We start from the raw sequence: 72089 nt of genomic DNA on the forward strand, positions 1-72089 counted from the left end.
GCTATGATGGAAGAAGAAACAGGTGCCATTGTCCCATTGTCCATCTCTACTATGACATCTGGCTTTTGTCAGGTTTTACCTATATGTGACAGAAAAATAGTAATTTTTTTTTTTTTTAAATAAAAACCCAAGAATTAAGAATTCTCAATGCACCATGAGGACAAGGCAAAAGGATGTGTCTTTATACCATTTTCAGAAAGATGAGGGTGCTACTGCCTAAGTGTTCAAGGTTCTTTCACATACTTTGTAAATATTTAGTATACAAAAGTTCAGATCTCATCATTCCCAAACAATCTAAGCACCATAATTGCTCCAACTTTCCCCTTCTTTATTAAAAATACACTCACAAACAACTTATGGAAATCTAATCAGACTTGGGCAAATTCACAAGGCTTCTCAGAGTTAATAACTGAAACCTTCTGGTAGATGTCTTTATTACTCTCAGCATTAGCAAGATTGAATCTCTGTTTAGACCAGTTCTTGGTAAAATTAACAGTTGGAAGCTAAAGCCTTCAACCTTTGATATTTCAACAATATATCACTTTGGCCTTAATCTATAAATAAATCTTAGTTTATCATCTACCAAACTGCCTCAGCAGAAGCAGAGGCCACTATGAGTCACATGCTTGATCTGGTAGAGTGGTATTATACCTCAATGGTAATATTGACTTATAGGGCTAAACAGTGTAGAAGGTAAATATGTTAAAAGAAATCCATTTTTCAAAGCATTTAAATTTCAAAATATCTGTACTTTCAAAGAAGAAAAAGTGAAGTGGGCTAATGGAAAAAATGGGTGAATTTTTATGGTATTTGAAATTTGATTCATACACTCCCTTTAATGCTTGATAGAAAAATCCTATTAATATAGAATAACATAGCTACACTAATAACATTAACCCTTGGTCATTAAATTTTAATTTAAAATGCAGCTGAAGGAAAACTTATTTATTGAGGTCTCATGGGCAGATTCCTGACTCTGAAGATTTTAAATACCTCATCTGAATCTAAGTTTGGACGGAAAAGAATGCTAAGATTAAAGATCCCCTGATCCGGGGATGTTTTAGAGGAACAGCTCCTCAGGGGAGAGCCCGACCATTACTCTGTTTACATAGTTCTTGTCTTCGTCTAACTCAATTCAGTTGTTTTAAAAGAACTTCCCGTTCAGTGTTTCCCCATGTGGGAAGACCAGAGAATGTGAAAGGCCTTTCTAAAAAAAAAAAAAGGGATTATTTTCTCCTGGTTGGTATGAACTGTGGTGTAACCTGAGCTCTTTTTTTTTTTTTTTTTCCCCACGGAAAATAACTTCAAGGCAACAAGATTTCCAGCACAAAATAAGTGAGGGGGGAAAATGCAAGAATGTCAGTGCTCTGTAGAAGGAGAGGGTGAAGGTGCTGAGCAGGTGCGCGTCCTGCAGACACGGAAAACAAAAGGGCAACACGGTGAGGGGTTCCGAAAGCCGGGACGCAAATTAAAGATAAAACAAATCAACCGCAGCAGATAACTCCGAGAGCGATTGGGATGGGCCGGTGCTAAGAGAGTGGCAGCTCCCGCACTCCTCCACGGCCGCTCTCCCGCACCTTCCCCTTTTTACACATTTGGTAAATCCCCTCCCTGGCCACCCCGAGGGGAGCAGGGGGTGCCGAGGGGGACAGCGGGGCACCGAACGGGGAAAGGCGGAGGCTGGAGGGGACGGGCAGGTGAGGAGAGAGGCCGGGGAGCCGGGGGACAGGGCCGGGCTGGGCTGGGCCGGGCTGGGCCGAGCTGGGCCGGGCTGGGTCGGGCTGGGCCGGGCTGGGCTGGGCAGGGTCGGGCTGGGCTGGGCCGGGCTGGGCCGGGCAGGGTCGGGCTGGGCTGGGCCGGGCTGGGCAGGGTCGGGCTGGGCCGAGCTTGGCTGGGCCGGGCCGGGCTGAGCTGGGCCGGGCTGGGCTGGGCCGGGCTGGGCCCGGCTCCGCCCGCTCTCCCAGGCTGCTCCGCGTTGCAGCCGGGGGAGGTGGAGCCGCTTTATCGGCAGCCGAAGTGGAAATTTCCCCGTCAGTTCCCGGCTCCGCCGCGGAGGAAACACTGGTGGGAGCCGCCTGCTCTCGTCTCCCCGTGCCGCGCCGCGTCCTGCCTGCTGTCATGTCCAACTACATCCACGTCCCGCCTGGCTCGCCGGAGGTGCCCAAATTGGACATCACCGTCAGCGAGCGGGAGGGGCTCGGGTATCGCCAGGGCGCCCTGCAGCTCCTGCGCCGGCTGCGCCCGCACTGGAGACCCGAGGAGGTGACGCTGCAGGTACGGCGGGCTCCGCCGGCGCGGGGGATGCGGCAGCCGGGGCGCGGGGAGCGAGGGGAAAAGCGAGGCAAGGAAGGGGGGGAAAAGCAAGGCAAGGAAGGGGGGAGGGCGGGCGGCCATTGTGCGGGGGAGCTGCCGCCTTGTTTCCTCCTCCTCCCTCCCTCCCTCCATCCCCCGCTCTCCGCCGCAGCCCCCTGCGCGGAGCCCCATTTGCCAGGCGGCCCGGCGGCGGGGCGGGGCGGCGTGGCAGCATCCCCGGCTCCCGCCTTCCCTCCTTCCTTCCCGGCGCTCCTCCTCCTCCCCACCGCCTGCTTTCGGCCTCCTCCTCCTCCCGTGCCCTCCCCGCTGGAGCTGGGCTGCTCGCGGTAGCGGCAGGGAGAGCTCTGGAGCCGGGGGCGAGGTGTTCCCGAGGGTCGCCTCTGTCTCTGCTGGGTGGGGAGTGCTGGTGAAGCGGGGGACAGGCCACCGGAGGAGGACACGCTGCTACCGCGGGTCTGGAGCGCTCCCACGGGCGGTGGAGCCCTTGTCGGGTGCTTCCCGTAATAAAAAGACATAATAAATAGGTGTCTGCTATTCGCAGGCGGGCTGGGGGTTAGGCTGGCGGTGTCGGAGCGCCCCAGCCCCGCTCCTGGCAGAAGTACCGCTGCTCTCCGGTGTTCTCTAGGTGAGCAGTCATTCCTACTCATGACGAGTCATCTGCCGGAGGATTGGCTGCTCTCGTGCTTCTAGAATATACTTAACATGGCCCCCTGCACTTAAAAACTCTGCAGCCAACTTGCGTGGCTAAAATAGCGCTCCAGCCTGTGGTTAGCTGAGGATTTTATTAGACGCTCAGCTGCGTTATTCAGCAGTTGTTATTACATGGCGGTGTCTTATTTCAATTAAGTTCCTCTTCAGAGGGCTGCTGAACTAATTGGTATAGGAAAGCCGAGCACATTGAGGTAATGGCACGTAATTTGACTGAAATTTTCTGATGTCTTGAAAGAGAAATGAAACTTGACACGTGCCAGTCCAGTTAACATGAAAATAAAGCTAATGAGCTTTTTCTAAATAATCTGTTTGAGGCAGCGGCCATAAGTTATGCACAGTCCCAACGTCTTGAGGTGCAATGAAAACAGCTTTACAAAATGTAATGCTAAATGAGGCTGTTAAAGTTCATAGAATATCTTGAGTTGGAAGGGATCCATGAGCATAATCCAACTGCCTGCTCCTTGCAGGGTTACATGAAGTTTTAATTTTTTGGTTCTTTGATCAATGCAGTTCTCAGCAGAATATTTTTCTTTCATTCAGGACTGTTGAAAAGTGAAACCAAAACATTGTCCTGTTAAGGAAGGAATACTTTATCCTTTGGGCGAAGTTGCAGTAGATTCAAGAAAAAAAAATACTGCTTCCTTCTGCCACTCACTTCTCCAGAAACACTTAACAGAATAAAAAACACCAGTACCATTGGTGTGGAACAGGGACTCTTGACTGGTCACACAGAAGTGGAGATTACTGTCTGTGGTTAGAAGTTTCTGTCTAAAAATGTCTTGAGTTTAGTTTTAACCAAGTTATTTTAAGAACACAACTTTTCAGCTTGGTATTTTCCTTTTGAAAAGTGGAAGAACATTCTAAAGGCCCTTCAATGGCCTTTTATTTTTAACTCTTTAGCTCGTGTTTAAGCTGCTGTGAGTGTGTAACAAGCAGGAATGCCTGTGCTTTGAAACAGATTCCAGCAGCAGTGATGGCAATACAAACAATTATAGATTGATGTACATGCATCAGATAGAGAAAGGTGTTGAAATGAAAGGTGGCTCTTTTTGTGAGGATGAAGGAGTGAACAGGAGGATGCCTTAGAGTCCTCCTTTAGACCTCCTGTTTAGGAGGGAGATGAGGATGGGACTCCTGTATTGCATGGAAAATATGCCTGACTAATCTGAAACAGCAAAGTGGACAAAGAACAGTGATAGGTTTGATGAGCTACTGCTTCCTCTGGTGAACTCTGCCATTTGCTACCTTTGCTCTTAGTAATTCTTGGGTCAGAACAATTAGTAAGAAGCTGAAGAGTCCAGAGTTTGATTTGAAAAAGTTAATTAACTTCTCTTGTAAAAATTCACTGTTGTGTGTTAATTTGTTTAGTCAGCTGAACAGTTTTGAAACTGTAGTTAGTATATGTTAAAGCTTAATCCTCACTTTCCCTAAGATTTATGAGTACCCAAAATCAGGAATATATTTTAACATTTAATTTTTTTTACACCATAGCATAAAACACAAATGCAGGAGGGAAGATACAAATCATTAAAATCTTCAGTGCTTAAGTTATTCTTTTATTATGTTATTTATCAGAGAGTCTATAACATCAGAAGCATTGCCCATTACTTTTTGAAATGGAAGCAGCTATACTGTAATATGTCTCCTTTATATCAAATTGTATGTGAATTTTGTCCCTACAGGGCAGTACAAATGTTCAAGTTATTCTACATTGCTAGGGAAAAACAGAATTTTTCTGTCTAAATGCTCATCTTCATGTACATAGTGCAGTTGTCAACTGAAAATGTACTAGGAACTGTATAGAACTGGGTGCTTGATTTTCTAACTTCTGAACTTTTGATGTTTGCTTTCTCTGCTTTTTGCAGTAGTCGCTTAACAGCAATGATGGGTAGTTCTGGTTGGAAGGAGTCTCTGGAGGTCTTTCTTCCAAACTTCTTCTGAAAAACTCACTGCTTGCTAAATTGGGAAATTGGCTGTTGTGAACAGGAGAGACAGGTTTTTAAAATTTCATTTAAAAAGTGCTCTTCTAACTCAAAACAGGGCTTCTGAGTTTTGTAAGCAGCCTGAATTTTGACGGTGGGCATTCCAATTCTTACATTCTGCACAGTTATTAATGAAATATAAATATTTAATTGTTTTAACTCTTTACTCTTTTAAGGAGGTTGTATTACCTTTCCTAATGTAAAAATACACTCACAGATTGGATTTTGTTGCCCATCTTATTTTTTCTCTTTTTGTGGATATTCAAGGAAGATCAATGTTTGCTTACAGTATGGGAAAATTAGTTACCACTTCAGCAGTGCTGATTCAGGATTCTTTTATCCCGTGACTGTCTAGCTCTTGTAAGTCTGGTGGCAAAGAAGGATTCAGTAGGATAATACACAATTTCTTCTCTGCAGTGTGATATAGTGCAGGAAAAGCCATTAGTACTTCTTACCATTCAGAAGTGATACTTAATATTGAGAATAAAGACTGCCTGTTTTTATTGGTGAAAAGGCTTAATACTAATAGTGTTAATTTATACCATTGTTTGGGTAGACCAGAATGATATATATGGGAAAAAATTGGCTGAAGAATCACTCAAAGATCTAAAATCATGAAAATGTTTGGCTGGCTAGGAGTGCTCCTGTCCCAGATGAAACCTGGAGAGGTGGAAAGAATGGATTTTACAAAGGGGATTAAATTTTTTGTAAAGACACCCCATAACCCCCCCTGTAAATATTACAAGCAACTATCATCTCCAGATAAGTTGGATTAATTTGCTTTTTTAATTCTCTGAAATAATTTGGCCTTGCTTGTTTTCTGGTACTGTGGTGGTTTTCTGGGATTTTTCCCTAAGATTTACATGTCTTCACACTTATCAACACTTTGCAGGATTTTACTACTGCAACACTTCATAATTTGCAAAGATTTGTTCCTGCAGCTATGGAATGTGAACAGGATGGACTCAGGCATATAAAAAATTGTACTTTCACCAGTGAAATGACCACCTACTTACTTTTATGTTTACCAGATTAGCTTTTGTCCTTGTTTCTTTCATTTTTCATCCCGATTTGCACTCAGTAGCTTTTCTTCAGGCAGTATTTTCTGGCCGCTGCTCTAATTTATTTGCTTGTGTTGATACTGTTATTCTTTTTATAACAAACTTTAATTTGGTTCAGAGTTCTGAACTTGTTGGAATATTTTTTAGTTTATTTGAACAGACTGAGTGTGGGTTTAAAAGCATTGAAATAATTGAAAATGTTAGTTTCTGGGAAACAAAGCAAACTAACTTCTTGTATCTCAGTGCTGTTACATTTTTCAAGTGAGATGTTTATTGCTCAGCTGGGTTTGGCACATCACTCACTTCAGCAGTTGGGAAAGCAGTTGCCACATAAAGAGGAAGGACTGAATCCACAGAGAAGTGCTCCAAATGGAGAAGTGATGAGTGAGGAAAAGAATAAGAAAAGTTAGAATTGCAGCATGGGCTGAATTACTGATGTTCTGTGGAAAAACTGTAATTTGAGGTGTGCCTTGGATGCAATGTCACAGTAAGTGGGAAATGCCAACAGTATTGGATGTCCTTGGAGGCTGGGTTGGTTTCTCCAGTCTTTTTAAGCTTATGATGAAATTTGAAGATCTCAGTCTGCTGTTTCTAGAGGGTTTTGTGGTGTCTGTGTGGGGCAGAAACTGTAGTGGCATTTTATGTGAGTGATATGCCATATGTGCCTGATGTAATTCAGCTGTGCATGATAGAGGTGTGTTTATTCATGACTGGGGTTTTAATTTACAGAGAATCACTATTTGTTTAGGTACAGCTTGACTGAATCCATGTAAAGGCATATAATTTATGCTATAGGCTTGTAACATTGGAAAGGAATAATCCAAGACAGTTCAGTTCCTGTCCCTCTGCCCCTCCCTCCCTGGCCCACAGGCATTTCCTGTCAAAATCTTCCAGGGGGAGGAACAGCAAATTCATTCTTTGATTTAGAATAAAGTTTTATGCTCCTTTCCTATTATTATTATGTCTGTAGCTGTTTTAATCAGTATCACAAAATTTGTAAAGCAAATTAATCACTTTCAAAGTGTTAATTACCTATCTGATGTTGACTCTTTTTCAGGTAGAAGAATATTCTTCAGAAACAAGGTGAAAAATAAGTAACTGATTCTTTTTTCTTTCCCCCTGGCATTAAAAAAAACCCCCAAAACAAAAAATCACTGAAAACCAAACAAAAACCCAACAAAACAAAACCACCAAAAATTTCACATATTGTCACACATTTCAATCAAAACCAGCCCTCAACCCAAAAATGTTCAAAACAAAACCCACACACACCATGAAGCTGAAGTGTTTATGGTTTGGGAGCCCAAAAAAAATCCATGTGAAAGTTATACTAGCTCAATCTATGTTGGAGAAAACATTTCTTTCTCCATGCTGCTGTCATGCAGAGCCTCCCAAGAGCTCAGCAGGAACTGCTAGCTCAGCCTGTGGCCAGACTTAGCAAAGAATAGTGCTGCAAACTTGCTTGCTTCCTGCTTGTCTTGGTGTTTTTAATATCAAATGATCCTGCTCCTGGTCATCTGAGCACCTGAACCATGCAGACAGTGACTTTCACCTGTAAAGAACTGGAGGATATGGCTCCAGAGCCTGGAGACCTTTGAGTGAGGTTTCTTGTGAGCCCTGCTGATCATGTGAGAATTTACCCAAGGCATTTTCCTGTAGTTGTACTTTGTCCTTCTTTTATGAATAGCTACAGAAAGAGAGCTGCAATAGCTACAGAGAGAGAAATAACTAACCTTGTTTCAAGAAATTAAGTTCTTGTTCTGTGCACCTGTGGATATGTCTGTGTAGACTAGACTTTTCCAGAAGAAAAGATCAACTTAGATTTAAAATATGAAGTTGAAGTTTTGTGCACTAAAGAAGCATGTTATTGACGTCTGTTCCTTTCTGGAGACCTTAAAGTCAGTCTGGGTTTAGCAGCAGAATCCGAGGAATTCCTACTTGTTTACACTGCAACGTCACATCACTGTTCTGTTTTTATGGCACTGCTGTTTCCTGCATTCCCTGCCTGTGGATGTAATAACTCAGTCTAGCAGGGAAAAATCAGCCCTTCTGAGTCATAAGTACTTTCTACTTTGCCCCATGACGTTTTTATTTCTGTCTGTTCGTTCGTGTTGCGTGTGACTGCAATTTTGTTCTCATTCTTCTCATTCTTTTGAATTCTTGGAACAGTGGGATGTTTTTCTCTGCTTCATTTCAGGTTATGTTTTGTGCAAGGCCTTCTAAGCTGATTCTTTAAATGCTAGAGTAAAGGCATTCTGAATAAAAGAATGAAGTGACTATTATGTTATTTTACTGTTGGCAGTAAACACTAGGTGTTTTCTTTTGATGGAATATGGAAATTGTCTACTTTGAATAATGTTATTAGAAAAGTAAGTGAACCCTTCTGCCTTTTTAAGAAGCAGGAGCTAAAATGCTCCCGTGTGTAAATAATTATTTGTAGCAGCATGCTACAAATAGATACTAATAAGTAGAGTTCCTAAATTAACAGTTGAGGGAGTCCAATTTCCTTGTTCCAGATTTCTTTTTATTAGTGCTAATGAAACTGGTTTTAAGGGGATATTAGACCTATGACAGAAGGTGTAATGTGCCCAGCAGTTTCTCTTCAACAGCATAACAACTCAAATTCTTACTGTTTCTTTGCATCAGCATTATTAACTTCTATTTTTTTTTTAGTATCACTATTTCTGATGACGTTAGAGCTGTGTCTTTTTCATAGTACATCTTTTTTTCCTTTAAACTACATTTTGGAAGTTTTTATCTAAGTATAGCAGACAAGATGCTTTTTAATTTGAACAGCTCAACATGAATCACTTCTGTGAAGTGCTCTTCATGCTTTTTTAACAAATTAATTCTGGGTTTATGTTAAAAGGTATAAGAATCAGTACTTGTATGTTGATTTTCTGTCTTTAAGTGTTTATGACCTGTTCTGTGACCATACACTTATGACTGGGAAGGCTATGAATGGATACATTTATAGTGTCAGGGTGCAATTTGTGATTTACAAGCATTTTGAAATACATTTAAGTACTGCCTGTTCAAATAAATGGAACACCGTTCAAGCCCAGTATCTATGGAGCTGAGTGGAGGTGTTTTCTTAGTTGCAGTGCTTAACATTGTTACAGTTACTATGAAGACTGTTCAAGATTCTTCATTATTCCTCTTGAGTTATTCGAGTAATAGCTAATAATAAGATGTGCCCATAAATGGTAAAGTCTTAATTTTGAGTCAGTCAAAGGGGCCTTATAAGCAGCTTTATTTGAATTCATGGTTACCCTGTCTAGGTGAAAGTGGTATCATTTGCTATACCTGCTTCAAGGCTGAGTGTTCGTAACTCTTCAAGAAAATAGAATACCTTTGTATCTTCTGCATCTTTCCTCAGGAGCTTGAGCTATTTCTTCTAATTTGTGATGACAACTGAAACTTTCCCACTCCTTTTCTGCATTTGTTGATGAAACTGTTGGCCACATCAAATTAGTTGGAGAAAGCAAGGCATATGAGCTAAAACACATCTACTATAAAAGTCTCGTTTTTTCCTAAGCATGGAGACTTGACCCAACTTTGAGGATTATTTTTTCTTTAGTAATTAAAAAAAAACTTGCTCCTAATACTCAATTTTTCTAAACCCTTGAGATTTGGAAATAATCTGTCACTTGTGTTTGAGTGATATTACTTTTCAAAATAAAGGCTTTATCTTGAAGGGGGAGGGAGAGTAGTAGTCAAACTTTCTGAATTGTGTTTTAATTTACTGGTCTATAAAACAAACAAACAAACAAAACTAAAAAAGCCCTCCCACCCCAAAAAATAAAGAATTATGATGCCTGTAGATATGTTTCCTGTTGTTGGCATGTGTTTTTAGCAAAAACACTTTTTCATTAAATATTATGGCTCAGAATAATGTCTGACACAGAACAGATCACTGCATTTGTCAGTACTTTTGTTCTGGGCTTGACTTAGGGGTTCAGGCAGAAGTCATACCTCAGAGGGTGGATGACTGGACATGAGTAAATAAGGAAATCACACTGTTGCCATTGAACACTTAGTATTCTGATCCTGATAAATAGGTTTCTTTTCTTTTTCAACTGGTTTTCTGACCTCGTTGCTATTAAGAATTAAAAAATGTTTGTTATCCAACTTAAGGCTACTTTTGTCTGCTTGCTTGTTTTACTGTGAGGATGTTTTGTGGGAGGGTTTATTCTTTTTGAATTAAGAATTAATTCTTAATTCTTTTTGAATTAAGAATTAGGGTTTTGAGGGCAAAGAGCGGAAGAAGAGACATGACTGTAAATATGAAAAATACCTCACATTCATATTCAAGTATTTTCTCCGTGATATTCCTCTGTCTTAAAGGTTTCTTCATGCTCAATCTAGTAAACACCTATGTTTTGGGAACTAAAGGATAACTTTGCATTCTCTTCCTACTTTTTGAAGATGTAGAGTTGAGTTGCTTATTGCCTTATTTTTGCTTTTCAGCTGTTCACTGATGGTATCACCAATAAATTAATTGGCTGCTACGTAGGTGAGATAACAGATGATGTTGTTCTAGTTCGGATCTATGGGAACAAGACGGAGCTCCTGGTGGATCGGGATGAGGAGGTGAAGAGTTTCCGTGTGTTGCAGGCCCATGGCTGTGCACCTCAGCTCTACTGTACCTTTAACAATGGCCTGTGCTATGAGTTCATGCAGGGAGAAGCCCTGGATCCAGAGCATGTGTGCAATCCAGATATTTTCAGGTAGTCTTTTAAATATTTCCTTTTAAATCTCATCATTTCATTGTGTGTTTATGAAGCTCTGCCTGGCCTAAAGGGCTTTGAGTTGAAGTTGAGCAGAAAATCTCTATTTCTGTAAGCCTGCACTTAGCTGATGTTCACACTGTCTCAGTTACAGTATTTCAGTGCTGCACAAATGATCCTTCATGCTTCCACAGAAGACTGTGCTCATTAAAAGTCTGTTCATTTCTGTTTATTGTATTTAGCACTTGCACATCACAATTACAGAGGTCATTGAATATGGTGGAGTTGTAGGGGGCTGGACTTGGTTAAAGTACTTCCAACTGTTTCCAAGATACTCCTTTTGTGAATAGATACCATTTCTCCATTGAGATATGATTTTTTAAACTGTTACCAGCACTTTCTGTTCACTTCTGTCTTAAGATTTTAGTTTTTCATGTGTGTGCTGAAATGTATTTGCCTAAAAATAGCAGCTAATTTAAATCAATACTTCAAAAAACAAGCAAGAGTAGACTGCAAATGCAGGTGAAGTTTGTGTGCTGTAACTGAGCTCCAATCCTTCCCCCTTCCCTTCCCACAGCTAATGATCCTATTGAACTTTTGAGTCTTGAAATGTGCTACCCTGTGGCTGTGCTACTCTTGTTTAAACCCTCTTTGAATTCCTGAGCTGTGTTTTTTTTTAATTTTTCAGTTAAATATAACATGAATTTAATTTTATTTTTTTTAGGCTCATTGCTAGACAGCTTGCTAAAATCCATACTATTCATGCACATAATGGATGGATCCCTAAATCTAATTTGTGGCTGAAAATGGGGAAATATTTTTCTCTCATACCCACAGAATTTGCAGATGAGGAAGTAAATAAAAGGTGGGTATTTCATCATGTTCTTTTCCAGACTTCATATTCCTTCTGTTGGAGTTTGTGTTTGTACAATATCATCAGACTTTTGTATGGCTTAGAAAGAAGATTCCAGCTTAAAAATATTCTTCATGTGACTTTGAAATCGTGGATGCCTGTCTTGCTGCATTGTAATTAAAGAATGCTCTAGCAAAGTTGGTTTTCTTTTACAACATCAAATTCTTCAGAAAATGGAGAAAACATGATAACTGAAAATGTAGAGGGAAAAATGGCTATTTAAGTGCATACTGTGACTAGACTAAAAATTAGTGTTAATTTACTCAGTTATAGATACATATAGTACATAATAGTGTTGTGTAATCTTGGAGGAAGTAAAGTGAACAAAAAGTGAATGAAATTCATGCGAAAATTCTTTTAATCTTTGCACCTTTAAAATGTGTGGGAGTGTATTCATGTTATGCTCCTGATTTTTGGACTACTGTTGTGTTTACAGCACAGATAATCTTCAGAAAGTTGTTTTCCCAGGAGGACAGAGAAAAATGTCATAATTTGACTGCTGTTGTGCCTTGGGAAAGGATGCCCTGATTTGGGAGAGGGTCTGTCGAGCTATTTTTAGGAAGAATGTAGAGAAAAATACTTCATTACAAATGCTTGATATGGAACACAGAGTACTAAATGTTAACTCTTTCCTTGTACTTGAAAAGATTCTTAAGTGACATTCCAAGTCCTCAAGTTCTTCAGGAGGAGATGGCCTGGATGAAGGAAAGACTGTCAAATTTAGGATCGCCAGTGGTGCTCTGTCACAATGACCTGTTGTGTAAGAATATTATTTACAACAAGAAAAGAGGTAGGTGTTGAACTAAGCAGTGAGTGGCTTTACCTGTGCTGTAATTGCATGTGCTGCATCAGTGGTGTTGTTGTCCTCACTTGTGGAGGTGAACTCAGTTTGAGCTTTTAAGACCCTTTAAACTTTTAATGGTAGTGATACCTGTGCAAATACTAAGTTGCTTAATTAGCTAATTCTCATCTGAATGCTGCAGTATAGAGGAAGAAAATCAGTGTTCCTTGCTTTTCTTTAATGAACTCATGAATTTGTTAATCCCCAGTTTGCCTGTATGCCTAGGCTTCAAAGTATGTAACTGAATGTTAATTCTATTCTGGTTTATAAAGCTTTTAGGAAGAAAAGAAAATCATGCAAGTGTAGAAAATAACATGTCTTCTGTAATGTTTTGTTCTGGTTTGTAATTGTGGGGAATACCCTTTCATAGTGAAGTATCTTAATGATATTAACTGCTACATTCAGTAGCTCAATTTGTTTTCTGCATGAGCCACACAGACATCTTAAAAGATTTCTTTTGTTAATGCATGCTTTGTTTAAACAGTTGTAGGCAGCACACATCTTGGTAAAAATGAATCAGTTTTTTGTTTCTATTACCATATATTTAACTCGTAGTTTGTGTTATTAAGATCTGGGAAAGATTCCATATGAACCCACAGCTTATTGATTTTAATGGTTCAGGGTTTGGTTACTAAGTGAATCAATCAGGTATTAAAACAAACAAGGCAAACTTTTGACACTAAAATGGCCATTGTGCAGTAAAAATACACAATTTTCCTCCCATTTCAAATACCTGAGCTCAGCTAAGTGTGACTAATCAGATTACAGGGTTTTATTTTGAAATAAGGATGAGTCATTCCTTCTACTGCATATTTTTGTGTTGGTTGAGAAAGATTGTTGGTATGTAAGTTATATGACTTAACTGCTAAAGAAAAAAAAAAATAAAACCAAGCTGGTGCTGGTTCTAATATGAAAATTGGCTGTATGTGCTAACACATTTCTGCATCATATGTGAATTCTGCATCATTTCTGCATCACCATGTGAACTGAGGAAATAAACTCTTTTGGTGATTTGTATGCCAGTTTCCACCTGAGTGATACTACTTCGAAGAGAATTGCTGGTACTTTTAGTTATATATGTGTGTATGTGTATATGCACCCTAACAATGCTGTTAACATAAGTTTTAAATTCTATGAAAACCACCAAGCTTGAGTGGTTTTACTGATTTTCAATGATGGACTGTAGTTCTGCTTAAAAAGAGGCAGGGGAGAAAGCATGAAAGGTGCAGACTAGACTTGTAGTCTTATGCAAGTCTAGACTTGTAGCATTATACACTTGGAGTTGTGATTCTGTAGTACCAAAAATAAATCTCTTTACCATGTGTTTTTATTAGTGCTGAAATTACCTTGAATTTTAGCATTCCAGAGCAGACTCACTGAGGTAAAAGTAATTTTTGTAGTCACTTTCTTCAAAGTAGAACAATGCAACAAAAAGAAAAAAAATCTGAGGAATTCCTTTAAAAGCTTCACTGTTATGGTCAATAGGCTTGAAGCTCCTAATTGAAAAACAAATGCTGCATGCTTTTCTTTTTGTAAACAGAGTGGAGGAAAAAGCAATGCCAGTAGAGCATCACTTGTGAGCAATCCTACAAGTGTGTGAGTGGAGACTGGGTGGGGAGGAGGGAGGTGTGTAAAGTACTTGGGCTTCAAGCAAGCTGTAAACAGCTGGGGGAAACACTTGGAAATATGAAGTAAACATATTATTAAACTTGTGTTTGAGTACTGTACATGTACTGTGTTGTAAAATTTGTGCAATCTGGATACAGCAGAGATAATTTTCATAGTAACCAAACCTCCATGCCATCTGTAGAAGGGATGATTGTCATTTGAAAGCTGTTTTTTATAGCACACTTTTTACAGAGCATAAATAGGAAGCTCAGCTTTAACTGTAAAGAAGCATGTATAACTGGAACTGTGTTTAGCAGGCCAAAAGCTTTTCTTGGTATAAAAAAATAATTTTGTAAGAGTACAAAATATAATATTTTTAAAGATGAGCATCACTAGGAATGGCATCAAATTGTCTGAAGGTATTTAACAGCTTTGGTGAATGCAATACTCTTGACTGAATTCACTCTTCCATCTAGAAAAGCTTCTGTGTATCCAAAAGACATTGGTGGTCCTAAAGTAAAAACAAGAGAGGATTGATTTTCTAGATTAACTACCTTATTTTTTCTTTATTCCTCAGTGAAATTTGTGCAAAACTGGTAGTATTGTCTGGCTTTTCAGAAGCTGGTACAAAGACAACCTAATTTATTTGTTTTAGTGATACTGCATTTATAATTTTGTTTCTGAATGCTTAATTTGCACATGTACTAGTCAGGGGGTATGTGTGGCTGTGTGTTTGAGCTACAGACTCTCAGGATGTATTAGGACTTGTGTCCAATGCATTATGAATAATTATGGCTTGTTCCTGAGCTTTGCCTTAGACTTGTCCTCTGCATTAAATTCACATTAAGTTTTCAGACTTGAAAGAAAAATCACAGTCATGCCACATACTGCTTTTAAGAAAAATCAGTCTCCGGTCCTTATTTATGAGCCTGGAAGAGTGTGTTGAGTGTTAACTTCATTTAATGGAGTTTCACTCATCTGATTTGAATTTGTTCCTGCTGTGGCTGAGAGAACTCTGCCTCTTGCTGTTTTGTTAATGTCCATTCTCAGTCACTCAGGATATGAAAATCTGCAAGTGTTACTTTACATAACTTATAATTATCGCTGTCATCTACCCTTTGAAGGATATAGTTCAGTGCTTCACATTGCTTTTTATTGCAGCTTTGACATCAAGAATACTCAAAATATGCTTGAAGCTTGGTACTGCTTATTTATAAACCTTGTGTTCTGATGCTCCTAAATTTGTTTGGGTTTGTTGGTTTGGTGGGTTTTTGTTTTTTTGTTTTTTTTTTTTAGTGTGACCTGGGAATTTCAAAAAATAGCTGGTATTTTAAGAGTATTCAAATACTTGCTATTCAACATGATCAAGTATCAGAATTTTTTTTCTGCTTCTAAGTGTGCTCTTTTTGCATATATGAAAATCAGTTGGCAGGGAGTTGTGTGTAGGTAGATGGATAGTTTGGTTCTGTTTACTCCCTCTGACTGCTCAGTGTTTTCCATGATCTTTGGTGGGAGTCTGTGGGTGCTCAGTGCTTCTGAAGACTGAGGTATTTTTAAGGCTTGTGGTTTTGATCTAAAAGCCTGTTTTGTTTTGCAGAGCTCTTTTGTGTATTTACAGCTATAAAATTATCCTTTGGGTGGGTGACCTGTTTGTGAATTTTCAAGCATCTTCCTAGCACAGGTCCTTGTCTTTGAAGCTGTTTTCTAAGGGCTCAGTGGCTCACCTGATGAGCAGGATGGGACAGAACTCAGGACACATAATTCAGGTGTGGTAACTACAGCCAAGACTTGGACAGGGGAAGTGTTTTCCCTATTAAACCATTAAAAAGAAAAAGCAGCTAAGTAGAGAGGTGTCTTCACCCTCCTACCTGTCAGAACCCTGAGGAGATCTCACAGATGCTTTGTTGATTACCACTTGATCTATTTCAAAGTGGATTTCTGGGCTATGATACACAATGAATTCCATTATGTATCTTTCTGTGGTTTTTGTGGGATATGTTGCATATTGTCTGTCCTGGGAAATGCCCGGTAAAAAGAAATGTTTCAGCTTGAAATATTCCACACTCTTGACGTGTCTATTCCTGTCAATAGCAGTCGCTTCTCCAGAGAGATGGCAGGGCTTGTTTTTAATTTTTTTTCATTTCAATAAAGCACAAATGCACTTAGACCAGTGTTTCTTGTTGGCCTGCCTGCTCTCAGGGATATTGATGGATTGTACAGTTTGTGGATAGCTTTTAGAAACTTTGAATCAACAGTTACCTGCTAAACCAGTAATGGAAGCCATAGCTTTTAGAAGTGGCTTTCTCATATGAACTGCAGGAAGTCTTAAAAGTAACTTCTAGGACAATGATTATTTAAACAATAACTGCAGACTTCTGCTTTTTCTAAAGCAGGGTAGATGTGTGTATGTGTACATTTAAGTACAGATATCTTGCACATTTTTGAAGCAGAAAACTTCAAAGTTGTTGCTTTCTTTCTGTTCCACAGGAAGAACCGTGCATCTTTATTTTGAGCCTTTGTGCAAAAATTAACTTTATAGGTTGAGTTTCACAGTAGTATGAGTCTGAAATGGATCAGCATAAATGCAAAGCTTTTTTTGCTTTGAACTTTTGTCTTATCAAATGGGAGTTTGCCAAGTTTTCTCCATCTGCTAGCCAAGGGCTGGGTATGTCCTTGTTCCTGCTTTGTGAGGACAACTCCTAGTAACAGCCCCAGCCATATCTTTTTTGTTAGCTTCAATTTTGGCTTGTATGTAATATTCTTTATATCTGGAAGTAAATTTTTTAAATGTTAGCTGCAATTAAAAATTCATGGTGGCACATAGGGATGTTCTAGGTGAAATCTGCACATTAAAAATTTAAAGTATTTATGTACATATTTTACAAGCAGACTTGGTGTGTTTGGATTTTATGTGAGGAAGAAAGAAAAACTTCTCTAAGTACAAGCAATATTACATGTTCTGGGGGGCAGAAGGAGTTCAGGAGGTCAGTTGTTTAGCAGAATGTTGGACAGGACTGGGATTTTAGCTGGCTTGTAACTTTAGAGGTGTCTGTTTTGAAAAGCAGTGCAGGAGAGCCAGGGGGAAGAGCTGGCCTTTGAATCTGCCAGTCACACAGCAGCAGCAGCAGTTCAATTGTGACAATAACATCTTGCCTGCAGCTGCTGTAAGATTTGCTGCTTCAAAGCTCTAGGGAACTTCAATTTTTCCACTGCCAACAGAATTTTCTGGAAGGAGCTTGCCACTTTGCAGGGCTGTTGCTTTTTTGGAAAATTTAACATCATAACCTTGATAAACAAGCCTCTCTTTTGGTGAAAGTAAGGGGAACTCAGATGTGGAGGATTTGTGACTATGTGAATTATATTTGTGTTGTAGAGTTTAACTTCTGTTTTAAGTGCTTAGACAAAGATTTGTCCATCTGGAAAGCATAATTGTGTTAGTAGTTCAAGAATGGCAAAGATGAATTACATAGGAAAGAACAATTCTAAAAAGCTTCTTCTGTTCTAACTTGGTCAGGACATTGGTGAAACTATTTTATTTGAGATGTGCAATATCCCTAAATCTTAAGGAGGCAGTGCAGTAGGCACTTAAAATCCTTAGTCTAGGAAATACATACATAATGTACTTAATTTTAATATTGTTCTTGATTTTCCTTTTAGCTTAGGGTTTTGAGTCAAGTTAAAAGATTTTTCTCATTATAATAGAATGAATGTTTTTTGTTTATTAAATAATGCAGATAGTAATAAAAAAAAGGAAGAGTGTAGGATATAAACAATCCCTGGATGTGTTTAAAAAAGGACTGAATGTGGCACTTGGTGCCATGGAGGAGCTGAGGTGTTAGGGCATGGGTTGGTCTCAATCTTGGAGGTCTCTTCCAACCCAATCATTCTGTGAGGGAGAAGGGTGCAATGGTGAAAACCATATGTTAACCCATTGCTTCATTTTCTGACTTTTTAGTAATTTTGCTGGTTTCCCTTAAAATACAAGAGCTTTGATTTTACCTAATCCATCTAGTTTGCATTTTGACTCTTTTATATGCTGTAGACATTCTTGAGCAGCTTCAATGCATTTTCCCCAGCTTCACTGCAGGTAAATGTAATTTGGAAACATTTTGGGCTGTGTTTTGCTGCTTTATCAGCCCTTGTTGACACAATGCTACGTAGTTTGATAGCTTTGTGGGCATTATGATTGTCTGATGGTTTCTTGAGAGTAGTTGAATCCAGCTTAAAAAAGCAACAATTAAGAATAATCTTACTTTGTAAGATACTTACAGGAAGTATCAGCATGTTGCAATGTGTTTGTCCACTGTGGCTGCACATTTGTGTGAGAATAAACAGGACTGTTAGTTTTTAAATCAGGGAGAAATTGATCTGCTATTTCTACATAAAGTTTAAATCAAGACTATGCTACTGTACTTCTCATTTTGAGAGTAAGGGAGGCCCTCATGTGGTAGAAATTAAAATTGATATTCTCCTACTCAGACTTGAAGCAGAGAGAATTGGAAGCTCTAAGAGATTTCCTGAATTAATATTTACCGTTAAATATCACGTGTCCTAGAAGTCACAGCCTTCCCCTGAAATGTCTGAGTGCACACAGCTGTGTACAAGGTGGGTTTGTGGTTTGTTTTCCCCAGAAATCTTCAAAGGACACCCAAGTATTAGGGCTGTGACTTGATTTGATCTGGACTCTAATGTTGCTGCTGTTGTCTCACACAGGTGATGTGCAGTTCATAGACTATGAGTACTCTGGGTACAACTACCTGGCTTATGACATTGGAAATCACTTCAATGAATTTGCAGGTAAGATTTGGGTTTCTGAGGTAAAAGTTGTCTGGTTTTACTAGAAACTCCAACAAACTCATTCTTGTGCATTCTCTTTTTTTGTTTGTATATCTAGTTACATACTTACAGCTGTCAGCTCATGGTACCAGAATGTGTTGATATTTTACAGGCCAGTTATGCCCTTCCTTTGCAGGTCTTCTAACCCAGAAATGGAAGCATCATGTCCTAAGTTCTGATCGAATTAGACAAGTTCAGAACACACAGCTTTCACCCTGTCCTTCTGCAGAGACAGCCCACTGTAGTGAAATATTATGGGTATCACACCAGAGGTGTTTGTAGTGACAGTATTCTGCGTGATTCCACAGTGCCAAATGGCAGGATATTGTGGTTTTTGGTGGTTTTGAATGTGTGCATGAAGTACTTGGCCTGTCCTGAAATGAGAAGTAAAGGCCAAGACTACGTCATAGGACAAATGTGGGATTTTAGGTATGAGGTGTTTTTAGAATAATTTATTAACTAGTTTCAAATTTTTTACAGCAAAGGCCCATTCCACTTACTCCATAAGGGAGAAACGACCTCAAGTGTATGCTGTAATATTTTAGAGCATGGGCCAGCAGGGAAAACCTACATAATGATTAGAGCAGATGGAAAGCACACTGTGGTGAAATGAAGAGCCTTAATCTACCAGTTGCTTCACAAACAATGTTAGGTTTAGATAACTTAAAAAAAAAAAAAAAAATCAGAGTGTGTATTTGGTAATTTGAGTTCTATGGTTGGTAATTTAAACATTTGGAAAGCAAGCTAAATTATTTTACAAAATTGTATTTGAAGGCTTGATTTTTCATCTTATACTTCTGAAATCTACATCAGTAAGAGGAATACATGCAGAAATACATTTTTTCACTTATGAAGAACAGTTGTGCTTCACTTTTATTCTCTGTCTATCCAGTAAAAATGAGAATTATTTTTTAAATCTAAATTTATGTGGATCTAGCACACAAACACATTTAGGTGCTGGGAGATTGCAATGTTCATAAGATAAGAATCAATGAGAATTCCCAAATTCACTGGGAGTGATAATGGAAGTGAACTGTGATCTGGGTTTGGGGATCCTAGCAGACTCCCTATAGCCTGTGACTAAGCACCTCCAATATAGGAAGAAAAATAGGATAAAAATGGGTTATGGGCTCCTAATTCTGCCAATGCCCTATGCAGGAGAGAGGCAGACTCATCATAAGTTTTTCTTCAAAAAACTTAGTGATAACTGGATATACATCTGGATTTGGTTTGGGATATTGTGGCATACAAGGCTTGATCTATTTGTGATGTTTTTTGTTTCATAAAGCAAATACTTTTTTTTAAAGCTTTTTCTCAAAGCCCAAGGTGTTGAATCCCAACAGGCAGGTTGTATCTGGCTGAAAACATAAATTTGTAATGTGTAACACACTGATTTGCATGTGGGAAATTCTTGGCAACATGTAATTTATAAGGTCAGGTCAAAGTAAAAATGTAGTTATTTGTCCACATCAATCTGTGTGTTGGGTTGGGAAGGGGTACAGTATTGGACTACTAATGGTAGTACTAAAGGGTTTCTAATGGTCTTTTTATGCAATATAAGGTTCTAACAGTATTCTTTTCTTTTTCCTAGGAGTAAATGAGGTAGACTACAGCCTTTATCCCAACAGAAAATTACAGGAGCAATGGCTGAGGTCTTACCTTGAGGCCTACAAAGAATATAAAGGATTTGGCACAGAAGTCAGTGAAAAAGAAGTTGAAGTTCTGTATGTCCAAGTCAATCAGTTTGCACTGGTAAGTAACAAACACTCGATTAAAATATTTTAAATGATGCAGAGAAACCTGATACCCTTTGAGCAAATGTAGTTGCTATTTTCTTGAATTTGAGTGCTGTGGCATGTAAAGAAAACTTCCATAAGAAATAAAATTTGGATGTTCCATGGAAACTTGCTTCCCTGTTGCATATTAAATATTGCCTGTAGAATATTCCTAGTGAAGGAGGCACTGCACATTCAGAAAACAAGGAGATGAGCTTTGAGTGAGGATTTCTGTTGGCTGTTTATTGGTCTGGCAAGTTTAATTTGGCCACAGCCTATGGTGGGTCTTAGCTGAACTTTTGCTTGTAATGGTAAGAAGACAGAAGAACAAGATAATGCTTCATGAAGACTTATAAACTTTAAAAGCCTTTTTAAAAATAAGACTATAGCATTTTGTTAAACTAGAATATTTTGATTTTATTTATTTTTTTTCTACAGCAGATAAGTAGGTCACTCTAGAGTCTCTTTCTGATCTTGTTTTGCTCTGATAATGTGACAGGAAATGTTACAGCTCAAGTGCTGCTTGTATTTTCTTTCTTCTGAAGAATAACATTCCCAGCTATTTGTAGGAGGTATAAGGTAGCCACTTTGGCCTTTTTAGTCCTCTTTCCTACTAATTCAAGCACGCCTCTGTTACTGTAATACCCTCAGTTTTCTGACAAAAGCTACTATTTGCAGTGAGGAAGTATAGTTAACAGGAAGATGATTATTAAACAAGCTTTAAAAACAACGGCCTGTGTGCTGCTATGCTTTTAAAATTTATAACCTGGGTGTCCAGAAATGTCTTCCACAAAGACAATGTCAAGCTAATGTCCATTACATGTTCAATTTGAAATGTATTAACAGTCCTATCATTAATATAATTCATACTTTCAATCTGAAAGTGAACAGAGGCCTCCAGACTACTTCTCTGTATTCCTAATGGAAATAAGTCTGGAACAGATGAGAAATTTGTGTAAGTGCTGATGAATTAGAGGTTTTCCTAAAGCATTACATATCTCTTTGTCCAACTCAGAAGTGAAAGTGAGTGTAATTATAGAGGTCTAAGGGTGAAACCAAAAATTCAGAAGGAATTTCCTGTTTGCACTTGAGTTCAATATAATGGAGTAATGCAAATTTAGCAGCAGCAGAGGTGGTAGTTACGTCTCTGTGCATTTTTTTAGAATGGTGTACATAGTCATACAACAATCTACTTAATAGGTGACAAAGTTTATAAATGCAATATTGTTTCTCTTGAAAATGACAGATGGGGAGTTAGACTCCAATGGATTTTTTCATCTGCTTGTAATTTATTCTATAATACTGCTTATAAATCTCTTTGCTAAGAGAGATCAAGTAAGTACAAGAAGATTGGGTTTTGGGTGTTCTCTTATAGCTAAGTTTTGTGTCTGTGAGAATAGGTTTATATGTTAAGTTTAAGATTAATTTTTTGCTGCTGATTTTTTTTCTTTCAGGCTTCACACTTCTTTTGGGGATTGTGGGCTTTAATTCAAGCCAAATATTCCACCATTGATTTTGATTTTCTAGGGTAAGTCTGCTTGCTGTGTACAATCATGGAGTACTAGAGGGTGGAAAGGGGTTTGTGGGGCCATTTCGTCCAACAGCCCAGCTATCAGAAACCGAGATCTGAGCAACACACCTGACCTCTGTGATCATACAATAAAACTCTACATTTTTAAGGAAAAACAAGGCAGTAAAAGCTGTCTGTGTTTTTGTTGCTGAAAGTTCTCTAAATTATGTGTCCCTGGGTTAAAATGCATGGTTTACAAGGCAAAGAACATAATGGTTTTGGGTATTAAGTGTTTCTTGCTGGGGTGACAAAGCTGTAAAAGCCAAGGTGAGGTGTGCTGTCAGATGCAAGACCTGTGTTTCCAACAGTAAGAATCAAAGATATAGTACAAAAGAGCTGGATTACTTATTGCATGGAGTATTGATCCTGGAAGTCGCTATTCTTGTTTTAAAGAATCTTTGTACCACCAATGAATGTTAAGTTCTGTTTTGGGTATATACCTGTGCCTTTGGCCTTTTTAAAATGGTCTTTCATGGCAACAAGAAGAGGAATTAATTTTTCCACTGGAGAAAATTGAGTAAGGCGATAAAATTCATCATTTTACCTGGCAAAAGGTCCCAGTTCAGAATTTTTTGCACTGACTAATCCAGTTTACTGAGCTTGATAATGTCATTTTTGTGAATAAGAGCGATGTGGATTCCTAAACATCTCAGGCTGCAGTCCCTGGCAGTCACCGCAAGATGGAGTGAAAACACCAGAGATAAACCCCAAAAACTCCTCGGCTTTGGCACATGTCTTTTTATTATCAAAATCAAATTTCTGTGGCACTGTAGTTCATAAAGAACAACTAAACACTAAACCACTGCCTTTGATAATCCTGGAGCAGCATCTCTTTTGCAGACTGGGATTGGGGGATGGTGGAGAAGAAATACTGTAATATCATTGCCCTGTTCTTAATTTCTTCCTTTGGCAGCTGCTAAGAGTCAATTTTGGGAACAGGGTGCTGGGGTCAGTGGAATTTTGACTAGTCCTACTTTAGCTGTTGTCATGTGAAGAGTTAGCTGTTCCTAACCTGGAATGTCTCTATCCCTTTGACCAGGTATGCAATTGTTCGGTTTAACCAGTATTTCAAAATGAAACTGGAGGTCATGTCGTTAACTCTTCCTGAGTAATGAAGAGGAGGACTCTTACCAAGTGGATAGACAACCCCTGAATCTTTTCTGAGAACAGATACTGGAAAAAAGCTAAACATTTGTTGAAGTGCTGTAATGCTCACTTGGTGGTTCTTGCTTTATAAATAATGCCTCTAGACAGTCCTTCAATGTTAAATTTATTATGAAGAACATACGTACTGCTGTTGATATAAAACAGATTAGAAACTTGCTAAATCTATAAAAAGTTGTAGAAATGGCAATTTAATCCTTCTTTGTAATTTAACATATGTTGTATGTGAATTATTTATTATACGTTTAACATGATTCTGTTGCTGCTTTCATCAGTTTTTGTTAAAGTTGGGTGCAGACAGTGAAGTTGTTCCAAAGGATTCATTTAACAACTTATTTTATTGAAGTTGCTTAGCTTATGCTAAAGAAGACATGTCAGAGAATTCTTCTTTTAGAGGCCTACGAGCAAAAGGAGTGACAATAGACTTGTGAGATCTCTAGAGTGATATAGCTAGGGAGAAGGGTTAGGATGATCTTTATTTCCGCCCCTCCCTTTTTTTTTTTAAAGGTAGCTTTCCATATGGTGGTACTTTTCTTTTGCACAAGAATCAAGCATCTTGTTGAAATTATAAATAACATTTTGGTGGTTTTTTTTTTTTTTTTTTTTTTGCTTATTGAGCTGTAGAAATGTTCAAGCTCTGTGACCACAAGATTCTCTGAGGATATTGTACCAATCACTGGTGTTAGATGGACAACCTGCCATCTTTAACTTCCATTGGAAAGCTGCTTGTTTATTAAGTGCACTCTTAAAATCAAAAGACCACTATTACAAACCTCTCTTCCTTTTTGAAACTTGATTCTAGATTTGAACACTATTTTGGTGTCTGTATCTGTTGTGCTCCAATGGCAGAATGGAGTGTTGGACTGGAGATAGGAGAGCAGAGATCCTGTTGCACTGGGGAGCAAGACACAGGTTTACAGTTCCTGTATGGATGACAACTTTCTGCTTTGTCATCTTCTAACTTGGACTCTCAAGTCTTAAATGCCTGCTCCTGTAGTTGTGCAGATTCTGGTATGTCTGGTGGTCCTTTTTTTTTTTTTTTTTCTGTCAGCAATTTGCTTTCCAAAGCCTCCAGTTTGAAGGACAGTAAGGAAAAGTGTATGACTTGAGCAATGAGGCTTTGATCATCACACACACTTTATTTCTTAAGGGTATTATACCAAGAATGGTCTGGATTACAAAATATTAACTGAAAAGAAAATGTTTACCTAATGGAACAATTCATAAGTTTGTGTGGAAAAGAGGCTTTAACTCTGAAAGGGAGGGTGGGATTGGGGGACAGGAGGTGGGAAGGAACCCATAGCAGAAAACTCAAGCCCAGCAATTGCAGTTTGGGGCTAGGCAGGCATGGACTCAACTCTCATGATACTCTGAAAAACTTTGCACTTTGGTCACATAAGTGCCCACATGTACAAAGTCTGTGCATGTGCATGAACACATGCAAACACAAACTTAGGTGGGGAGTCTGTTGTACAGACTCCAGCAAAGATATTTATTCAAAATTGCTTTATGGCACATGGCAGTGTGGGTATGTGTGTATAGTACATATACACGTACATACATTTGTGCTTTTCAAAAGCTTGGAGTGATTCAGGACAAAGAAAATTCATGTGAATGAAAAATCTTCACCAATAAAGACCATTTCCAATGGTATTCTGTTGTTTTACAAAAGCACAGTTTAGGGTTTGTTTTTCCTCTTGTTTATATTAATCTTTGAATGTTTCCATTTTTTTTTATTCAGTCAAAACCTTAAAAATCTTTATACAAATGGGAGAACTGGGAATTTTTTTCTAACTTGAAATGAGGTAACCATTTTCATTATCTGGAGGCTACAATACTGGACAAGCTCTCTTTGATTGGAAACAAATAGGTAAAATAGACATTTATAATTTACTTTGTAGCAGTTATCAAGGATGTTGCTAGAGCTCATGAAGGCACTGAAGACCTTAATTTTCTGTACTTTCTCCCTATGGACTTTATTGACATTTGATGAATGCTGTCTTGTATTTCCTTTAAGTTCAGCAAGATGTCCTTGGAACTAAGATTGCTAAAGGTTTTTGAACTCTGTTACTATTTTCTTCCAAGCAGTGGCTTTATTTCTGATAGTGTTGCTTTGTATTTATGAAATATTTTGAAAGAAGGCTGTGAAGTTCATTTGGTCTTGGGAAATCCAACACTTGACAGATCCTAAGTTTCCCAATGGCTGGCAAAACACATTCCCCTTTCAGGTACCAGTACTACTTAGGTTTGGAGTTACTGTAATTTTTGTCAGTAGTATTTTTGTTTGTATAGCTCAAGTAGCAATAACTGCAGGAATGGAAGTTTGCTTCCGCAGAACCAAAGTTTTTCCTGAGTGCAGCTCAATCTCATCCTTGTGGAGTGAATCCTGTAAAAGCACTTTGAAGCAGGTAGCAAATAGTCCAAGCTTTTCCTGAGCCACTTTGAAGGAGCACAAGGACTGTCACAGGTTACAGTGCTTGACTTTGCAGTACTGGTCAAGGCTTTAAGTTTGCACCTTGGAATTCACTTCAGACACTTCAACACTGCTCTGCATCAGCTTTCTCTCAGGAGAAGGGCAGGTTAAATCCATTTGTGATCAGCTCTGAGGAAATACTGTAAAACATCTCCCAAAATGAAATGCCAGTTACCTTGAGCCTTGTTCCACATCTGTTTGAGCCAGTAGCACTCGGATATCCTCGTTTCCTGAGGAATATCTACAGATGCATTAAGTTGGAAGTAGTAATTTGCATTGCAGATGATAAGGTAGCTTGAAACTGTGAATACAGGACATTCTGAATGTAAGTTAGGTACTAGAGAACATGTACTTGTTTCACTTAATTTATCTCGGTCTCTGTAATAGCAACATGAAGATAATTGAAGTAGGACAAAAAAAAATGACTGGGCTCTAGAAACATCCTGTAGTAGTTTTGACTGTGACTTGCCAAGAAGATACTCTGTTGCCTTTGTTAAGTTAAGGGCATGAATGCCAAAATTAATAATTCTTGCTGTAGTTAAAGCTATATTGTAAATATAAAGAGGATTATTAATCTGGGCTTTCTTGCAGAAATAGCATCAAGTCAATAGACTGTAGTGGCCTGGTTGCTTTTGTAAAGCAGAATAGTGTGATTTTTTTTCCTTCTCATTTCTGCAGTCAGATCTGGCTAATCCAGGCCTAATTTCTTAGGTCATCCGAGCACTAAAGATTTTTGAATGGTCACTAGTCTCCTTTCACATAATTTTAAATGCCTTCATTGACGTTTGCTGATTTACTTTTTAAAAGGACATATAAAATTTGCATTAAGCAGGTCTGACTGTACATGTATATAAAACAGTGTAAATAACCATTTGTAAATTAATGTGAATTGTACTCTATCCTGCGTTTATGTGTATTGCATTGTATTCTCTCCTATTTTGTAGAAATCTTGATGTAAAGAAGAAATCTAACTCTGTGTGCGGACTTCTGTTATATTGATTAATAACATAATACTTTCATGTTAAGATATCTGTTTATAGCCTTGGACACCCAGTGTCTTTTTTCCCCATTAGCTTTTTTTGAAACCTTGCTCTTGGGAATGATTCTGGGAATAAAGAGATTTATACAGTACTTACATTAGGAGAAAATCTGTTCTAATAATAGAGCAAACCATGTGTCAGAGGTATATGCAGTTACCAGTGGGATAGGGAAAGGAAACCTGTTAAAACTTTATTTAAACTTCCAAAAATTTCCTATACATTCTTGAATGCTGTTGACCTCTAAACTAAGGGTGTTGGGTTGAAGCACTCCTGAAGTTGTGTTCCCATAGGGGCACTGATTGAGGTAGCTGTGATAGGAGTCCCTCAAATGTTTTTGGTGGATATAGCCTTCTAATAGGATTAGTTGCTAACTTTTAAGTGCTTATATTGAGTGCCCAAATCACTCATACAGTTCTGTCAATTAATTTACTTCAGCATTAGAACTATTGGTACTCAGAGTATTTAAAACTTATAGTGGACATATTTTCCCTGTGTGTGATTCCCTCCCCCTCCTCCTTGTGCCCACAGCCATACTTCTTTTAGTGTAAACACGAATCTAAAATCTTCCTTTCCATACTTGGCTTATCACTATTTCCTTCTGGACTAAAATTACGTTCTGCTTTGTCAGTACATGACTTCTCAACAGATTATTTTTTGTGTAAAAAGTCCCTTTCTGAAGAGGCTTTTAACCTTGCAGACACAGATGTAATGAAGGTTATTTTTTTCCCTGGCTGTATTTCATCACTGTTGCCTTTCATTGTCTGTCATGAACTCCATTGTGTCTTTCAAGCTGTTAGTTTATTCTTCTCACTGGTGTGTTTAATACCTTGGCTGGAAAATTCTGGTTTGCAAATCTTGTTCTCCATCTCACAAATTGATCTTGATGCAGTTTGTACAACCTCTCAGCCTTACCTGTGGTGACACTTGAGGTTACAAAGGTCCTGGGAAGTGAGTTTATCCAAGAAGTACTAGTCAAGAGGAGGGATGGGCTTGGTAAATGTAAGTAAAAGGAAATCACTCACTTGGAAGCTCAAATTTTTGTTATAGCAAGGTGTTGAATATGCTTGTTTACTTTCATGGTTTAAGGACAAAAGCAAATTATAAAGGGTAAAGTTTGTTTCAGAATGAAGTTCAGATTTTTTTAAAGCCTTTGGTAGGTAACAGAAGCTTACAAATACTCTTTTGTTACTCATACCAAAAGAAATCTTAAAACTGGGTAACTTTTTGATTAAATAAAACATTGGTCTAAACCGCAGTGACTCTATAATCTCTCGGTTGGGGCAGTCCTTGTAGTTAGCTGAGCAGGTTGACCACGTTTCATGTGCCTGTTTTAGGTGGTTCTGTGTTCCTTGTTTTCATGTTTTTTGTTATTTGTTCTGTTCTAAGGTAGCTAAACTGCTGCACTTGGCAACTCTCTGCTGTCATCTTCCACACCAAGCAGGTTGTACTCATAGTAGCAGAGCAGAAAGCATTTTTTCAGACCCTAAGGGAAATGCAAGGCCGATATGGAGCAGTCTTGCTGACAATTTTCCCTTCCTCTTTATGACTGAGAGTGGCAAACTGATTGTTTTCAATAGCTGTGAAAGACAGGAAAGACCTTTGAGCTGGTGCAAGGTGGATGTTTTGTTAGCCAAACACAGGATCTTTAGGAAAGGGGCTCTCAACAGTGAGATATCACACCTTCCCAGATGGAATGTGTTGGATTAAACCAGACTTTGTGGCTTAGAGACCTTCAGTGGGAAGGAAAATGTGTAAAAGGTTTGCACAGGCTGGCAGTAAGGAGGTGTTCCATCCAAGTGAAGTGCTGAGACACTGGAAAAGTTTGATTATTTTTTTTTTTTTAATTTTTTCTGTTAAAGTTGGTTTGACCTGTAGAGATTGTGTAATTAGGAAACCAGTTGACCTGCAGAGAGAGGGAAGAGACTGTTCAAAAAATCATTTATTAAAAAGGAAGCACCTTTGTAGCTGTTTAGTTTGCAATACATTGTGTTTTGGGTCTTTCTGTGTATTTAGTAGTGTGGATGGTGCCCTGGTCCGAATTCTTTCATATAGGGTTTTATTACTATTGGGAAATGTCAGAAAACTGCTGGCCAGGCTTCACCAGATGACTAAATTTTTGGTTCAGTGTTTCATACTGTTTCTGCAGCCTTCTAAAGTTGTCAAGCTGTTATCACAGTTTCCCTGTGGTGTAGAATTTAGTTCATGGACTTCCCAAATATCTTTGATTTGATGTATATAGAGAGAGGACACAGAGGGAAACTTCATGGAAACAAAAGGGAAAGGAAAATAAGTTACTTGAAGTCTAGCAAGCAGACTTTGACACTAAATGCTGAAATAATTTCAGGTCCTGCACCGGCCTATTCTTGTGGCATTGCAACAAAAATGTGTTTTTCCTCTATTAAGTGGATTTGGGTTTTTTTCCCATGTAGACACCTGTGCAAAATGTGAGATGAAGGAGACCTTGGAAGAGAAACATGAAAAATATCATATAAAACAGATAAAATATAGCATGATCTGGAGAAGAAGTATATGTTTCTAAATTTTTGGTAGTAGTAATTCTTAAGTGTTACCAGAAAATAAGTGTCCAGTCTTCAGTGTGTGAAAGTTATTTTTTTTGTATCAAGTTTCCATTTGCCATTTTGTATCACAGTGTGGTAGTTAATGCTGCTGTTTCGTACTCAAGTGCTTTGAATAGTCTCAGAGTGGAGAATGTATCCAATCTTTCTAAGGTGTGACTTCAAGTTTTGGTTCTAAGCCTCTTCACTAAAACCTTTTGAACACTTGCAGACACAGGACCACAGCGTGTTAGGAATATATTCCATTTTGTGTCATTTTCTTTGTTACTGCGGATTTTTTCAGTGTTTTTTCAAACACAAGTCCACCTGTGAGTAAACTAAGCTCAATTTATAAGAGAGCCTTTGTCATCTTCTAGCACCATCATTCCCCAAAAGCGTCCCTATGCCTCTTGTATGTTGTGGTATTTAGGTGCATCATTTATTCATTGGAGTGAATTGTATTTCTTTTGAGCTAAATGTGATTGAAACTATTCTAAGGCCTTCTACCACTGATTAAATGAAGTAATGTACCTTTCAAAGAGATTTATATTATGTAAATAATTTCAAACTGCAACAATAAAGTTGGTTTCTAATGGCACTGTTAGTATATACTGTGATGATTTTGCTTTCCCCAGGTTTGAAAACTCATGATACAGAATAGTCAAGAGCTCCTCAAAGGTTTTGGCTTATGTCCCAATGCTTACCTCTCTATGGGATTGACAATGCAGCAAAAAATAAATATTTTCAGCCAGAATTTGGCTTGCACAGAGTTAACTGTTAACAGTTTTGCATATTAGATAGGCTTGGTCATTATCTGCTGAAATTTAATGTAGGAGACAGGAATTAGATGGAACATGGAGATAGTACTTGCCTGAGAGGCCAAAGGTGATGTCTACGTGAAACTATTTTCTGGCTGACCAGGTATTCTGCCAATTGGGTCAATTTAAAGGACACAGACACCAGTGGAAAGAATGGTCTTATTTTATTACAAATTTTAAGGCAGCACAAAAGTAAAATGGTACATCCAATAAATCTACACACTTGGCTTTAGCAACAAGGCAAAGTAGGAGAGGAAAAGCACCTAAGCATTACTATACAAGAGAAAGGATAGTGACTGAGGAGGATGCATCAGCAATTGCCTGAATACGTCACCATCATCCAGAGTCCGCAGTCACTGGGGAGCCCCGTTCCACAGTGAGCACTTGGAGAACACTTCCCAGCAATTGGGAAAATCCTGCACAGTGCTTCCATCCACAGGTGAGGTCTCCAAATTCACCCCAAAAGTGGGTCCAGCTTTTATAGGCCCAAATGAGCAAGTCAAAGTGGCTTGATCATATTTTTAGCACAGAAACTCCCAGATCTGATGGCACACTTCCCGACCAGCCAGGACCAGGGTTTGGCCAGAACCCATGCCTTGGCTGGGAGGGTTTCCTGTAAAATATCCTACAAATAGGCCTATTCATGCCTGGTGAGAAAGTTTTTTAAAATGATACATGACTTGCAGATAATTACGCAAGGTTATACAGAGCTAGCATAAGCGTCTTTGTGATCTATTTTTAGCTGAATAATACTGGTAGTGTTAGTCACACACTGCCCAGGATTCATCTTGTAAATCAAGTCTGGCTAAGGCCTGCTGCTCAGGCCTCAGCACATCCCCAGGGCAAGTTAGAAGCATGGCTTTTACTTTTCATCCTCCTTTTCTGTGGATACCTTCATTTTCCCTGTGCTCTGGGAAATAAAGCAGGATGACAGACTCCAGCACCGACCCGCAGGTGGCAATGGAGCTGCAGGCAGTGTCTCATTGTTGGAGAAGCTTTTTCCAGACAGCTCTTTTCTGTAGTGCAGCATGTCATACATTGAGTTAAACAGGAAAAAGGGTATTCTTTTATCTCTCAATGAGTTGCAGCCAAGATCTGTAATTGCCTTGCTCTTAATGTTGCATAACTGTTAGCAAGACTCAAGCCAAGCATTAATGAATTTCCTCAGAACTTCATTTTTTAATGAGCATCATTAATCATTAGTCATGCATGCTACAACCTACACTTTTCTAAAGTGGGGCTTTGCCAGTCCTGTTACACTATAAAAACAGCAGCATGTCCTCCCCAGATTTTATCAGTGAAGTAACAAGAAAAGACTGTGGAGAGAGTGAGACACAAAAAAATAATAATTATTTGACCTTTTAAATACTTAAGATACTCTGTGAAAGTTGGGCTGAAGCTTCAGCTTGTGAGCAGCTGCTGCTCCACTTTTCTCTGGGCTGTGGTGACAATGTGAGAACTCTGAAGTTGCTCTAAGCCCCAGTGGCTCTGCACGTGGATTAATTGGGCTCCCTTGTTTTGTTACAAAATTCAGTGAATCTTTGAAAGTAAAACTTGAAAATAAGTTTGGAAAAATGATGTCTAGAGGTCTACTGGCTGGTCTTTACTCTTTTGGATTGTGCAACAGGTTGTATTGAAAAGCTGCAGAAGAAGCAGTGGGTTCCTGGCAGACTTGTCCAGATTCAGCAATTCCAGTAACAAGCAAGGGGCAGTGTTTTGTCTGCACCAAACTGTCTTGCAGCTCCTTCATGCTTCTTCTGCATAAAACAGAGCTAACTGAATTCACCCACCTCTGCAAGTTAAGCTGTCATGAAGGTGCCAGACTTGTAGAGCTATAGAGAAACAAAAGCTTTTTCTTGGTGTGTCCTACAGACACACAATGATTCCCTACTCCTGCCACTCAGCCAGCCACAGGACAAGAGCAAATGGCCTCAGGCTGCACCAGGACAGATTCAGGCTGGAAATCCAGAGGAAATTCTTCACCAAAAGGGCTGCCAAGGGAAGTGGTGGAGTCATCATCCATGGAAGTGCTCAAGAAATGACTCAACGTGGCACGGTTTAGTTGAGAAGGTGATGCTCAGTGGAAAGCTGGTCCATGATCTTGGAGGTCTTTTCCCACCTTAATTGTTATGTGATTCTACATCTGACCCAAAAGGTGCAGCCTCCCACTGCAGCTGCTGACTAGAAGCAAGATTTCAGAAACAGATTAAGCCAAAGAAAACTAATGGAATTTTGTCTAATAATTCTGCACAAGGAAAAACTCTTTTTTGTATATTATGCACTATACCAAGAAAATGTTTTACTCTGATCTTGACCTATGTGAATACTAATGTTTATGGGTAAAACAGAGGAGTTGTCACAGGTTGGAAAAGACTTCCAAGGTCACTGAGTTCAAACTTTGACCAAACACCACCTTGTCAACTAAACTAGAGCACTGGGTGCCAAATAATTTCTTAATGTATCACAGATAATAACAATAATAATAATAATAATAAGGAAGGATTTTCATGTATTGAAATATGGGATCTTCATTTGCAGGGATCAGAAAGAAGAATGTGCTTCCCTGATGGGAATAGGAGCTGGTACAGTGGAGGAGAAGGACAAGGAAAGAATTATGGGACAGGTAATGGAAAAAAGGAATTAATGAAAAGGTGCACTGATATGGAAGGCAGTTGAGGGTTTAAAAACACAGACATGAAATAAAAGGAAGCACCCAAGATGGGGGGGAGGAGATACTGAATAGAGTGGCAAGATTAAGGCAAGAGGTTTGCTGCAAATAATCAATTTATCTTCCAGAAAAACATGGGAGATACAATTCAGTACAACAACTATAACACAAAAAATAAATACAATGTAAACCTATCTATAAATATAGGCTGAAAATACCAAAAGATGATAAAAAATTTTCTACCACTATGTTATTTGACTTAGTTGTTGACAATCTTCTAGTGAAAATACCAGTCCTAACCCCTAGCAATGGGGAAAGAAGACACACGGATCTCCTTGTTTCTTCCAAAGAAGATCGTTTATTGTAGCAAACCAAACCCTTTTATGTTTGAAACAAAATTTTATCCCACTGTCACATTGTTCTGCAAAGAAACATGTGGCATACAATAAATTAATTTCTTCAAATAATTCAATATTTTTTCTAAATATATAATATTCTAGTCATGGAAGACAGATAAAATCTCTGACTTGCACTTCCTAACTGTTGGCTGTATTTTGTTTAAAATAGAGCTGTAGAAGGACAAGCACCACCTATGTTACAAATGAACTTACATGTTTCTTACTTTGTGTGTAATTACACACACACAGGTAGAGACAAAGTCTTCTGCCCAAGGATCTTACAATGGATATAAAGGTAGAAGAAGATCAGATTCCCATTTTACATGTAGAGAAGAACGCAATAGAAATATAAATTGCAAACCTAGTTCCGCATAATTAGTTTTGTAGCATGAGCAGGAATTAAACACTGATATTATATTGATCAAGCTTTTAATTTCTTTCCTGATGAAATGGTGCTTGCTGAGAGCAAAATGTTTCTACAGAAATGTTCTTCTTGCTGAAAATCTCCTGAGGTTTTGGGCAATGGAGGAGGCACCAGGGAAGCTTTGAATTGGGAAGGAAAGCGGGTATCCCTCTTGCATCTGTGTGTCCCCCTGCCACCAGGTCAGAGATTCCACAGCAGCTCTCTTTTTCTATTCCTAGAACAAAGGTTAAAAGCTCAGCCTCATTAGATTTAGGACCAAAGTTTTGAATTAGAAACAGTTTTGTGAAACCACGACCAGGACAGTGTTTTTAATTCAAACATCCACTTTCAACAACTGTTGACAGTGTTGATAATAAATTCCTGATTTTTGGCATAATTTGATTCAGTTGAAGAATCTTGGCTATCTTCAGATTACTCACAATGTGCAAATAATTGATGTGTAGACTCCCATAGATGATAAATATAATGGATATTTAAAAAACACTTATTCAGTTATTTTCTGTAATTCAGGTTAGATAGTTTTCTCCCTTCTTCTCCTGGGCTGAACCAAAATAACTTGTGCCTTCAGTAAAGTTTTGATTTAAAGACATCCTGAAATTATAAGCTCACCCTGTTGATAATTACCATGTTTTGTGGTCGGTCAGACTCATCAGTAAAAGAAGCTGCTTCATTTTTCCTCTGAACTTGTCTGCTTTGAACTCTTTTTTCAAACTCTGTCCTTAAAAAAAACAAACCAGTAACTTTTTATCATCATAACAAAGGGCACTAACTTGACTTGTCCTTTCCTCAGTGTATTTTTCCACTTTCACAGTTTTTGTTGTTGGTATCAGAGCAGGACACCACATTCCTCCATTGGTCTCCTTTCAGTACCTTGCTTGTTTCTCCCCTGCTTTCATTTACTGCTCAGTTATTTTCCCATTAAAACCCCCTGCACCTATCCTGACAAGGGATTTTGTGGGGTCAATGTCTGGATTTTCCTGACTTGAAACAGCTGTTCTTCGAGTCACAGATCTCCCAAAGTGATCTCCACCACACTGTGATGGCCCTGGTCACTCTGCTAAACTCCTTAGTGTCCAGAAAATTTTCAGAAATGTTTTTATATTTATTTCAGGATCACAGATCAGAATATTAAATATCACTGTCCCATGAACTAATCCCTGGGTCATGCACCAAGACTTAAATCTGTTACTGTTTTGGTTTTCTCAACAAAAAATTATTTTCTTTAGCAAGTGTTTGGTTTGTTTTTTTCTTTAAAAAGAAAAATTTTATTTCCAAAGTACAGTTAAACTTTAAAACTCTTTAATAATAGCCACTAAGTATCCAGCCTGATGAAATACTTGGCTAAAAAATTGCACATGCTATTTCAGCTTCAGTGCTTCAGCTTGTACATATCCAAACCTTTATGGTCTGAAATATTGGACAAAATAATATTTCAGAAAAAAAATTGATTGCCTACCCTGTTAACATTTTTCATTAAAAGTAACAAACTTTTACCTCAGCTATGAAACTGCTCTCCCATGTAGCAGTAACATTATACCCAAAAATATACTTTCTTTATTGTATCATGGTGATGTTACTGGCGGTGACTAATCTCTCTAGAACTCAAAGTCCTCTCCCCATCTGCAAAGCTGAGATGTCACCTCTTAAGGATAAATAATCTTAACCCAATCTGCTTTTGAAATACAAAACCTTACAGTGTTCCTAAAATTTTTGCAGGCTTAGATACTTAGCTCTACTATTTTAATTCATTAAGTGAGTCCTTAATTAAATTAACAACCCCCCCTTTCCTAATCAGTAGATTGTCTGTCTCTTATTCTGAGTCATATTCCAAATGACAAAAAATTATTACGTTTTCTTTCATTAACACTGCAGAGCAACAGTAGCAATGACTGACCGAGATGCTCTTTTGCTTCAGGAAGGGAGTTTTACTAAACTTTATTTATATCCCCCAAATAAATGTATGCAAATTCAATAAATCACATTTTTAATGGAGAACCTAGCTTTTTCTTGAAGGATCTTTAATACCAGTGGTACAATAAGGAAGATGCTTTGCTTATGGCACTCAGTCAGTAAAGAACACTGATAGAACAGGAAAAGTAACTAGATTTTGATTCAGGTGCACACAGATTTTGACACAGGGGCCTGAATTTTTGTGTTTAAGATAACATATTCAGTGCTGGTAGCAGAATACACGAGCTTAGTGACAAGCTGTGCAGTTTATAAATGTACAGTACCATTTTTCTGGCTTCTCTACCTAAAGAGGACACAAGCTCTGCTTTTCAAACTACATTTTACCGAAGTTGAAAAAAAGATGTCTCACAAGATTTCCTGCTTACTTTGTGTCCTGGAGCAATACCTAACAAATTTAAAGAAAGCAAAGAGTGAAAGAGAATTAGGAAAACATTCAACCTAAACAAAACAAGCCAGTCACGTAACAAGAGATACTGAAGAAATAGAAGAGAAGTGCAAGTAGGAAGACCACATCAACACCAGGAAGCATTAAACATATGAACATCTTTTATGAATATGAGCATATGAACATCAGCTTGTGCTTTATCCTCACTGTAACATGGCCAGGTATATGTAATTTTCTTCTTTTATTCAGGAGAAGTTTATCAGGAGAATGCTGTTCTACAGCAAGGCTTTTACAACACCACTCTATTCATTACTACATCAGAGAAGACCCAACAGGCAACCTGTGGACACCACAGTTATCTATCAGTTGTATTTTTAGAAACAGTGCTCCTGCTGCCTTTAAGCCTGTTGAATCTGTCCAAGAAGAACAAAAATTGTGTGAAGCAGTAATAGAGAATTAATTCTAAATAGAAAGTCTGCCAGGTGCTCCCTAAGGTCTTTGGGCAGTATAAGAGCAGAACTGATATTTTCAGATGGACACAGAAGAGAGGGGTTACAACTCACAGAATCACATAATAACATAATGGTTTGGCTTGGAAATGGCCTTTAAGGTCCTCTCATTCCACCCCCCTGTCATGGGCAGGGACACCTTCCATTAGTCCAGGTTACTCAGAGCCTGGTCCAGCCTGTCCTTGAACACTTTCAGGGATGAGGCACCCACAACTTCTCTGGGTAAACTCTTTCAGTACCTCCTTACACTCTGAGTAAAGAATTTCTTCCTAATATCTAACCTAAATCTCTCCTCTTTTTGTTTAAAACTATTCCCCATGTCCTATCACTACCTGCCTGTGTGAAGAGTTGCTCAGAGGACATTTTCAGCTCAATCCCTCTGAAATGTTGGTTACACCTGTATGTAAGAGCCTGCAATTTTGAAATGTGATGGAGAGCAGGGTGAGCACAGCAGTTTGTATCAGACAGGCTGCACTTGCATACCCTGGGTCCTGTGCACAAGAACAGGGGATTTTCATCTTGGGTGCACTGTATCTTATCAGTAAATGGATTTCACACCCTTCAATGGGAAGACTGATTGCATCTGCCTGAGGTAGTTGAAAATCTGGTTTCATCTATAGCTTCCTTGTTTCATGTCTCTAAGTTTCTCAAACTTTCACCATTTGGACTGGAATTTTCCATGCCAGCTTTGTGTCCAAAGGTGATTATATAAAGATCATTATGATCAAAGAAAAGAGGAGGGTTTTATTTTTCCTTGTTTGTTTTTGAGAAAGACTAGATTACTTCTACTTTTTTTCATGGATAGCTCTGCTCTCTGGAAAAGAACACTGCATTTTGCCTCCTCTCCATGCAGACTTCTCTGGATTTAGCTTATTCACAGTTGCTCACTGCTAAAGCTTGTTCAATGAGATGATGAGTTCAGTGTGCTCTAGGAGAAAATAGGACTAAAGCCTGAGGCAGACTGGCTGCCACCCCCAACCGTCTGCAAGATTTGGACAGGAATCTTCCTTTCTACTTAATTTAGGATGTGACCCTGATCAAGCTTTTCAAAGGAATATTTTATTCCACTCTATAATATAATCTATAGAATGCATATAATCTTCCTCATGGAGTAGAAGAATCTTTGTATATCTGAGACACAAAAGGCACAGGGCATACCCTCCATACAGGGGGAGAGTAGTTGAAGACAGGAGACAGGAATTTTTCCCAGCAGATCCTGCAGGGTACAGACAGCCACACAGCTGGGTCTCAGGACACTCCAGTGCCAGCAGGCTGGGCAGCTAATTTGGGAACACTGGGATAGCATTAGTGTGTCAGAGCAGACAACATTTTCTGCTTCCTATGAAAATTAAAAAAGGAGTGCAGGGAGGGATGTAATGTGTCATAAAGCTTTCCCCTCCCTGTTACTCAGGGATCTTCTGAGCTGGAGACTTGTGGCTTTGTGTTCCACAGCCCACGATAGATTTTCCTCCATGAATTTGTCAAATTACATTTTCAACCATACTATACTTTTGGCTTCCAGAATTATCTGTATTTGAGCTTAATTATGTGCTACATGGAAAAGTTTGTTCCAGTCCTGTTGCAAGATAATTCATGTCCTTAGGTCTTAGATACTGAGATGGAACCAGAAATCTTCCCCTTGTGCACTTTGCTGCAGCCACCAGCACACGGATGATCAAGTTCCCTGTTCTCCAGGCTGGAGAGTCCCAGGCTGCCCACCCAGATGTTGCTATGAACTGTGATACAGCTGTTTTATTATTTCAATATATGCTGTAACACGGCTGGGGGGTCGGTGGAATGCAGAGACCCTGCACCTCTCCCAAGCTGCCATTGTGATTTTAGCTCTAGCCTTTAACAAGGCTGTTTGGGTGAAAATCAGCTCTTTGGAGCAATGCAGGAGAAAGAGGGATGGAGCTTTATATCTGATCTCCTGGAGGCTTTTAATCCATCTCTTTGTCCAAGAAATCTACGAGTGAATGCCAAGGGGCTTACAGAGAAGCTGACTTTCCATGCCCTGTAGGTCAGGGCGGTTCCAAGGAGATAACCAATGAAAAACATAAAATTAACATGAAACAGGAAACCTGCTGGGGACAGGTGGCTCCTAAAAGCTCTCTTTGGGTGTACCATGGGCTGCTTCACTGTCCCCCACAATGCTGCATCATTTTTGAGGGTAACAACAGGGCCAAGTAGATACAAGCACAGTGATTCTCCTTTCTGTTCTGCCTTTCCTTCCCCCATGGCTCTCTGTGCCTAATTTGTCTTTTCAGCCTTCCTGAAGCATGGGCTCAATGTTCCAATGGCACTGTGCACAGTGACACTGAACCCTTTCCTGAATGATAACTAGTGATTCCATGCCCCAGTGCAGTTCTTTGCTTTTCTTGGTGTTCATGTACTTTTCCTGGCTACCTCATCACCTCCTCACCCAATAACTTTCTCCCACAGATGGACCTTTGGATTTCCAAGATGCTGCCTATGCCAAATAGTTGCTCTGCTGGCTTGTGTCACAGTCCCAGTGTGGAAGCTGCACTGGAGATGTTTGGGAGCTCGACTTGGCTGCTGCTGCCCTATGAGAGGTTTCTGCTCTGTTTTCACTCTCAATTTTGAAATGTGTCTCAAATATTTCATAAAGCCCCTCAGTGCCAAATGAGTTCTTCCTGGTGCTGCCTCCCTCCCAGCTCTCCTCCTGCTCTGCTGAGAAGACTTTCACAGCTTTGTGTATTGTCCCCTTTGAAAAGCATGGCTGTTTATTTTGTATGTGGTTATGCTGGAGCTGTTTCCTTTTCAAAGGCACAAATCAGCAAGCTGACTTACATTACTTGATTGGCTGGTTAAGCTTAGCCAAGATTCAAAACTCAGTCTTGAACAGAACTAAATGTGACATTTTCTTTTCCAGCTGCTTTTCTGAGTTTAAAATGCCATCCACTTGTGAAAGAGAGTCCCAAAATAGAGCTGTTTATCTAACCCTGGACAAGACACTTAACCAACACAGGAAAAAAATGCATTATTTATAAAATTCCCCTTTCCATCCCTCAGGGTACACAGGGTGTGTGCCCTCAGGGCTGCTCGGGCAAGAGGAAGCAAAAGTCCTTGTGCCATGTGTGAAATACTGTCCGAACTCTCAATTTCTGTTAGTCTGCCCAAACGAAAAAAAATCACTGGCACTGTAAATTCACAGTAGCATGTAAATTCACAGTAGCATGTACTGCTGTTATCTTAGCTCATGGCACAATGGCTCAAAGGAAGGCACTGGGGAACTGCTGGGGCAGGATTCACTGGTGAAAATGTCTCTTCCAGGATGTTTGTTACTACTGCCATCACATCTCACTGGGAATACAGATAGGACAATGTCTATTTCATGCTGTGGTCTCCTTTCAAAACAAACAAAAAAACAGTGCCCATAGAGTTGGTTTTTTTTTTTTTGATCAACAAAAAAGTTAGACATGAGGGTATTTTTTCTGAAGGAACAGTGTAAAAGTTACTGAGCATCTTAGCTTTTTAGCCCATGTGCAAAACCATACTCCCTGAAAAAAAATAATTGGTAACAATTAATTTACTGCAGCTGGCAATGCCAAAAATCCTACTCTATGTATTAAGTTTATGGTGTGCCACTTCTATTGCTGGTTTCCCACATTCCAAAACAATGTAAGAATCTGTCTTCAAGTTAAGCACAAGAATGGTATGAGGTTGCCATGACTAGGAGTGATTGCTAAACAGATCTCCTTATTATATATAATTACCTCACTGTCTAAGCAAGCAGCCACGCAGAGAAGCTGAATTTTTGTTATATTTAATTCAAATCTGACAGTATTATAAACCTTCAGAGCACTGCAACAAAAGGACCTGGTATTCATAAAGTAATTTGTTGCTAATTTTGTCCAGTACCTTAAAAGGTTGCTGGAACTAGGGGACCACAAAAGAATATACTGCTCTAAGCTGGGATTTTTATCACTTTCTAAATGACACAGTGAATGTAAGGGAAAAGCTGTGTGATAGTGGCTGAATGGGTATTGATGGTTGCTGTAGCGCCAAATGATGCATTGGTACCAATATAGAGCCAAAGAACAAATCATCAGTGACTTTTTCAATTTTACTCTTTCAGGGTGAAAAACTCACATCATGACTTGCAAAACCTGAATTAGCTGAAGGAAACCTGCAGCAGACAAACCCAGTTTTGTGCCCACGTTCTCTCACCCATCGCTGCAGCAGCACAATAAGCAGGGGGCTCTAAAAAAGCACAAGAACAATTTTGTTCGGATCCTTGCTGATCTTTTTACAGACCTGACAAGCTCTGAAGCATGGCTGGAAAACTGCTGGAGGGAGCAAAAAAAAACCAAAACCCAACCAAAAACCCAACCCCCCTCTACCCCCCAAAAGCCTACATGGGAAGAGGTGCTGTTCCTTTTGTATATCCAACCCACTTTTGTACACCCATCTTTGCTGCCTATATTAAAAAGCTGGTCTTCCTCATCTCTGCATGGGCACAAGCTCTTCCAGCTGCTTAAGCAGGTGGGAAAAAGAGATCCCTGGGATCTCTGCTGTCCAAACCAGGCTGAGTGCAATGGACAATGAGTATTACACAAAGTATCTGATGCTTTGGCTGGTAGTAGGGAAGAGAACTGGGAGCCTCTCCATTTCAGGTTAATACACTTTGGCTCTGAGAAACATGACTGATTTTTTTAATTTTCCCCGTGGTTTCGGCACCCACAGACACCTAACATGACAACCAGTTTTTACCAGTTTTAACCAGTTTTTACCGGTGCATGCACCTGTGTTTGTGGGACAGATTCCCAGGATGGCCAAGCTCAGCTCTGTGATACATCAGGTCAGAAAGTGCAGAGAGTAGGTGGATCTAGATTTCTCTTTAAGCAGAGAGGGTACAGGGACTTGTAAACAAGATCAGCTGGGGTGGTGGACTAGACTGAGGAGCAGTCTGGAAATTCCTGACCCCCTACGCCCCTTGGCGAGCAGCACTGAGCTCAATTCCTGCTACAACAGCAGCAGTTGTGCTCCAAAAATATGGAAAGTGTAGATGAGCTCATGATGGGATGTGGACTCCACCCTCCTCTCTCCATGGTGGGTGACAGCTGCCATGTGCATGACTGCAGGTCCCCTGCCTCCTGACATGAGCTGAACACCAGCACTGACCTCATGGGCTTATTAATTCTTCTTACTTCATTTGCGGTTTTTCACTTTAGCTTTTCATTTAGCCATCCAAGGTTTTAATTCTCTCAGTATTTCTTAAGTTACCCTTGGGTCTTATTATCAGAAAAAAAAAGGAGAGCTAAGAATAATTTTGCTTATGCTGCTAGGGTAAAGATCAGTCTTCGGCAGCAAAGATGTTTGTAGTTCTACTAATAAAAATTTACTTAAAAACAAAAAAAGAAGCAACCAGTCAGGTCTCATATAAAATGCGAGTTCATTCTCAACATCCTCTGTCTATCCAGGTTTGTTTCCTGGCAGACCTTTGAGGGAAAATCACACCTCACTGTGACAATATTTAGTTGGCATATAGGGAAGAGAAGAGCCAAAATATATCCAACAGTCCCTGTATACTAGACTGTTTCTCAGGGAAAGAAGATGCCCAGAGTGATGCATCTGAAGGAGTCTAAGCAAAAACACTGATGCAATGCCTGCACTGAGGAAGCAGCAGGCTGGGAGATGGAAATGATTGTGCTCAAGCAGCAGTAGAGCTGCTGCCCATGCTTTGTGCAATAGGATCTTTTGGAGAACACTGGAATACATCCAGCAGGAATGCATGGAAATAATGTAGAGATAGGGAAACAGCTTTGTGGCACAGCTGTGACCAGGGAAAGGGAATTCAGAAATTGCTTTCTTCTGTGGGGTCACCTGTTTTAATTTGAGCCACTTAACCAAGGTTCTCAAAATAGGAATTGAGAGGATGTGTCAATAAAAGTGAATGAGCACCTACAGCTTGGGCAGGTTGATAAAAATTCATGAATAAATCACTAGAGTTCCTTCAGTAGCATGTAGCAGTTTCATGAAATTGTGAAGAGACATGCTTCACCTTTAGGGGCTACACAGTTAATTGATAACCCAGGAACACACTGCATTAAGAAAGAAATACTTAGCCTTGTGAGGTCAGCACAGGTCAGAGCACAGGATCTAAAGCCTGTCCTTTCACACCTCTCCCTGGGTTGTGAGGAAATTAAAGCATCTGCACCTCAAATCCTGTCTTTGGTTTTGGGTCCCTCACTGCAAGGAAGACACTGAAGTGTGGGAGCGTGTCCAGAGAAGGGCAACAGAGCTGGGGACAGATCTGGAGCACAGGTTTTATGAGGAGAATTTGAGGTAGCTGGGGGTTCTTACTCTGGAGAAAAGGAGCCTCAGAGGGGGCCCTTATGGCTCTCTACAACTCCTTGAAAGGAGGCTATAAAAAGAAGGGGGGAGCAGAGGGGGAAGGTGGGAAATCAGTCTCTTCTGCCAGGTAAAAAGCGATAGGATGATAGGTAATGGCCTTTTTTTTTGTATTGCCACATTTATAGTGACTTGTCCTGTGGTAAGGGAGGAAACCTGCTTGTGGTGCCAGGGAACAGGCCAGGTCTCCTGTGCCACTCCTCTTCCTCCTTCTGTCCCATTGCTTGGTCCTGAGGCTCCTCTGCTCTCCTGCTGTGCTTCTCACAAACAGCAAATACATCCCATGAGTTACTGCAGGGTGAGGCTCCCTTTCTCACCCAGCCTCAATTATGCCTTAAATTAAAATTCTTAGCTGAAAATTTGGACCTGATGTTTAGCTGAAATAAATCCTGCTTACAATTGAGTCTTTTTTCTGCTGGTAAGAGGTAAAAAAGGAAACTGCTATGTGTTAACTCCGTTATAACACGTTGTATCTTTACATCATTCAGATGTCACTTTCTCAACCTCCTTCCCAGAGTGAAATGATGTGGTCATGACAGGAACTGCTGGGATGGTGGGACATGGGGCTGTTCTGGGGCTTGCTACTTGTGCAAAAGGATCACAGTCAGACACAGTGCAGTAAATTAACTGATATTTTGCATTTACTTCTTACAGCTTTCTTTCTCTTAACTTATAATGGATTCATTCTGTAAAAGTAAAGCTGTATAGTTGTGTATGAAAAGGTGCTCTGATGAAATGAGTGTTGCCTAATGGAATCAATACAAAAATATCTAATACTGATTTTCCAGCTACTATGACAGAAAACTGTGGAAGGAGGAGGGATCCTCTTGCAGATGGGAAACCCTATGACTCCCTCAGTTATCCCCCACTTAAAAGCTATCAATTTAGACCTGTCCTGTGTACTGCCCCGTGAATTGAACAAGCCTTTTCAGTCTTTAATTAAGGGTGACAAACTCTTTGAACATCACAGCATTCATCTGTTCATGTGTGGAAAGCCTGGTATAACAAAAGAATTTAATCAAACTACAAGCCTAATGAAGACTGCATTGCCTGAACTAAATGATGTTATTGCTGCTGCAGCTCATAGTTTTACATTTAAAAAAGCGGGTCAGAGTGTTCATTCATCTTGATTAGCAATGCCAACCTAATTACTTCTGGAGGAAACAGTAATTAGCTGGAGTCTCACCTCATTAATCATGACATTCTTCTAGCAGACTATTTTTATCTCATAAATGGCTTGGATTGGAACAAGGTGTATATTTGAATTCTAGTTAATTGTACACAGCTTGCTGCATAACATTTCACATTTTTATCATTTAACTGCTTCCTTCCTGTAAACCTCTAAGCTATTTTTGTAGGTTGCTCTTGTTAAATAAGAGATGAATGGCCCACATAAGATAAGTCAGCTTTAATTATGGATGGAAGGAGATGAAGGTGTGTTCCAGCAGCAGGGAAATGGAGTCCCTGCTTGCACAGGAGAATAAAGGGATCTTTTCTCAAGCAGAAATCAGGACACAACTTCTATTGCACTGACACTTAAGAGAAGTCTGGGCCAAGATTTTCAATGGGGAAAAATGATTAAATACATCCTCATTATTAAAGCCAAGTTCCTGGGGATGCTTCCATGTAGGCACCTGAGTTGCCAGTCGCTTCTGACAGCATTGCAGTATTGATTATTACATGGTTTAAAAATGTGTGTTGTTAGAAACTTGGTTTTGCATTTATTAAAACTGATGAAGAAGCAAATACTTTTTATTATTATTTTTTTTTGTGTGTGTAGGGGCGGTGGTTTTTTGAAAAGTTGCTTTAAACAACTTCTTAATTTTACAAATCATAATTATTTTCCGGAACTTTAAGAACAAGGAAAGAGAGAGAGTATGGGAACCAAAGTTCCAGATTCAGTTCACTAATAAAACTATTAGAGCCTAATTTTCTAGGGAGGATGATTATGGGTGCATTAGTCTGGGAACATCAGATTTTTAGAGGTAGTAAAATAAATGGATCTTTGTATATATGCTTATAAAAATATATCAAATACGTCCCTATTACTGGACTACTGTGAAGGAAGTTCTCCTGCATGAGGCCATGTTTTATACATATTTTTTTTAAGGTTGAAATGTAGGGTGTTTTTTCCTTACCTAAAATCTATCTTTTTAAACCAGCAGTATGCTAACCTGAAGCAAGAGAGAAGATTCACAAAGAAACATAGGAAAAAGAAAAGTTATTCTTTCATTTTTAACTAACAAATATTGTCAAGATTATACTTGGAATTAGTTGTATGCAATGTTTTACATTTCCAAAGCACACAAATGTTAGCATCAGCTTTTATTCGGTTTTAGCAAGTAGAGAAATAAGCTGTATTCTCTAATAAAAATAAGAAGTTGGTCTATGAGTAGCTTTCCTCTTCCATAATCTGGTAAATTAACATTACTATAAATGGAAACTAGTAGCTATTTCTGAGTGCTTCCTGCAGTAATATTTAGTTGTAACTGCCCCACAGATTAAGCTGTAACCCAGCAGCAATTGGGGCACTTCTGGAACTTGCAAATAAGACAACAAGTATTCTTGTCAGTTTTTGAAAAATTATGAAATTATTCTCATTTTAATAATTAAAGAAAGTACTCTGCATTTTTATGCAATTGTGTTTTTAAAAAGTTTTCTTGAAGTTCTCTTTCCTCTCTTTCAATTACAAAAAGAAAATGGAAAACACATGAAGAGAAAATCAAGTGTCTCTAAAACTGAACAAACACCTCTCCCTCCATCTCTTGACCTTGAAAAAGACATTTTTTCGCAGGAAAGAATTTGATGCAAGAGGCAATTTTCATTCCAAAAATATGTCAAAAAGAGTCCACACAGTGATAAAGCAAAAAGTTTCTTAACTTCTCTGGCAGAAACAGCCCTGCTTTTTTTGTAGATGGGAAGTAGCTGCAGAAAAAGGGCATATTTGACTCATGCATATGCTACATGTAAGTGACTTTTTGATATTCAAGTGATTAATTTAAAAGTCTTTTTCAATAACTGGTATTGTTTCTAATCGTTAACTTTATTATTAGGATCCAATATGTTTAAGGCAGATACCTTTGATCATAGGTCCCATTACAGTGTTATGCTAGAGGCAGTGCTTGTCAAATGTTAGAAATGTAGGAGTTTTCATAATGAGTATGTACTTATAAATTAATAAAACTTTAATAAATATTTAATGAAAATTGTAGGGTTGTTTGCCTGCAAATTACTTGTGTAGATATCATTGATGTCTCATAATTTCAGTCATAGATCACTTCTAGAGGATTCCTCAAATCTAGAGAAAATTACTTTCCCACTTCCAATAGGCTAAAAGAAGCTCCTACTAAGCTTTTGATATTTAAGTAGTACTTCTGACATCTCAAATGAACTTATAAAAAATTAATTAAGCCACTCCTGCATTTCTGATAGAGGCTGGCATTACCTGACCAGTTTTGAGGAGGAACTGAAAGCTAATTTAGTTAAGAACAACTCTCTCAAAAAAAGGATTTGAATGTTGTGTAGGGCTCAGAATAACCAGCCTTGTCTCTTGCTACCAGTCAAAATGTCAGTATACCTTATACTTGAGCTCTGTGACTTTGTGAGCCATGTGCAGAGCCAAGAGCAGAAGACAAAAGTTGTTATTTTTGTTGTTTTTCCAGCCATGAGATACAGACTCAAACTTTACTCTTGTCCTCTCTGCAGCAGAAATTTAATCAAAGACCCTTTAGTCAAAGGGCTGATGTAATATCCAATTGGAACACTATTTCTTATCCTGAAATCCACAATAAAGGGAACTGAGCCTCTCTTGTACCATTTCAGTGGTGAATTCTGTAGAGAAGTGGGGAGCGATGGCCACCCCAGCCCTTGGGTCTCGGGTGGTCTGTGGCTCAGGGAAAATGCCCTTTTCTTGTCTGAAACATGCAAAGTTGCATTTCTGTGCATTTGTGGGGACTGTGGGAAGGGGCCAAACAGCCACTGGAGGAGTGGGATAGACCAGGATGCTTCTCTGGTGGATTTGACACCTCCTGTTTTCCCCCGCCTGCTGCTGCAGAATTGTAAGAAGTCCTTGAGCAGGTCTCCAAATTCTGTCATTTTGTAATTCCATAATTGTAATCCATGTCCAGATTCTCTTCTGCGAGGCCTGCCCTACAAAACACTCCCACCATCCCAGTAACATTCCAGTCACAGGATTCAAGTGCTGCTTTTGGGTATGTTGTAGCAGATATTATAAACTTTGTGTATATCCCATCCTGTTACTGCATTTAAAACATGTGATCCTGGTCTCAGGTATTGCCAGGGTTGCATCCTGTGTTTGCCTTGAAAGGCTTTTAAGAATGTCCAGGGAAAAAGTTTTAAACACTAAAATTCAATTACAAACTCCATAAAATTATCCAAAATTGCTACTGCTTGGTAACCAACAGACAAAAAATAAACACATAATTTCTGGGCATTGAGAAAGACAGAATGAGCCTGCACTTTTAAATATGAGTATGGGACTTGGGTGGCATAACTTCTATCACTGTCTATACCTTTTGATGGCTCTATCCTCCAGATAATCCTGAAATTGATTACATTGCCACTGAAATATTCCTGCAAGTCTTTACTCTCACCCATTGCCACAGCTAAACAGAAAGCCAACAGAAAATAGAGCAAGATTTTGAGCAATTATATATATATGTATACTTCAATAACTATAATTATTTTGGTTTTTCTAGTAGCATAAGGTGGATACAAATGGTGCTGTGGGCAACTGGTTTGTGGGGAAAAATAAAAGAATAAACCACAATGGAGAGGCATGGTGACCATGCATTACAAACATGGGTGTCCTCCAGGGATAACCATGCAATGACATGAAGATTATCAGACTTTCAGTATTGGAAAAGACAAGTTACATGTTATTTCTCCTTGCTGAAGACTATCTCATGTCTCCTAATCTTATATTAGTTTGAAGTTATCTAACACACATCACCAAATACATGTAGTAAAACAGATATTTAAAAGTTTCTAACATATTTAAAAGTAAAATCTAAGACACAACCTTATAACTGAAGGATTAAATCATGCCCTAGCCAGTAAAAATAGATTAAAAGCATGGGAAACTATTTTAAGCCCAGTGTTGGCTGTACTAGACAATTTTAGTTAGTTCTGTGTCTCAGTCTTCTCAGGGATTAGGATAGTCCAGAAGGCTGCAGTCAGTATGCCAAAAAAAGGTTTTGGCAGGGGGAATAAAATATTAAAAAAACTATAGGAAGCCAATGTTTATAAATAAAATGGGACAGTAAACCTGTACCTGAAATCTAGAAGAGTGATAAAGATAAGCCTTGGAAACTGGTCACTGATGAAAAAATGGAAGAGACTGTCACTGACAGCATCCAGTCCTGTTGTATGAGGTGGAAATTCTGCACTTTCATCTTTTGGCCAGAATTTTTTCATATGGAATGGGCCTCCAGCTGGCACAGGCTGTTGCAGTTCCATAGTTTTCCATGTAATTATAACGTGGTTTTAACAATGTAGAATGGACTCAGTTTGAGGCTTTGCACCTTGTGCAGTCCTTCATATCAATATGAGGAAGCTGCATCATTCAAACTTTACAAAGGACAAAGAAAAAAATTTAATCTCCTTGTTACTCTAATCCCCTTTATTGGCCAGTGAAAAAAAACTACCAGGCTAAGCTTCAAATATGTATTACTCTTATTTTTCCTTTTTAATTTTGCTTAATTGCTTACGTATGAGATTAAAATCTCCTAATTTGTGAAGAATTTTCAGGTGATCTCCAATCAAACCAAACTGTTGTTTTAACAGCCTCGTCTGTGAGAAGACCCTCACAGTGTACACATTGAGGAAACAGCTGTGGTCTCATTACCATGCTCTTTACCCCATCCCAGAGAAGAGATGCAGATGTGTCTGAAGAGCTGTAAGGGGAGAAAAACTCGTGGATACTGAGTTTAGATTTATCCTGATGAGACGACAGCCAGGAGTGACTGAATTTTAATGTAATGGCTTCCAGAATATTTAGCAGCTTGAAGAGAGAAATTCTCCAATTCAGATTTGTGAAGTCCCAAAGTACTATTACCATCCCCTTCTGGTGGTGCACCACTGTTCTGAGGACTGATGGATATTTTTTCATATTGGATAGAATATGTGGAAGGCATGTTGTTATACCACAAACTGTCAGGGAAATTCCTGGTGACTTCTCTTTCTAATAATATGTCTTGGCTCAGGCCTTTTCTCTGTGGAGTCATTAATATTTTCAGTTTTTTCAGGAAATGCAAAGAGGTAGGGCTTCTGCTGCTCTTGTTCTGTCTCATATGCAAAACTGTCCAGCAAAAATGGTCTTGTTCTGACCTAGGAGCGCCTCAGAGCTTCTGCCATACATTTGAATTTTGTCTTGACTTGGTTATTCTGTTCATTTGTAGACAATGTACTGTAATTATTATTTGCCCCAGGGATTTGTTTGTACTGAGTCACTGAAGTTGAATGGCCCTTCCTTAAGTGTATTTTCTTTGCAGACATAATTTGCTCACTTAAATTATCAGTGTGTTTACGCTACTTATGTTTGATCTTGATTATAAAAATGCCCATTGTGGCCTTGAGTTGTAGATAATGCCTGGCATCAGTTAATCACCTTAAGAAGTTAAATTACTCAAAATGAACACCTTTTTCCTGGGGTTTAGCATGCTAAAGGATGTGGAAAAGTTGGGCAGTCTCAAGCTGTTTGTTTTAGCTGTTGCCAATCTGGTTGATGTTGTCTGTGTGCCCATGTTCGCATCATTAAAAGTGATGATGTCCCACTTGGTGAAGAGCAAGTGGGACCGAAGATCTGAAGGAAAATATACTAAATATACTTTAATCAAGACATTGGGCAGCCCTAAAGGGCCTTGTTCAAACAGTTTTGCAGATTTTGGTGTGACACTTTGGGTTCATGTGCAGCAGCTTTGCTTTTTCTGCTGCAGGGAGGCCAGGGTGCACAGGGCCATGTGGTCCTGCCCTCTCCCCCCGCTGCCCCCGAGGCTCATGAGAGCTTAAAACACTGAAAAAAAACCCTTTTTCTTCTGGCTGAGTTAGTTTTGTGTCTGATTAGTGGTTCACGCTCCTTGAAGGGGTCAGACAGCCTACTGAGGAGGGATGGACAATATCTGGGAGTGGGTGAGAGAGGCCAATGACACTTTTGAGTGGAACCTTCTCCTCCAGCCTTGGCAGCAATGTGAGCTCCCAGATGAGATTGATGTAACTTCATGCCAGGCCAGCGTCTGCTCACCTGCTCAAGGCTGGTGCTGCTTTGCTGCTTCAGATTCTGGCACTGCTGAAATATGTTCAGGGAAAGGAGGGTCAGGCTCAGAACATTGAAGTCCAGCACGAGAGTTTAAATTAATCTGAGACAATTCTACTGAGTTCCAGAAACAAATGTGAACCTGTCTCTTCTGTGCAGTGATGCTGCCTCTTGGCAGGACTGGTGCAGCAGGAAACAAGGGGAGTAAAAATGAGGATGAGTCTTGGCATGTAGGTATTTGTGCATCCTGGTACACATCTGACATTACAAAATGTTTGTGTGCAATCACACACGATTTTGAAGTTTCTATATGAGTTTGGATAGCTTTCAATAATCTTATTTTATTCCAGTTTAAAACCTAGCTTAATTAAAATGTTCAGAGTATTCCCACAACGAGTATTGTTTCTAAACTGTGTGTCTTTCAAATTCCCAGTATAAACAATCCTGTAAATAGGTATTTAAAGCCATCTGCTTCTTGGTAGCCTAGTTACCTTTGCAGCATCATTTACATTTTTCTCCCCTTTAACTCAGGGAATTAAATTGCCAGAAATTCTTACTTTAGTGGATAAAATACTACAAAATAATGCTTATGGCACACAATTTTTCAAGAAAAGACATATTCTATTGAATTTGTCTTCCAAATAAACTGTTCTTCACAGCCACAGAAAATTGTGCTGTCAGATCATGGACATACCCATAAATTGTAATCCAGCAGAAGAGACTTAAAATTATGTGGTTACTGTCTGTGATCTTGTATTCCTTCTTTTTCTATGAAAATGGTAATTTTTATGAAGTCATCTGATGTCTATGAACCTATTTTGAACTAAAGATCTGGCTCTTGTTTTAGGCCGGTTTCACAGAAGAGTAAACTGAAAGTCAGATTTTAGAATAATTCTTGGGAATGAATAAAAACAGAGTTCTGCCTTGTGGTCACCTCTGTTTTTGTGAGAGAAAAAGATCCTCTCTTGTAGCAGTCTCACTGATAATGTTATGACTGTGGAGTGAAGATCTAAATGCACTCAGGCAGCTGCAAAGGCCTGGATTGATGTGCTCAAGGTACTTGCTGGGACTCACAACTTCTGATAGAGCTGCAAATTATTTTTTCCCAGTAGCAGAGGAAGAAAAAATATCTTCTGAGTCTTTTCCAAGTTATTCCAAGCTCTTGGGAACTTCTGCACATTATTTCTGTGAGAGGAGAAACACTTCACTTCTACTTTCTCTCTCTTAAAAATAGCAAGTTCACTGCTGATTACTCACACTTGTAAATTCTGAATTGACATTGTAAAATCTGGGGCGAAATATTGCAATATTCCACCTGACTGGTATGTTTTAAAAGTAGAATCTGCTTAAAAGGGAGTAGAAGGCCTTCTGCCATCCCAAATCACAAATGCAAAAACCTGCTATATAGTTCTCATTGCATTAGTGGCACTTTCTGAAAGGACCTTTCACAGCTTTCAAGCACAAAGTAAAGGTATTTGAGCTCTTTAGCCCCTTAAATTCTTTAGGGCATCAAAGCAAGCAACACTGTTGCAAAACTTCCTATTAAAAGGATTATCTCTGGACGTGGGAAAGGAAAAACCAAACCTAAAAACCCACAACAAAGTAGCCAGGTTCTGTCTGTGACCTTGGGTTTTCTTTAAAACTCCAGCTGAAGTTTGGTGGTGAAGCGAGCTGATTGTGCACAGATATAGCAAATAACTTCCTGCCACTTTGAGTTTATTCAGTAACTACCTAAGACACATAAAATAGTGTGCAAACGCCTTTAGGAAAAGAACTTAGTACTGCTGGTTATAGTTATTTTCTGAGGATGGTGACATGACCAGGCAGGCTAGATATGTACAATCTTAGTCCCAAGTTATTAAAACATCCTCTTAAAAGAACAGAAATTGGAAAAGTAAGCCTAATTATGGGATTGCTTATTTAATATAAATAACCTTTTAGTGAGTTTATATAGTTGCATCACTGGGAGTTGAGACACATGTAGAATATTATTGCATAACTGAAGCAGCATTGTAAAATAGTAACCTACATTTGTCTTTTTTGGTTATAACCAATTGAAGTTTGAATTATATTTTGTTTGCCCTGCAGGTAATACAGAAGTGGATTTTGGATTTGCATTTTAAGAGCTTGTTCATAATTTCTGAGTCTGGTGGTGTTTCTGTTCCACATACACTTTTCTGTAAGCACATTTTGTCTTGTAGGTACATGGCACTCGGTTCAAAGAAAACCGATTTCAGTTCTAGTGGTTGTGGTTTAGCTTAGAAATAGGTGCAAAGGGAAAAGCCCACCAAGCTGAAAAAATGAAAATGCTTTTGACCTTGAACCAAAACAGAGGGAGTGACTTGCAGAGGGTGGAGAGTCTCCCAGTAGAACGGGCACATTCTGCTTTTTGCATGTGATGGAAGTGCTGGTGGGTGGAGGGAGAGGAAAACAGGGCCATGGGCCATAGCAGAGCTGGCACTGAGGAGGAGCCTCCTCTCTGAAGGAATGCTGCTATGGACCATTAGCAGTCATTGAAGTACAGGCAGAGGAAAATAATCCCTTTTTTTTCTCCCTCTGCAATTTTTGGATCCATATCCTAGAAATAAAATCTGCATTAGGAGGTAAAATTTCTTCTTACTGTCAGTACAGGAGAATTATTTGCACTGAGGGAGTCAAGAGTCCTCTCCCAACGAATGCCACTCCTTCCTTCCAGTATCTGAGGAGGGACAGCAAGGAAGCCAGAGAGGGATCCTTCATCAGAAACTGTAGTCACAGGACAAGGAGTCATGGCTTCAAACTGAAAAAGGAAAAATTTAGGTTAGATATGCAATTCTTTACTGTAAGAATGGTGAGGCACTGGCACAGGGTGCCCATAGAAGCTGTGGATGCCCCATCCCTGGAAGTGCTCAAGGCCAGGCTGGATGGGGCTCTCAGCAGCCTGGCACAGTGGAAGGTGTCCCTGGCCATGGCAGGGGGTTGGAACTGGATGATCTTTAAGTCTTCCAACCCAAGCCATTCTGAGATTCTATGATTTTTGCCAAAGAAGATGGAATTCTAGGAAAGAGCAGGTAGCTTCAGCAGAGGACAGATGATGGATGTGTATTCCAGGAAATACAGTTCCTGATGAATAGGGAGTGTCCTGGTTTAGGGTAAATTTGGGAGAAAACCTTTGAATGGGGTCTCTCCAGAAGGCAAATTCAAGTGGCCACTCCCCCAACTGGTTCAGGAAAAGATTCCTTGGAGAAAAGTGGAAAAAAATGTTTATTTAACAAGCAAAATATCTACAAGCATAAAATTTTAATAATATCAAACAATAAAACCTCTGGCTGTTTGAAGAGATGGCAAATCCAGAAAAGTCCTTTCCATGGGTGGAGCTCAGCTCGCTCAGTCTCTTATCAGTCCCTCCAGCACTGGAAAGTGCCCAGGTCCAGGTCCTGGTGGGCCACAGGTGTGAGCTCCTGGGGTTTGGATGGGTTTTCAGTCCAGAGCTGGTTTGAACAGATCCAGGAAAAAACCAAACTTCTCTGGGAACTTCTCTGCCTCAGCTAGCTAAAAACCAGCTAAAAGCAAAGGAGAGCTCTGTCCCTCTGTCTGTCCGTGCTGCAGACAGCACAGTCCAGGAGCAGGATGGGGACAGGGAGGGCTCTTTCTGAACACAAACTGTGATTTCTTCTTCCCCCTCTTTGCTCTCAGAGCCAGTCTTACAGGTGCAGAACTTAATATGTAACATAAACAGAACAGACAACTGGGGATACAAGCATCATAAAGTCACCCCAGGACAGAGATTCATGAAATTCATGTGCATTCATACATACATTTTTGTATAAATTAAAATGTATATGTTTTAATTTTTGTCAGGGCTGGTAGCAACTTCTTGTTATATTTCAAGCTGAGATACCACTGGAAATGCAACCAGGGGTTTGGTTGCCTTGGGGATATTGGGAGAAGTGATGCTGTTTTGGTTTTTGCCTTTTTATCTTTAATATGTTCTCTGTATTCTTCACACATTTATTTGTAGCTCTGTAGCCTATTGAATTAGTGGCTGATTTTCCCAGTAATTTTCCATGCCCTTTCCCTAAGCAGAAAGATAAAACAAATTCTAGAACTCCAAGCCCTGGGATACAAGGCCCCTATGATATCATTGTTCTTCCTGGCTACCGAGGTTGAGAACAACTCTTCAAATATCTCATTCTCATGGACAAAATACAACTAATACCAAAGGGGAGATTCCAGAGAAGGGGCTTGATGTGGGGGGGAATTCCATCACCACTTGTCCTCCTAATTAGTGCTTTTCCATCTATTATACAAATTTGCTAAGCATATAAAAACTGTATTCACCCCACATGGCTGAGCTTCTGTTGACATCTTTCTACCAATGCCCCTGAAAGCGTTCAATAAAGGTCCACTTTTATATTACTTCCCATACTAAAATTATTTTGAATTTTGTTTCTAGGCTGGAAAAGGCAACAGAAGAAATTAGTTATTAAAACACCATGAAGATGAAAGTTCCTTTATAAATCCTATCTCTGTTTCCTCCCCAAGAACATTGCTGAGATGGCTATTCAGGCCTTCAACTGCTATAAATTAACACAGATAAATGTTTCCCAGAGAAAGTACTTTTAATTTGCATCTGCAGAAGATCTGGCTTCCTTTATTCAATGATGCTACAAATTTCCTTTGTAGGTAAGAGAAAGACAGACTTTTTCCAACGGTTCATATTCAACATAATTTTCCACCAAGGAGACGGTAACAGTTTGCCAGAGTTGTCACATGCCTTGATGTCTTTGAATTTCTTCCTTGGAAGCTGCTGAAATCCTTCATGCAACTGCTCCACTTGGGCATAATCCAGGAAGAGCTTTCTCCAGCTGCTTTGGTTTATTATGTATTGGCTCCCAGAATCTGAGATCACAAGTGGAGCAAAAAGGCTAAATGTGGATTGACACAGAACAGCCAGCTCTCTGTGAACCTGTGCTCTGGGAAGCCCCTCTGCCCTGTTCTCAGTGCTAATGTTCCTCTGAGTTACTCCCAAGACCCCTGGGATTTGGGCTATTGATGATAACATGCTGCATCTATGGGACAAAGGAAAAGCAAGCAGTAAAAAAACCCCTTATTTTCTTCTATATTTGTTGTATGAGGAGAGAAGCCCATTCCACATATCCTCCCTCACAAGCTAGAAATGAAGTGCTAAAGCTAAAATCTTGGCACTTAGAAAAACAGGAAGGAGAGAGGCTGAGGTCCAACACAGTGAGATATAAATCTTTGATGCTACAAGACTACCCTTGCTATTGCTTTTGGTTGTGTTTGTATGCTCTGAATATTTTTCTCTTGTGCAAATTCAGGACATTCAAGCTTATCAATGTGTTCTTATGGGAGATAAGCTTCTTCCTTCAATTTGGTAAGAAAAACAGTGTCTTATTCCTCAGGCAGAACTGTCAGGTAGAAAAATATGATTGAGATAAATGAGGTTTATGTAGGTTAGAGTGGGCTCTCTGTTGCTGTAGCTGTGGTAGGGTGGAAAAATATCTCCAGCACCCTAGTGGCAAAGTAGCAGGTGTTTGCTGCCAGCTACAGCATTTTCCATCCTTCATGCTTCAGGTATTGCCATTCAGGTCTGTCTCAGTTTTGCAGCTGGATATTGAGGTTAGTCTGGATATTCTTCCTCCCTTTCCTCTCTGTCCTTCTCCCTTCCCCTTTTTCGCAGTGCTGTGCAATAAACTGGGTAAAAAACTCATAGTTGTGAGGATGGCATTTGTTCTTCATTGCATCAGAAACCCAAGTGTGAGGTAGTACAGAGAAATGGAAAGGCTCAGGGTGGGATGGCAATGTTTACAGAAGGCAAACACCAGGACAGGCTCCACAGGCTCATGTGTTGAGGCTTGCAGAGCAGCAGCCACACCACATCTGTCTGCAGTCCCACAGGCTGGGCAGGGGAAGAGCTGGGAACAAATCCTAAAGACCTGCAGAGGTGGAGCAGGATGGAGATGCCAGCTGCTTTCAGCTCCAGGATGCTACAGAAAGGCACAAGCCCTGGTAACAATTTGTTGCCCACCAAAGAAGAAACCTGAAGGCATGAGGAGGTCTTGGTGTCCCTTGTCTTCCCTGGTGTCACGATGGAATGGAGTTAAAATCTGGACACAAGCACTACCTGGCCCAGTGGCTGGATAGACTCCTTGTTACTACCCACACTGGTGTTTCTGTGTGTGAGAAATTGAAAACGGTTTTATTTCAGTTTTTATAATAATAATAATAATAAAATCTGTCCATTCTGTGTTCTGATGCAGTCTTGCAGCAGCATTTTGTCCAAGATGTGGACATTCAGGGATGGAAGATGTCATGATAACAGGGTTCCAGTATTCCAGGCTAGTCCAGATAAGTATTTAGGCATTCCTTTTGCAGAAATGAATAATCCCTATTAATTAAGAGGATTCTTAAGTGCTTTCTTGAAATGTATTACAGGATCAAATATACTTTCTTCCCAGAGCTCAGGGTTTTTTTTTTTTTCGTTTTATTCTATCATTCATGATTTAAGAACAGTGCTTGAAAAACAGATGCTGTGAAGACTTAAAGATCTCTATAATTCACATGTTCTAAACTCAGCAGTCCTAGGATACTTATGTTCTTTTAAAAAGCAGGGGAAGGAAGGGACATGCAGAATCTTTAAGCTGCTATTTAAAAAAAAAGACTTAAAAGGAAGAGGGAAAGTTTTATCCTTTCATTGCTGAAGCAAAGTATGCCAGAGTTGTGCAGATAATCAAGCATCTTCTCCACACTTTAAGAGTGCAGAATGTCATTTGCCTCCTTCAGTTACATCTAAACACTTTATAACTTGAAAAGCTATAGTTATATTTTTAGGTACATCTCAGGAAAGCTTAAGAGAGCTAACCTTAGTTAGTGTATACACATTTTATGTGAGCTGTTGTGCTCTTTATTTATAATAAAATGTTTTTTTTCTGATGATATGCAGGAATATTTTCTATGGAATCTCTCTTTGGCTTAGTCTGACTTTCTCACTATTGCAGTTTTACTGCAAGGAAAAGCCCAGATAGACATTCCATGATTATCACGTGTCCTGGTTTCCTGCATGTCACCTGCAGCAGTTTGGGAAGGACAGGGGAGTTCTGGCTCAGAAAAAGGGTGTGATTGGAGAAGGAAGAGAGTGGTTGGGTGATTATGACCAGGTAAAAACAGTAGGGTTGAACAAGTATTTTTTTTTTAATCTTCCTAAAACAGAGAGCTGCAAAATGTACTATAATCCTAATCTTGACTGGTGAAGTCAATGGGAATTTTGCCTTTTTTTAGGACTAGTTTTTTCTCCTTTCTGTGTGCTTGTCAGACAATATTTTTTTGCTATCAGAGTATTTTCTTATGTATCAGGAATATAACCACAGTTCAGTCTGAATATATAGCTCATACAATGCTAAACACTTTGTTTTTTCAATTTGTAGTCATTAAAGTCTAAATATTGGAAATTTGAACTTCTTTGCTGAAGGTATTCTTCCTCATTTATTATACCTTGGATGAGCTGCATTTTTCTCTGCTTTACTGTTGTGACCAAGAGCAGCAGTGGATATTTGAACATAACAGGAGAAAAGCACCAAAGTAATTTACCAGTTAAGGCATCTCCTACTTACCCCGTGAACTTGTCCCAGGTCAGGCATCCAGGGGCAGTGAAAAAATACATATTTTTGTGCCTGAAACTGTTCCATCACTTTGGATTTTGGTATTTGCATAATAGTTATTTAAATAAAAGATTTTACCTTTTGGTAAAATGTCACCGTGAATTTATGATTCTAATTTGCAGAATCAATATTTCTTTTTTGTTCGTGACTGAAGCAGTTCAGCTCCTCTTGTCACAGTTATTTTTTCTGTTTACAGGGTTGAATTCTTGTCTTGTAACTAATATTTCCCAAGCCCATATGGTAATAAATATGTGCTAGCTCTTCCTTTTTTCCCGATTTTGCTTTACAAGATAAGGCCATCCCTGTCTTCTTTTTACAAACTATGCACAAAGCACACTCTGTGCTCAAATGTGATTATTTAAAAAAAAAATAAATTATGAAAAACAACACAATATATAGAGGACAAACACAGGTTCTGAACATGTGAATTAGTGTCTTTTTCCCCATTTTCTTGCTGATGGACTATTGCATCTTAGACAGTTTTAGGGTTTTTATCATGACTTCACTATAGGTAAAAGGCTTTAGACTTATGAGCTGCTCAGAGTCCAATGAGTACTGATTTACTTACTTATTTATACAAATATTTCAGTGTGTGGAGTCAGCATGCACCACTCACAAAGTTTTACCTTCTTATGTACTTTCCTTAAATTTAAAACCAATGCATATTATTACAGAACTTCATTGTTAGAGGATGAAAACATTTTCTTTCTGTGCCACTTTAAATAATTTTAAACCTAGATTATTTGAATTTGAGACCTGTTTTTTTATTTACTCAGCACTTATTTACATAATCAGTACTTAGACATTTTCCTGTACAGTTAAGCCCAGCCCATTGGGTGGTTAATTTTAGCTGCTAGTGTTTTTTCCTACTCACCTTTTATTTTGCGTGCTGCACCTTCAGACTTCAACTAAAGGATTCCAATACAACACAAAAAAGCCATTTTTTAAGACAGGATAGCTAATATTTCTCTGCACAGAGAGTCTTGGGAGCAGGCATTTTGGACCTATTTTTCTGTATTTTCAAAAGACTGAGGATGCATCTCAGAACACTTCTGTGTCAGTTGTGCAAAGAGGACTCTAAATCACAGGGCAAAAAATCTGTCTGGATCCCTCTGATTGGCATTTTCTAGCTTTATTTGCTGAAGTTGGTCCATTTTTGCTTTCACATCAAGCTCTGCTTTTCCTCCACATTTTTGGCAGAACAGCTCTAAGATAGTTTTAAGGCTGTTGTGAACTAAGTGAGGCTGTTGTTTCCAGCGAGGTATTTGCGGTATTCCCTTGTCATTGTGCTTACTGACAGGATGGTTTTGGGGCTATAATTTCCCTTTATTCTTAGTGTGACTGGTTGCCAGAAAATGAGCACCATATGCTGTATTTAGTTTAATAAAGTTTTTGGTGCGTTATCTATGTCATTATTCCTTCTGTAACATGTTTGTAATGTAAAATTAGGAAGTTGGGAGAACTGAAGAGTCCGTAAAGATGGCAGAGCTGCTGCTCAGAAACAATGAGCAAAGAAAGCCCCATGGGGGAGGCTTGCAAGCCCTAGCTTTTTGCCATTTCAGCTTTCTTCAGGTGACAATAGAGGACAAATCTTTGCATTCTGACTACTTGGAGACCCAGGGAAAAATATCCATTATCAAGGGATAGAACTAGAGTAGATTAAAAAAATTATTTTACCTGAAGCTAGGCGTAGTCAGTAGTGAGCTTTTTTTTCTTGGCCTGACTCTAAAGATAGATATAGATATGTCCAGACATAACATTTGCTTGTCTTATAGGTAAAACTCCCTTGTTTCATGTTTGTCTTAATAATGGATAATGTTCAGCTCTCTGGCTTGCACAAACGTTATGCAAAACATTTCCTGTTTTCTAACTAGCTCTAGTTCTGAGCTTGGAGAAAGCTTTTGGCACTCCTCATCAGAGGAATTCAAACAGCTTCCCAGCATGCTTTTATGACCTGCTTAATACACAGGGACTTGGAAGCAAAAGTGGATGTAAACCAGGTTTTAGGGAACAGGCTTTACATATTTTTTTTTTTTTCTGCTTAGCTTGCCTGAATTTCAACAATTGATTTACTTTCCAGAGTTTGTCACCACCTAAGTCTTGCATTAGCTACTGTTGGTGGTAGCAATCTTTCAATTTATTTTCAAGCAGTTCTTTTCAGATATCTTAAGTCTGCTTTCAGAAAATTAGAGACATCCGCTTACAAGACTTTTTAAAAATAAGGCACTAAGGGAATTGTAGCTTTGCAATGTGTATGTATGTGATATCTCATAAGCTCTTTAGTTTGTTCTCTATCACAATAAAGCTATTTTTGGGATATAGTAAGTCTGGTCCTGCTTGAACAAGAAGTACAGAAAATCTGAATCTCATAAGGAACCAAGATTTGCAGTATTTCTGTTCATTTTTTGAAGAGAGCAGATGTTGGGAACATATTTTATTAAGCTTTTAGATGCATATTTAGAAATGAAGAAACCTTCACACTTGGTCCTGTGCAGCAGTCCATTCATCACTGGATAGTACCTTGTCAGGGCAGGAATTTAGGAATTTCAGTGGAATTTGCAGAAACTCCCAAAGAGACAATTGCTGGACCATCCTGCCCATTACAGACTACAATTCTTCTTGCTTGCTTGTGGGTGATGATGCAGAAACCACAAGATTTGCTTGCTCATTCTGGTTTTCACATCTGTGTCTCTGGAACACTCATGGCAATGCACTCTGCAGAATAACAAGGTATTTTCTTTTTCTTGTTTTTTCAAAAACTGGTGTGCTTGTCATGTCTGGGTGCTTTGTCACACCAACCCAAGCATGTGGTCCACCCCATGTAAGACTTGTTGATGTGATTCACTGAGATGTCAGCTGTGGTGAGCCAGAGATGAATTGTGAGCCTGCACACATCATTCACAAGGCCAGAGAAAATAAGCTATTAAAAACATTCTAGGATAAGTGTGACTCCCAGGCTGAAATTAGGATTTGGAAACAGCCAGATCATTCTAGGCTGAAAATGAAGACAAAGGTAGCATGAGCTACAGCAATGAATACAAAACAGGTTCTGCAGCTGTGATCCAGCTGATCACAAGTTATTCCCTTTGCACTGTTTCCTAAATTTACAACACAGCTGACCTATCAAGCCCAAGTGACCAGTTAGAAGTGATGCACGGATCCTGAAAGTGGTTTAAAAGAAGAGAAGCCTCCAGAGTATTGTGATGGGCCAGAAGAGATGAGTGTGTGGAGGTGGACAGAGCAAGGCTGACCCTGAAGGTGCTGTTGCAGTGTTGTCTCTTCCAGCTCCCTCCTGTCTCATCAATTCTGCCACTGCAGAGGCCCTGGTCTTGATTTGCATATCAGTCATAGGTGATAAACAGCTCAAAAGGGGCCTGGCATATTCCACTTTACCTTCATTGCTGCTGAATTTGGCCCCTTGAATCTGTTGAAGAGCTTTGATTTGTAGGGATGACAAGTCATCACTTCTTTCCTCCAGCAGTGATGGTTCCCTGCATGGCACATGCTGTGTGACAGAGCTCTGTGCCTTGTGGTGGCTAAAACAGGGACGTGTAGGGAATGTCTTTAGCCACATCTGCTAAATCAATTGCTAAAATAGGATGTGACAGCCCTTGTCAGAGTTTTTGTTTTGTGCACACTGAAGACACAGTGTTGTGGCCTCTTTGTGGCAGGTTGCCATTGTTCTTTGATCCCTTTTTAATCTATATTTTCCTTGTTTATGATTTTAGTTGCATATTATTAGGGCTGGGACTCTCATAAAACGGAGAGCACCCATATCAGGCTGTACTTTCACTCAGAAAACCCAGCAAAGGCAGGCAGATGTCACAAGCTCTCTGAACCAAATGATCCCCCCTCAACCCTGCCAGACGAGTGGCAGAGGCTGTCACAGACATCCAGGGAGTGACCTGGTGACGGGCACCAGGCTCAATACAGATTTTACATGTTGGTGCTTAAGTGACAAACATGACGAATTATGAAGAATCAATGAGGTCAGCAGGGAGAGCAAAAGTTCTTTTCTCTGCTATGGGCTAAAGTTTTGAGCCAATTGCAAAAATAATTCAGGAAAATGTTGCAAAGAGGGATTGTCATTATTAGGAACAGCTTTCTGCACTCTGCGAGCAGCTGTAAACAAATCTTGGAAGTTACAGCAGACAGATGATCTCTGAGACCAATATAAGCATGAGTGATGTACTAGAAATTTTAATGCATGTCAGAAATTATAATCCATACCTTTGCCAGATAAGGAATCTCTGGGACCTCTGTGACTGTTTTTTGAATACTGTATGAGAAAAATCATAAATACAGAGCATGGAGTTTTCCTTTCTTGCCCTTTGGACCTGAAACATTGGTATTTGTAGTGGATTTAGGCCCTTCCTGTTGTAAAAATCTTGTAGTGGAGTGGGAGGGGGGATTGTTTTTATTCTTTCTTCCAGTAGCCCCCCCTATTCCCTCCCAAAAAGCTTTGTACTGTTGAATGCTAAAAGACCTGGAGTTTTCAACGAACATCCCTGTGTAAGATCTGTGATAAAATTGCAGGAACAGGCAATATTTCAAAGTTCTCTAAGATTTAAATATTAAAAGCTCTTATCTTGTGTAGATTCCTGCTAAGAATACTGGGACATGCCTCTGTACTGGAATATGTATTATGTTTTAATCTTTGATGGTGTATTTTTGGTTATTAAAATGCTGGTAATTTTAGAGGTCATTGTAAGTCTGCTGTAAAAATGTTGTGCTGGAATTTAAATGTAAATGTGGGGATTGGCAGTCAAGTGACTGATTTCAGACCCTGTGGAAACCCCACTCTTTTTACTTTTTATTTTTCATACAACTCCCTATATAGGGGTAAGATTTACTTAATTTCAGCATTCTAACATCCAGTTGAAGGAGTCATCTGGATTCTCTCTGTAGTTAATGGAAAGAGATAAGCGCCTCCACACAGTGCCTTATCTCAGAAAGGTGAGATAAATCTGCTTTTAGAGATCTTTATCCATTCCTATTGACAACAGAGGGATGCTGGAGAGGTGGTTCAGACTAGATGCTTATCTTTAGGTGGCTGAAGTTAGGTAGGATGTTTGCTCCTTACCCTAGGTGGTTTTGAATCAGACTTCTAGTTATGGACTGATAACAAGGGAAGAAGTTCCTCTAACACAATACCTGCTGATGCCAGTGAATCTTCAGGTGTTTGTAAAAGTGGGCTGGAAGGTTAAGAACAGCAGCTCACAGGAGGAATGGGAAGATGTTCCCATGACTGTGGCACTGGTTGATGAAAATGTCTGTTCTGTTCCACCATGCAATTCCAGGCTGACCTGGGGCTCATCTCCCTCATCAAATGACATATCATTGTCTGGCAATCAAAATTTTACCTCTCTGGAAGGCGTTTTTGAGGAGTTAAGACTAAGTAGTTAAATACCCACTAAACTGGGAACAGCACAAATAACTGGAGAGGCAGAAGTAGGAGTAGTGTGAGTGGGCAGGAGCTGCCTGTCACCCAGACTTTCCAATGCTTTTAATTACAGGGATCACATAGGAATGAGAACCTCCCCAACCCATTTATAGCACACCCCTCTGGCAGCTAGAGGTTGCTTCCAGGAAAAAGAAGGAAAGAAAACTTTGAAGAGACTCGTGATGAGAGGCAGCTGCTGTTGACAGCAGGTTGTAAGTGGCACTTTGCATCAGGTCTGCCTGGGCACCTGGGCACATCCACTCCTTCCTCTCACTCCTCTGCTACACCTGCCAGAGACAACCCTGAGTTAGTCTGGGGATTGCTGCACAAACCATTCTTTTTCTCAGTGGAGAATTTCTTTTCTTCTTAAGAATTTCTTCTTAATAATATAGTAAGATCAGAATACATAGGAAAATAAATCTGTGGGTATTTAAAGAGTATTTCTCTATATGCATCTGTTACCATTCACTCTTATGGCTGGGAAGTTATCATCTCTATATCCCACAACATTATACAGTGGAAAGAACACTTATACACATTATCTTTTCATGTATTGTTTTTATCCTCTAAACCAATGAAGCTCCTAGAAACAGATACAGTTTCTTTAAAACTTCCATAGATCATTCTGTAGTCACAGGAAATAGTGAGAAAAATAATTGAAAAACAGGAGTTTATAAAAGACTGCTCCTTCGTTTTTATTAATGTGAAAGCAAGAGTGACTGCCTTGCAGAATACGGAAACAACAGAGATCTTCCATCCTGCAGTATCCAATAATGGTTTTTTACTCCTCTGTAGGTAATTTTAGTGGATCCTGAAAGGAGAAATTTAAGAGGTGTGTTTTTTGTGGAGGCATCTAAAAAGGTAAAAGAATATTTTAAAATGGAAGAGTTTAGCAAGACTAGATCTCAGACCTTTAAAGCATGAATTTCCCAAACCAATATAACATGAAAGCCCATCTTTACACTAAATAAATGCCAATTACAAAGATACCAAAAGCATGCGTTAGAAAATTAGTAAGTTTGTTAGTAACTGTTACAGTAGACCAATAAATATCTAACATGACCAGCAAAAGGAGTATTTAAAAATATCTTCTTCTCTTCTAAATTTCAAGATTACATTAGTAATAGCATACTTGCCAAGATCATTTATTTTTTTTGTTATTAAAAATATTATTGATGTTGATATCTAGACAATATGATACATTCCTTTACACACTTTCTGTGCTATGAGGAGATAACACAATATTTCTAGGAAAGCTGAAGCCAGTAGCAATGGGTAAAAATACCACAAGATGTCACTGCTAACCTGGCAAAACGGCTGCTGCTGCCAAGCTGCTAGACAACATGCTATTAATTTATAATAAAAGGTATCTGACAGCTTTATTCTGATGAATTATGGGAATCCAAAGCACAATTCCAAGTCTTTGGTTTATAAATTGTCATTGATTTTAATGTTCTTTGTAAAGTTGTGGCACGCAACAAATTTTCCTGCCAAAAGCTGTTAAATAAATAGTCATCCTTTGCTCCGAATAGTACATTGAACTTGTTAGAGTGATGAGCAGAATGAATTGATGGTTGTCCATAAACCATTTATGACAGAACACACAGCAGCAATTCAAACAATTATTGAATGCATTTATTAGAGTTGTTGTTTTTTTTTAAATACTCCACAGAACAGAGAGGAGCGGGCACAGGTAATACAGGAACAATTTGACACTTTGCCTGATGCTTCCTCTTGAATAACACATGGCTGGGTCTGCCACAGGAATTCTGAGAAGCACATTTTTCTCCCCCTGAAATGATTTGATTTCCCAGCATAGGAGATCTGGCACTATGAACATATATTTCATACCCTCTGGAAACAGACAGTTATTGTAAAGACAAGCTAATTTTCCTTTCTAAAAATTAACTACTAACTCTTGTGTTCCTTTGAAAAACTTACAAAACAGTTATAATAGTTGTAATTAATTTTAAGCTCAAATTTATATATTTTTGATAGCACTATCTGTAAAGCCAAAGCTGTGGAAAATTTACCTTTTCTCATGTAGTGTCCTTTGCTAAAGCTGACAACCACATCTAATTATCTTTGGGAGGGAAAATAACCCAAACCAACAAATTGCAAACAAATACATTTCCAAACCTTTGCCCTTTTTCTAGATCTGAAGTGAGATCAAATCCTTTCAGCAATTTAAAGAGGTAGCAAAATGTTGAAGGAGTTTGGACACAGAAGGACTGGAAGACTGGTTTAAAAACAAAAATCAGGTTGCTTATATGATACTGTTAACCAAAAATAGAAAGTGGAGGTGCTAGAAATGTTATAAGTAAGCTTGGTAAAGTTTGCAGCACCATTTTGTAGAGGCAGGGACAGATCCGCAGATTATATAAATTGATTTAGCTCAAACTTTGGGGGGAAAAAAGTGGTTTTACAGGAGCTGAACACAGGGAACTAACTGCATTTTGTCAATTCACTGAAGCTGTATGTATGCACAACTGCTATGCTTGGTTAAAGAAATTGTACCCTTAAACTTTGGTATTTACATATCGCCGTTTTCTAAAACCTTGGCAAGATTTCAGTTCATATGTGTAAAATCATACGAAGCAAAATTTTTGCCTGATACTTTTGCTTTTTGCAAAAAGCATAACCGAACTAGGATTTTTCTGGGTTTTACTTATTCTTTACTCATTTCCAGATATGGTACATAAACCTTTAATTTGAATATATTTTGTCCAAGGGGCTGCATAATGTGAATAATGTAACTCCTTTTTTAAAGAAAGTATACTGAAAAGTTGGGAACAGAAATAAAGAAACAATTAGAAAGTTTTTGTAAAGCTGACTCCTACCAACAGCTTGTCTGGAAACATTATGGTCTGACATATAAACACTGTGTTTACTAACATTTCAAAATGCAGCCTATAATCTGTGTACACTTGTAATTTTATTAATGCTTTTTATTGAAAGTTACAGACAAGCACAAATGTTTGAGTACAGTGTGACTTATAGGTATGGACAGATGTCGACACACTTAAAAAGCTTTTAGTTGTATGGATATTTAGATTTTAGTTCTGCAAAGGTACAGCAGTGAGGGGAAGAGATTTGTCAGTATACATTTAGGTACATTTGTAGTATACAGGAGGTTTTGGTGTGTATTAAAATTGAAAGTTGATGAGTGTTTTGTTAAAATGTTGCTTGGCTTTTTCTCATGAGAATCCTGCTTCTAGCCCACAGCAGATATCTCTGTGCACTGGAAGGTGCTGCAGTGCCAGGGAACAGGAGATATTTTGCTGTTTTGGGGAAAGGGGGGAAGTTTGCACTAACACTGAGTGCTTTGACAGTAATTCCTCTCCACTCAGGTTTGCAACTGAGGGTAGGATTGTGCAAACCCTCTTAAAATCCCTGTAAGAAAATACAGCTGATTCTCCCCATTTAACATCTGAAAATAAACAAACAGAACCTTCAAATCCTTAGACATCTCACCGACATTAGCAAAATAAACAAACCCCACAAAGCAGACAGGTTGAGTGAGACATGATTTCTAGAATCCGTGTCTCTGAGGAGTACTTGGAAGTATTAGATCTCATTTTAGTGTGCAGCTTTTGAAAGAAACAGCCAGGGTGTAATTGGCTGCTGGTGTAAATCGTTCTTGTTTCTTGCAAACTACTGGAGCTGGGATAATTTACTCCAGCCGAAGCTCTGCTTCCCCCGAATGTAGTCAGATTTGTCTGTTAGTCTTTCAAGCTCAGGAAAAAAAGAGATAGAAATCTTTCTGTACATGTTTTCCCCTTGCAACTGGAAAAAAAAGAAAAGGGAAAGAAAAAAAATATGAAAGGATCCCCTACCCTCCCCAAAAGCTCTGAAAAAAATGTTTCACACAATTTTTATGGGACCTCTGAGGACCTTGAATTTTTAAGTAATCTTTTTTGATGATTTTAGACAGACCATTAAGCTGAGGATAAAAGTCCCTCTGTTCAATATCTGGATACATTAAGCATTAGGCTTAAAATTTACAGCTTTCATTTTGACAAGAAAAATGGCATGTTTGGTCTCAAGTGCTACCTTGAACTGTTTTTCAACATTAAGACAGGTTGTCAGTCTGAGGGGAGGAGGTCTGGGCACCAGTGGCAGCTGCTGCTGCTCTTGCTGTGTGCACATGCAGGGATAGAGAGATGCAGCATTGCTGCCTGTCAAGAGCTGCAACTTGAGAATGCTTTGGCTTTTTTAAAGTAAAAGGAAAATTATGCTGATCCAGGAGAAGGCAGAAAGCAAATGGGGTGTAATTTCTGACTGTAAAATAAGTGTTTCATCCAAATATTTGAAAGAATCTAAACCAGGGGAAGATGGAAAATCGAGAATCATATTTCCAAGAAAGCTTTAGGGATTAGAGTATTGAGGAGCTTGACTTCCAGCTTTCCTGGTGCTGGTATTCCAGAATGACTTGCTTTTCTCAACATCTGAGCATATTTTGCCAAGCAGCAACCCCTTTCAATTTTGTCCTATGTCTGAAAGAGAGAAAGAAAAGCAGACATATTTATTGGCAGTGTCCTCAGCTGGGAAGATACAGGGAGATGTCATTAGGAATCTGACAGGGAGACTTTCACTGTGTTAATTCAAGGCACAACCAGTGTACAGCTGGTCTTAACAGCGTTTTGTATGGGAAAAAAAAACAGCCCAGGCCATTAAGTAGTGGAGGATCACATTTGATGTCTGTAGGCATTTCTTTTGAGATTTGCCAGGGTTAGCTGTTACTTTTGGTTTGGTGGATTATTAGGACCTTAAATAATTTTATTAATTAGATTGAAGGGGCAGGGGGGCAGTGACCATCCCATGCAGGATCATGTACTTGTCTCTGGACAGGAGTAGAACTGTCTCAGTGAAGGAGAGTGCCCATCTCGCTTGCAGGTGGCAAAACAGCTGGACAACATCACAGTACAATGACTTTGTGTTTTAATGAGGCAAGTTTTGAAGAAATTGGAAAAAATTTGCTTAATGGTAGTGGGTGAAGAGACAACTCCAGGGAGAGATTAGCCTTTTGTTGCTTGGCTGAAGTCATTGAATTTAAGAGAACAAAAATTAATCCAGTAATTGACCATCTTTCAAATTAAAGTAGAGCTGGAAAATAAAACAACTGTAGAAAAATGCCTCTGGGCTTTTCCCATGTGAGCAGAGTTAGTAACTGCTGCCAGCATATATGTCCTGGTAAAGGTCACAAATCTTAGGGCAAAAAAGCTTTGATAACCAGTCAAAGGAAGATCTGAAACACCTATAAAACTGCATCTTGTCTAGCTGCAGGAGGCAACACATGATCAGGCCATGCAAAAGCAAGAGGCATATGACTGGTTTGCTGGCATTAGCCTGTATTTATTGTCCTTGTTATTATTAACTTCAAGCATCTTGTGATTTATCTGATACTTGAAAAGAAGGACAGCAAACAAAAGGAGTTGTTGTTTGTTTATTTGTTTCTAATTTTTTTCTTTGGAAGCAGTAAAATATTAACTCAGTGCAAGTACACTAGGCTGTTGTCTTCACACAGTCAAGAGAGAGATGACCTACCACCACAAATACCACTCACATGTTTTTCAGAGACATTAAATAGGAAAATATCATCTCTCAAGTCACAAGAGAGCTGAGAAAGTGGGCTGTAACAGGGTCAATTAAACAGGCTTAATTACCATGGCTGTTGTGAGTTTGGGTTAAGGCTTACAGCCCGATCACATTGGGTCAGGATAACACATTGGGTCAGAAGAACTTAGAAATACTCAGAAATTCCTCCATGCAAAAAATGCAATTTGATGATCAATAATTCAAAGTGAAGAACACTCCTACTGTCTCTCTCATTTCTAAAACATGACTGAAAATACCTAAATGTTTTAAAGTCAGTGGTCTTGATGAATTGTTTCTTGGGATGGATGAAGTACTCTCAGAGCTGTCACTGGCATGTTTCTGAGACACAGAAGTCTCAGGAAAAGGAACTGGGGTATTTTGACCTTGTTGTCTTTCCTTTAAAAATTCTAGGAGAAGTAACCAACAAAATTCTTTGTAAGCACAGAGAAGTTAACAAGATGAATAGCCACCAAATGGATTTGTCAAGAGAAAAATCCTGTCAAACCAATCTAACTTCCTTTTGTTAGATCTTGTTAGATTTTGTTAGAATCTAACTTCCTTCCTTCTAACTAACTTTTGGCTATCATATGCTATGGATAAAGGAAAAGCAGCAGATGACATATTTTCACTTTAGGCTTTTGACAGCGTCTTGTGACATTTTGATAAGTAACTTAATATTGGTGAAATTATTGTAGATGGGGCCCAAAATCAGTCAGGAAACTGAATGCAGAGAATTTTCAGGGGTTTGCTGTCAAAATAAAGTGTAGATTTAAGGTGTTCTGCAGGAGTCTGTCCTGGGTTCAGAGCTATTCAGTATTTCAGTTGCTATTTGGGTGACAAAAGAGAGTATGCTTATTGAATTCCCATGTGACATGGTGCTAGGAGAGAGTGAGAGCACATACAAGACCCAGATTAGAGTAAAAAGTACCCCTCATTAACATAGATTCAGAGATTAGAAGAAATTCAATGCAATTTGATAGGAAGACTTACAAGTGTCACACTCAGATTCATATGACCAGAAGTTCAGGTTGGGGGGAAAAATCCTTTGATAGAAGCTCTGTGGAGCAGGACCTGAGAGAGATGGTAAAGCACAAGACAAATGTAAGTCAACAATGTCATGCTCTTGTGAAAAAGGCAAATACCATTTTGGAAAGGATCAACAGCAGTACAACCTGCATGACCCATGAAATTTTTCTGCTTTTTTTAGCATCTGTTAGACCTCAGCTTTGAGGTTTTATCTGCTCTTGTGTAGAGCAGTTCAAGAAAGATGTGGACTGGCTGGAGAAAATACAGAGGAGAACAGTGATAGTGATCAGAGGTCCAGGAAATGCGACCCCTCTGAAGGGAAAGTAAATTAATTTCCTTCTAAGATAAAAAAGCAAGGACTGGGGGGTATGTGACAATGATAAGCAGCTACACAAAAGCAGAGGGACAATGCAGGAGAGGTTGTGGGAACTCCATCATTGGGTCTCTGACAGAAAATATAAACATCAGGAATGATAACAGTGAGAGTATGAGAAACCAGCATGTTCCCTGGCAAAGGCTGGGGACCACCACATTAGGTGGAAACTTCCCAGGGATAAGGATCTCTGTCATGCCTAATTTTTTTGAGTGTTAATTTTTAGAAAACATTTAGGTTGATTCATTTGAGGCTGAATGTCCTAGTTCATACAGGTAAAGCAACAGTCATCATTGTGTAATGCTGATAAATCAAGGGAGTGTTGATTTAAGATATGCATATGCAGGGACTAACAATAATATTTTCTTTCTATAAGGAAACCTTTGGGTCTGACAGATCTGTAGCTAAAAGTTCAGTGTGGAAGTTTAACTTTTATATATCTAAATATTGTAGAGTGGAAAATAATGCTGAGGAGTGTTGATATTATTTGCTCTGCAATACTGATCACAGGTCTGACTTATGCTTTAACTATGAGCAAAGATAGAAAAATGAGGATCCCAAAATCTAAAGAGGGTAATATTTTAAAAAATCCTTCAAAATTTTGTTTTCAAAAGTGATCCAGGCACTTAAGAATCTACACTCCACTGAATTTCAACTCACTTTTGAAAGCCTGATGGAGATGGGTTATCATCTTTGGATGGATTGCAAATAGTGGGAATAGCTCCTGCAGTTGTTTTCATTGCAAGTGTATATTTGCCATCCAATTCCAAACTCACATTTGCAGAAGAATAAAACCAGAGAGTGTTGGACAGCAGATGAGCCTAACTGAGGGCTCTATATCCCCAAAATCAGTGATGTAAAACAAAAAGTATGAGTAATCAATAGTGTCCATCTACCTGTGTTTTGCTCTTGGACAGTTTCACTCCAGTCACTGTAAGACAAGTGGTTCTAGCAGAGAAATGCAGTGGGAGAGACTGGAAGAGACTTTCAGCTCCTCAAGGGTAGGTGAGCTTGGAGAGAAAGCTCAGGAAAAAGTAGCAGAAGTGGTAAACTCTAAAAAAAAATGGAGGTAGGCAGGACATGAAAATGCTAAGAACTGAAGGATCAGGATTTTTTAACTGTGGATCTCCATCACAACATCTTCTCCACAATGAAAAGGGCAGGAGAAGGGGAAGTAGTTCTAAGTGAGAATCAACACAGAAGGCAACATCAGAAATACAGTGACTGACAGGAAGAAAGTGGGAAGATGAGATTTTACCTAGAGTAGATTGTACTGAGATGGAACAAAAATTCCAGCAAATTAAAAAGCAGGAACAGGGAACTTGGAAAAAGAAGGGGTTTTTTGGGAAGTCAGGAGGATAGGAACTTGGGGCTGAAAAATTAGTGTTAGAAACATGTAAGTCAAAATGATTGACACATAATTCAGTGAAACAGTCAATTCTTATCTACCTTCACTGGGATTTAAATATGTCTTTGCACGTGTTTGTAAGTAAATGCCTTCCTGCATACTATCCCTGTTGTCTCTTCATTTGATGAACTGAACTGCCGTGAGTTTTCTAAATTTGACCAACACCAAATTACTGAACCAGGATATA

At 39.1% G+C, this 72089-nt stretch overlaps 1 protein-coding gene across 1 annotated transcript; it reads left to right on the forward strand.

The window, feature by feature from the left end:
* Window positions 1–1979: 1979 nt before the first annotated feature.
* ETNK1 (ethanolamine kinase 1) lies at window positions 1980–30170 on the forward strand. Its single transcript, XM_058852914.1, has 8 exons — window positions 1980–2274; window positions 10538–10797; window positions 11522–11662; window positions 12358–12500; window positions 18873–18956; window positions 20587–20747; window positions 22225–22298; window positions 23380–30170. The coding sequence occupies exons 1-8, from the start codon at window positions 2119–2121 to the stop codon at window positions 23450–23452; spliced, it is 1092 nt and encodes a 363-aa protein (XP_058708897.1). The 5' UTR covers window positions 1980–2118; the 3' UTR covers window positions 23453–30170.
* The last annotated feature ends 41919 nt before the right edge of the window (window positions 30171–72089 follow it).

This window comes from Poecile atricapillus, chromosome 18 (genome assembly GCF_030490865.1).
Source record: "Poecile atricapillus isolate bPoeAtr1 chromosome 18, bPoeAtr1.hap1, whole genome shotgun sequence".
Lineage (NCBI taxonomy): Eukaryota > Metazoa > Chordata > Aves > Passeriformes > Paridae > Poecile > Poecile atricapillus.

Bases quoted from the DNA above. Each gene is read 5' to 3' on its own strand.
- ETNK1 (XM_058852914.1), top strand. From the start codon at position 2,119: ATGTCCAACTACATCCACGTCCCGCCTGGCTCGCCGGAGGTGCCCAAA. The intron at 10,798-11,521 runs GTAGTCTTTTAA...TATTTTTTTTAG, and splicing joins TGCAATCCAGATATTTTCAG to GCTCATTGCTAGACAGCTTG. The intron at 20,748-22,224 runs GTAAGTAACAAA...TTTTTCTTTCAG, and splicing joins AAGTCAATCAGTTTGCACTG to GCTTCACACTTCTTTTGGGG.